The following is a 72,089-nucleotide window of genomic DNA, read 5'->3' on the forward strand; positions in this document are numbered from 1 at the left end:
CACTGGGGTAAACTCCAACACAGTGGCGCTCAGCTGGGGGCTTGTGAGTATCCCTACACCCGCCCTGCGCCTCACGCCTGACGCAACTCTGGAGTAAAACAAGGTCCAACCCCTATCCAGACAATTGTTCTGAATTTATAATTAATGTGCAACTGGTTATGTGTTTGCTGTGATGCTGGGGATAGCCTGAGGCAGACACACACACACACACACACACACACACACACACACACACACACACACACACACACACACCTGACTGAAGCAGCGCTAACTAGTTAGCCAAATGCTAGATGATTTCAACAGCTTGTGAGGAACTTTCAGTGTGTAGCTCTGAGCTAGGACATTACCGCACAATGCTACCATAGCCAGAACGCTGACTCCCATCACGTTCCGTTATACAGGACATGTAAATTCACGTTGCACATATTCGTCCGACCACTTTCTTTTTTTGCTCAACATACTTGCTATGAATTAAAATATTAACAAGGCAATCAGATGACGTACCATCATGACAGGCATAAATCAGAGAGATGGTCACCACTATCACTATCTTCTCTCGCGTGTACTTGTCATCCATAGTAAATTGTGAAGTATCCAAGGTACGAAGTCTGACGCTCTGAGATGCTCACAGAGACAGCAACAAACAACAACAAGAGGAGGAGACGAGTGTTGGGGTTGTGTGAATGCAGCGTTGCTGCTTGGTGGGGATTGTGGCAGAAAGGGGAATAGCGGGACAATAGATGGATATGGTGGCTCTTGCCTTGATTGTATCTCGTATTGGATTGGTAAATAGAATGAAAATGCTTCCAGTTGGTGAGAACAGCAACATCACAGAAGAGCACAGTAGAAATCTATTCTTTTATTAATTATGCAAATACAGTGGTACCTCTACTTACGAAATTAATTGGTTCCGGAGGAAATTTACGTAAGTATAAAATTACGTAAGTAGAGACGCGTTTTCCATGCAAATGCCCTAATCCATTCCAAGCCCACAAAAATTCCTACATAAATGTTTTATAAAGCATAAAATGCATCAAAACATGTAACAAATAAATGTTACGATTAGATCATCGCACAATAAATGAGAGTTGTGCATAACAAAATACAAAGAATAGAGTAAAGAATAATAATAATAACCTTTCAACAGCTGTCCCCATTGTTTTTTGCCCTCTTTGGTTCATGCGCTCTTATCTCACGATGCCAAACAACAGAGAGAATTCCAGTCCTCCTTTTGATCTTCTCCAATCACCCACGCGATGCCTTAAACTCCTTAAACTTCCTTTTGTTTTAATAAAGTGGTGATTGTAGATACACTACAGCCATATTCTTTGGCAAGATCAACCAAACGCATCCCTTTTTATGCTTTTCTATTATCTCTTGCTTTGTTTGTAAGGACATAAAACTCTTTTTTTCGTCTTTTCTCCATCACTTTCTTGGGGTCCATAGCGAATACGTACTCAAAAAGTTATTATTTGTGCAAGACTATCAGAACACCTCACGGGTTGAGTGCCGAATGACAAAGACACTGCATATGCACCGATCTATCGCCACACAGAGGTGGAGTGACATCCCTCTTAGTCAATGGGATGCCAGGAAGATAGGTAATAGCCAATGGCAGAGCAGCTATGAGGATGTTGCGTTCAGGAACCTGTGGGAGATCCGAGTATCAGCCGATACTGTGTTTTTACATTACGTAAATTGAAATTTCTTTCGTAAGTAGAGGCAATATTTTCCTGCTGAGAAATTTCGTAAGTCGAAATTTGGTAAGTAGAGACATTCATAAGTAGAGCTGCCACTGTTATTTTACACAATAAAAATGTACAAAAATGCCTCATAATGTTAAACAAGTAAAATCATTGAAATAAAACATCTGGATTCTCCCCTTTATCTGCATCTACAATGAAATTGAACAGCTGTACTTTCAGCCTGTGCCCCTTCACCAAGTCTCATGGAAATCTTCCAGAAGTTTTTGCAGTCCTGATAACAAACACACAGATGGAAAGAGTAACATCACTCCTCTGTGATGAACAAAGTTTGATGATATTTGATGAGAGAGAGAGAGAGGAAGTCCTGATCAAGATCTAAGTGTAGTCAAGAGTTGCTATTCTACAGTATAAAACAAGCCTAATTTCTGACAAATACAATGCAGTCTGATTGTAAAGTCCCTTTACTCCTGGGCTTCTAATCAATGTTAAAATCAAGTGTGAACTGAAGGCTGCATGAATAAAAAACTGATTGTAGTGTGACTCAGATGACTTTCTTTTGAAAGTAAGAAGATGATAGGAAACCACGTCAGGAGACTTTAGGGAGGTGGTTTCCCCCTCTTCTGTAGCTATGGTAACTCAAAACTCAAAATCAAAATCTGATGGACAGATAATTGCATTTGTCTTGACAGGACATTTGTCTTGAATTTTCAATTGTCTTGGCTTGGAGATGGATCTATATCTATCCATCCATCCATCCATCCATCCATCCATCCATCCATCCATCCATCCATCCATCCACCCACCCACCCACCCATCTATATCTATAAACTGTATACAGTGGTACCTCTACTTACGAAATTAATTGGTTTCCGGAGGAAATTTACGTAAGTATAAAATTACGTAAGTAGAGACGCGTTTTCCATGCAAATGCCCTAATCCGTTCCAAGCCCACAAAAATTCCGACATAAATGTTTAATAAAGCATAAAAATGCATCAAAACATGTAACAAATAAATGTTAATATTAGATTATTACACAATAAATGAGAGTTGTGCATAACATAAAAAACAAAGAATAAAGAATAATAATGACGGTCATTTACCTTTCTACAGCCCATTGTTTTTTGCCCTCTTTGGTTCATGCGCTCTTATCTCACGATGCCAAACAACAGAGTGAATTCCAGTCTGCCTTTTGAACTTCTCCAACCACCCACGCGATGCCTAAACTCCATAAACTTCCTTTTCTTTTAATAACGTGGCATTTCGGCCGTATTCTTAGCCAAGATCAACAAAACCTATCTTTTCTCATGCTTTTCTATGATCTCTTGCTTTGCTTGTACGGAGAAAAAAACTCTTCTTCGTCTTTTCTTTTTCTCTTTTCACCGACACTTTCTTGGGGTCCAGTAGAAAATTTCGTAAGTAGAGGTATCACTGTATACACACTGCATATACTATATATATATTTATATATATATACACACACACACACACACACACACGCACACGCGCACGCGCGCGCACACACACATACACACACACACACACACACAGATGAGGAATTTGGTCACAATGCTGGAAAGCAGTCAATGGACAAAGGCACTTTGTTTTAGTGCATCTTAAACTCAACAGTTTTACAGACACTCATAAATAATGTTCACAGTTTGTTCACTAAAAATAAAAATAAAACGTTTTTTCTTACCCACAATAGTTTACTTGCCATGGATAAGATGGCTGGAGACAGAAACTGTTTAGCAGATAGGATTTTGCCTGCAGTAGCACAAACAATACAGATATCCTTTTCATCAGAAAAAAAAACCATTGAGATAATTTTGTAGAATGTACTCCAAAAAAAGACACAGAGCGAGCGTCATGGTTTTCCAAATCCATGAATCAATGTTACAGATGATTTTAACTACACTTATCGTCTCCCTGACACAGTCTGTCTACAGCAGATACAACTAGTAAAACTAGGCACACTATTCTTTAAATCTATTGTAGCTACAAAACCATTACTGCTAGCAGTTACTGTATGGTTAAATGCACTTTTATTATTGATGTTAGTTCATTGAATGTTAATAAATTTCATTTAAAATTTAATTCAAACCATGTGCATATGGAAAATTTAAGTTTCGTTGAATCAGTTTAAACAATGCAAATGGAAACATTGCTGGATTAATTGTGACCCTTTTGTAATAAATGAGTAACATTAAAACAGTAAATTGTTCTTATCTTCAACTATAATCATCACTTGAACACAGTAACAGGAGTAAAAGAAAACAAATAAAAAAACGAAGCATCTATCCTTAGACAGCTATTAACATGTTGCTTGATGTTAACTGCTCTTTTGCTGTGATGGCTAGCTTACCTGCAAAACACCCAAAATAAAGTAGTACCCTACACGCTCTGAACTTGATCACACACAAACCCAATCATTTAACGTTTGTCTCACACTAAACAGTGCCACTAAACCTTTCTGCTCCAGAATTCAATAACTGACTATGTCAAGTTGCAGCTTGACTCTGCTGCTAGCTGGGGAAACTTTGGAGGCTGCCAGTACCAAGTTTAAAAAAGAAATGCTGGGATCTTTCCCAGGAGATAAAGGACACGTTCTACTCCAACATTTGCAAGGTCATGTGGCAGTGTTTCAAATGTGGGTTCCTCTGTTTCGGGAGAAGAGGTACAGAAAAGAGTCAAGGCTGGAAAGGAAGAACATAGTGGTTTCTGTTTTAGTCAGTTTTCAACTTTGGAGGAGTTGTGACAGGAAGAGAGAGGTGGAGGAGGATGCAGAAATGGCGTGAGCTTAGAGATAGTCCCTTTCTATTTATAATAATCTGCAAGAGGGCATGGGCTGACTGACAGGATGACGTGCTGCAGCTTGTAACCACAGTTCTCTGTGACTTGACGAAGCACACCCTAGAATCCACCAAAGACCTCACCACGCCCACAGCAGATTGCCTGCACAGGCCGTAGAAGGCAGCCAAACTTCTCTTCTTCCTCTTTGAGCTCATTTCTGTTTCCTTTAGTTTATATTTTAAGTGTGTCTGGTAGCAGCAATGGCGGAGCTCGAGGGTCTGGAGTTTGGGAAGTCAGACTTTGTACTTCTTGATGAAGTAACGATGGAGCAGTTTATGGAGAATCTGAGGCTGAGGTAAGACTTACTGTTAGAGAGGAAAGGATGGTGGAGGCTATCAGAGATGCAAAGGTTAACAATTCATACAAACCTGGTGTGTGAAGTAAATTGTACGTTACTGAACGCATTTATTTTATCACATATAAAATGTTTTAAAATTAATATAAAAAATATTTTATTGCTATACTTATACAAAATAATTACAATACATTATACATACATTATACAATACATTATCATACAATACATTATTAAATCACCCGGGATGAATTAATTTGATGACTTCTCTTAAATAAGAGGACTTAAAGAAGAGAGTCAATTTTTATCCTGCTATCCTTTTCACTAAAGCCCAGGGTTCAGACGTAAGCATGTGGTTGAATTGATCGTTTCTCTAACTACATGGTTGTCATGGGAGCAAAATAAAGCATATGGCACATTACCAATAAAAGAACTTGTCCCACCAGATTTCTCTCTTATACGTAGATGACGCTTCATATGTGACCTTTTTACTCTGAAGGTGTGGAAAACGTTTGGGGTTTTGCCTTGCCTGAAGTTCAGACAGTGTTTTTCTGTCTCGATCATTTTCTCGCTTCCCCAATGTAAGAGGCATCATGGCCTGAATTCCAACTGACAGAAACACATTTTCAAGTCATCTCAAGACTCAAACGGCACCAAACGTCAAAAAATATTAGAGAAGTCGGACCAAAACAACTCATCAGCTGGTTGTTTAATCAATGCAGAGTTTCATCAACCAGCTTGATCAGACTTGTCAGGAGAAAAACAGGTTGTGACATTTCTGCTGATATTTGCCTGCTTCAGTGATTTACTGGCTTCCTGTAAGTTCAGGTGAAGACATTGTCAAACAATTTTAGTGTAACTTGTTGGCAAATGTTGCACTTCATCACTGCCACCAACAGTAGCAAGGTTGGCAGTAGATAGGGGCAGGGGTCAAGAGTGAAGAAAATGTCATAATATCTGTTGGCTCACAGTATAGAATATCCCAGAACATTTGTGGCGTCTGATTGGACAGCCAAAAGTCCACGTCCAAAAGTAATTCACTCACACAGAGCCGAATCTGAGGCTACAAATGCTTTTGTTAGCACAGTAATGATACTGTTGGCAAGTGCTGTCCCATCTGTTGTTTACCTCCATGTCACCTCCCCAAGTAGTTAGCAATGAGGTTACCAATTGATGTCAATGATGCCACACCATGAGATGTCTGTTCAAATTAATAGTGTATACAACTGTGACTTAAGTGTGCTACTCAGTCTATTAATTTGAAACACAATCTATGATGGGCTGCGATATGTAATCCATAACTTCACTAACTATAGGTTGTTGTTTGTTGTGGTTTTATTTCTCCCTTTTCAGTTTGACTATTGACTGGATTGTTTTCCAGTTTTATTGTTATAGTACTGGTTATGGTGACAAGTCTCTGGGTTACAGTTTGGGGCTACTCATTCACTTTCTTACCTCTGTTCTACCTGTAGTCCAAAATGCCCACCCAGTATTGTTACCAGTCCACCCTCATGTAGCTGACTAGAATTGGCCCTGAAGAGTTTTTTTTATCCCATGTAAACATCTTTGAAACTTCTGAACACATAGCCATTCTATGAAGGATTGGTGGTGACCCATTTTTTTGGTTTTTAGATTAAAAACAACAAACGAAACATGATTTTAAACCTATTATTTGAAGTGGTGCGACTAATAACCTTTCATGTAACATCTTGAGGTACTGTATGTCTCACTCACATGGTCTGAGCCTCCTCTTCCTTGATTGGTCAGTACATTACCACTAAGAAGACTGTAAGATGACTTGTGCATTTTTTGACACTAAACCCAACTTTGAAAACTACATACCAGTGGAAAACTGGGATGAGTTTACAATTGATATTTCACTCAAATAGTGTATATAATATTTCACTAGATGGTAAATAGATCTGTTTGAAGGCTCAGTGTGAATCCTGGATTGCAGTTTGAGCAACATGTTTCATGTTTCTCCTTGTCATGTCTGTATCTGTTATTGTATAATTCTTTGCTTTGAAGAAATATTTACTTACAGTATATAATGCAGTATAAGAATAATTCTTCTCTCATATATGAAGTAAATTTAAAAAATGGCAAACAACACTGAAGTAAAATACATAATTACATTGTCCTACAGGGCATTTAAAAGTCATTCTAATTATAGATTTATTTTCAGTATTAACCCATATATATTAACTTACTGCTGGAGTACTGCTGGAACACAAATACGTGTCACTCTGTGCACATATGTCCCCTAACCGTACAAGCTAAGATGTGGCTCAAAGGGTGTAACTATGTGGCTCAAAGGGTGTCACTGCTTATATATATATATATATATATATATATATATATATATATATATATATATATATATATATATATATATATATATATATATATATATATATATATATATATATATATAATGGATTCCAGCTTAACCCTGCCCAGCTCAAGAAACCATGATGGAGTTACACAAAGCAGTGACACCCTTTCAGCCACAGTTTCATTTCCTGCTTTTGGTGTGCACACACTTGTGACACTTTCTGTCCCTGCAGGGGACCTTTGTTTCATATATATACACATGACACAAAGGTGTATGATCTTTTTAGTTCAAGGGTTTTTTCTTGGGTGATTTGAAAAAAACCCCAAAAACATTATGGACAAATGGGGCAAAACCATGTGCTGATTGTCAAGTTTCAGAAATATGAAAGTATGTGAAAGTTTATGAAATATGAAGGGAAGAAATGCAGCTGGAGAGACAGGAGTGCAATTCAATGATTTTATTACCGGTAGTTAAAATACACTCACAACCAAACAGACTACTCCTGTTGATGTAGAATGAAAAAGCAAAACAAAACACAAAAACAAATAGTTGTACAATAAATTAAAAAATTTAAAACTAGAGAACTTAGCCCAAATTTAAAGCCAAGAAATCTATTACAAGGAAACCACAAACCCAAAACAAGCAAAAAAACAACAAGCAAATAAGCAGACAAAACTTGTGAAACTAACAGGAGAGAACAAAAGGATTAATAAGGTATAAGGGCTGGAGAATGTCATAATAAATCACAACAAAATAACCTAGAGTGGAAAACACCAAACTAAACCAATGGAGGACGAGACAATGGGGAACAGGAGGTACAGAGAAGAAGACAGGATGTCCATTGTGTCTAACATGAAACAGTTAGACATAATGGACTGAAAACCAAAGGGACAGACAGGTAGAAAACACCTAAATCTAAAGGAAAAGCACAAAATGCAAACAATTAACACAAACCCAGAACAGGGGGTCTTAGAACTTCTAAGTTAGAAGGCAAACTAAGCGAGAATGGTAAAAACAGGAAGTATAAGGCAAGAAATACTGCATGGTGGAAATTTCCAAAATAAAACAGGAAACAGAAAATTATTGACCTTCAAAGTAAGATAATCAAAAAATTAGGGTCAGGACATGATACTGATACTGATCTTTCTTAAAAAAAATAAAAAAAACTCAAATAAATGTGAATACAAAGTTCATTCGAAGGATCTGGTCCCCCATTGTTTAGTCCCTGGCTATAGTTAGACAGACAGATAAAGGCAGACAGCCAGGATGGCAGATGGATGGATGGATGGATGGATGGATGGATGGATAAAACGATGGAGGAATTTATGGATGGATCATCAGCTTTCTCTTTGTGTAGGTTTGAGAAGGGCCGTATCTACACCTACATTGGGGAGGTGGTCGTCTCGGTGAACCCCTACAGACAGATGGACATCTACGGTAAAGACACCATTGACGCGTACCGGGGCCGTGAGCTGTATGAGAATCCTCCTCACCTGTACGCAGTGTCTGATGCTGCTTATAAGGCCATGAAGAGACGGGCCAAAGATACCTGCATTGTCATATCAGGTTTGTTTGTTTTACTCACTGAAACATCCCGAACCTGACAAACTGAACTCCCTGCCATGTGGCCAAAAGCTTTTTGTACTGTTTTCAATCCAGGCTCCCTGTACATTAATGATATAACTACTGATGCTTCTATCACCAATACTAATAATAATACTCAAACTAGAGGGCATTCAATAGAGCATACCTCTGCCAAACTAATTTATAAATCTTACTGTTGTGTCACCCCCGTCTGCCCGACTCACCTCCAGCTGGCTAATAAGATTCACAAGATAAATAAGATAATTATGTAATGATTATATAATGAAAATAATTATGTACAATTCTTGCTTTCTGGAGGTGAGGACATGCCCCCAGTGCATCATCTTCCTCCTACACTTCCAAAAAAGATGCACCATAGCTGAATTGAAACAATTTTACCGATACTGTTTCAAATGACCTAAAAATGTCACACACTTCACATGATAGAAATAGTTCAACAAGCCATATTTTCCGCGTACCATAATAAATCAATTAACATTTGGTACCAGTGTGTTCAGAAGTTTTGTATCACTACTTTACATATCTGCATCCTTATTTAACATGCATTCGTCAGCAAAATATTTTTTACATATTATAGATTAATTCAACTCAAGCACATTCTTCATTGTAGAAATTAAATAGAGTAAATAATTTGATGCGTGGTTTTGCTGATCTATGGTTACATTCCTCTATTTTGCTTTCAGGTGAAAGTGGATCAGGAAAAACAGAAGCCAGTAAATACATCATGCAGTACATCGCAGCCATCACCAACCCAAGCCAGAGGGCCGAGGTTGAAAGGTCAGTGGTGCTTTAAGTTAACGACAGATATTACAACAGTAAACCCAGGAGGGTCTGTTCTAGATTGGAACATGTGACTATGACATTACCATAAATCAAGTCACGTATTTCCTCTCCTCCAACTCTATTCGCACCTATCTGGTTGTCTCTCACATGCTTCTATCTGTGGAAACTGTGACTCGATAAATCAAGTGTGAAGAATGTGCTGCTCAAATCCAACTGTGTGCTGGAGGCCTTTGGGAACGCAAAGACAAATCGCAATGACAACTCAAGCCGCTTTGGCAAGTACATGGACATCAACTTCAATTTCAATGGAGACCCGACCGGAGGACACATCAACAATTACCTGCTGGAGAAGGTGAGGGGAGTGTGGATGGTGGAGTGATGAGGGGCTCTGACACACAAAGACAAAAGAATTATATTTAATGTCTGTAGCCCATCACTGCAGGAGAGTACAAAAAAGTTCTGCTCCCTTAGGTTTTAATTTTCATCTTTTCCTCTTGAATGTTTCATGAGACAGTGACAAAGAGGTGTAAGGGAATGTCCATGAATAGATGTGTCTCTGAAGCTGGTGCAGTGCTGCTGCGTGCTAATGAATGGCTCACCTGGGGGTACATGATGCCTTTGTATTTATCTGCTCTTTTAAACAGCCGTCTGGCGCTCAGAGTCTGTGTTAGCGATGTCACCATGGCCCATTTTCAGAGGTTGGAACGAACCACACTGCTCTTTGCTGTCATGTTTCTATTCAGCAGTGATCGAGGTGTTGCTGACGCACAATGACTAATCACTTTGATTTGGGCTTTTGTCTGTAAAATCCTCTGATTTTTGTTGAAAGGTCAAAGACTTTTGGGTGGTCCGTTCTTCATATCTCTTACTCGAGCATGTCAGTCCCTCAAAATAAAGGAGCAACAATTTCTGTCAACTTTTCACCAGCAATCATCCAGAGAATTATCTTCCAAACACAGTTACACAAATGACTCTAGTTCAGTCATACGTTGCCATGTCGCAGCCCCCTTTTTTTTTGGACTGGAAAACCTGCTTGCTATTCTGTAAAATAACTCAAGAAGTTATTTACCATATTGAGAATTTAAGACAAGTAAAAGCATAAATAATCTTCAATATTAATGGAACCCAGAGGAAACATGTTTAAAATCAACTTGATTTTGGTGTGAAACTGGATCTTGGAATTCTTTTTTTACATTTGAACTTTTCTGGATTTGGTATTGGAGATTAAATGAAATTTGAAAATTGTCTGAAACTTATTTATGAATGAGATTATTATCCTATTGCGACAGAGAACAGAACTGTGGGTTTTCAGTTTTCTTTGTATCCTACTGGTTCCCTGAAGGGAAAAGCCAAAAGGAAAAGAAGAAGATTATTATTCGTAGTAGTAGTAGCAGTAGCAGCAGCAGTGGCAGTAGTAGTAGAAGTAGTAAGAGTAGTAGTTTTAAAGGAGGTCTGCTGTAAAACAGAACACTCTGAGGATGAATTTTGGTTCTCTACCAATCTCTTCTCTTGTTCAAGTCCAGGGTGGTTCAGCAGCAGGAGGGGGAGAGGAACTTCCACTCCTTTTACCAGGTAAATGTTCCTTTCAGTAAGCTGTACTCTATAATATAGTGACATCTAAACTTAAGTTTGATATGGTCACCAGCTACTGCGTGGAGGCTCAGATGAGGTGTTGAAGTCTCTCCATCTACAGAACGATCCTGCGCTTTATACACTCACTAAACAAGGAGTAACAGAAATGGTGAGTTTGTCAATTTTTTTAGACAGGTTTCTCTTGTCATAATGTCTTTCTATTATAAAATCCTTGTTTTTCTTCAGACCTCCAATAATGATCGATCTGACCACAAAGCAGTGCTGAGTGCCATGGAGGTTATCGGCTTCTCACAGGAGGAGATTCGGTCGATTCATGAGATCCTGGCCTCAATCCTTCTGTTGGTGAGGAAAATCAATGCAAAAAGTAAAAGAGCAGTTCACCCTAAGATAACCCTGAAATCCCAATTAGGTGTGAAAATGACATTATTGAGCCTGTTATTTAAACTGAACCTTTTCCTGTTAGGCTATTAGGGTGTATCGTCTACAGGGACACACCTTTGCCCTACAGTGTAGAGGACGACACATAAAATCAATCTGTGATCACGCAACTTGTATGAAGTCCTTCAAAAATAGTCCTTAATATTTTTTACGTTTTGAAACAAGGAGAATGTTGAAGCTCAATAAATCTTTTACAATGTTTCAAAACTTTACCTGAATTTCCATCATTGTGGTCATCAATAGCTTATGACTGATTTCATTTTGAGTCTAGTCTGGAGTTGATCAATGCTGAAAGGTTCCAGGAGAAATCCTGCATGAGGTTCTGGTTCTATGATGAATTTAAATACCGTTATTGATCAGGGAGAAATGCAGTTTGAGAGTGACGGTGAGAGCGTTCAGATCCTGGAACTTGATGCAATCAACCACATCTCTGAGCTGACGGACACGGATCCAGAGAGTGTCAGTAAAAGTCTGCTCTACCGAACCGTTGCCACTGGGGGCGGCGAGGTCATTGAGAAGGGACACTCGGAGCAGGAGGCCTGCTTTGGCCGTGACGCTTTTGTCAAGGTTCTCTTCCTTATTTCATTTGTTTACTCATGAGTCATTCATGCCATCCTTTCTTGCTGTGATAGCTCATCAAGTTAAGATATTATATTAAGATTCACTTTTGCAGTTTCAGAACCTGTTACTCTTTATTTTCCTGCTCCAGGCTCTATATGAAAGACTTTTTAGCTGGATTGTTGGCCGCATCAACAATGTCATTGAGGTTAAAAACTACAACCCAGTGCTTCATGGGAAAAACACTGTCATAGGTGTGCTGGATATCTATGGCTTTGAGATCTTTGATAACAACAGGTGGGTTTCCTAGCACTGTTAAGTCCACTGTATTTCTTCATTTAACTAGACAGATGATCATGATGATCATGTTTGCTCTTCTGTTCTCGTCCAGTTTTGAACAGTTCTGCATTAACTACTGTAATGAGAAATTGCAACAGCTCTTCATCGAGCTCATCCTCAGACAGGAGCAAAGTGAATATCAGAGGGAGGGCATCACCTGGAAAAATGTGAGTAGCACAAACGATGATGTATATACAGTATGCAAGAAATCGCATGTCAAAAAAAAAAAGTTTTTTAATCCAGAGACTTTTCAGGTATTAAGTCAATTTTTTCGTTAAAAAGGAAGTCACACTGCAAATCAGTGTGACTTCTGAAGTGTTCCTTTATTTTTGCCAGTGCGAGACTAGAGTTGCTCAACTTGACTTTGCAAATCATGCAGATAGGACGCTGACTCCTATCATGTTCCGTTATACTGTAAATCCATGTTGCACATATTCATCCGACCACTTTCTTTTTTTGCTCGACATAGTTACTATGAATTAAAAAATTAAGGAAGAAATCAGACAACATACCATCACGACAGACATAAACCAACTACTTAGCGTGCAAAATCCCATGTAGCACAGGTAGGCCAATTGATGTAGCGTGATTACCTGCAGCCAGTGATGGCTAAGGGGGCGTGTCATCACAAATTGACACGATGGGTCAAACGTACACAGTGATTTGTGTATTTTTGGTGGATGTCCAGACAAAACTCCTGACATGATGTCGTGACGATGTGTCAGGTGTTTTGTCTGGACCTCCGTCTCCGCCGAACCCCTAAGACCGATTCACCAAACCCCTAGGGTTCGATCGAACCCAGGTTAAGAACCACTGATCTAAAACCTGACCAGACATTCCATCATGGTGGTGAATAGATAATGACTGAATTGTATATTTGCTCTTATAAACACACACACACACACACACACACACACACACACACACACACACACACACACACACACACACACACACACACACACACACACACACACACACACACACACACACACACACACACACACACACACACACACACACACACACACACATACACACACACACACACACACACACACACACACACACACACACACACACACACACACACACACACAAACACACTGTCTGCACACAGATTGATTACTTCAACAACCAGATTATTGTGGACCTTGTGGAGCAGCCACACAAAGGCATTATCTCCATCTTGGATGAAGCGTGCCTCACTGTGGGAAATGTGACGGACACCATCTGCCTGGACAGCATGGACTCTAAACTGGCCCAACACCCCCACTACACATCCCGCAAGGTAAGAGCGGATCATCTGCTGTTCCATAAGATTCAACATATCAATCAGACCAGTGTTCAATGTAGCTGCAAGAGGGCAGTGTCTTATTGTGCCGGTCCCAAGCCCGGATAAATACAGAGGTTTGTGTCAGGAGGGGCATCTGATGTAAAACTTTTGTCAAATCAAACATGCAAATCAAATCTATGACTTCTATACGGGATCGGTTGAGGCCCGGATTAACAACTACCACCATTGGTACTGTTCACTTACAGGGTGCCGGTGGAAATTGAAATAATGTTGGTCGAAGAAGGAGAGGAGTAAAGTGTGTTTGTGGGAATAGAGCTCACCACATTCTGGCTGGACTTTGATGAAGTGATGCAGAGCATACCTAAAAGTGATAGAGTTGTCATTGGTGGAGACTTCAATGGACCTGTTGGTGCAGGAAAAAGAGGTGATGAGGAGGTGATGGGCAGGTTTGGTATCCAGGAGAGGAATACAGAACGACAGATGGCAGTTGAATTTGCAAAAAGCTATAGTGAATACTTTACTCCAGAAGAGGCAGGAACATAGGGTGAAGTATATAGGAAGGAGTTAAGACAGGCTTTGGGTGGTCAGGAGGTGCTTCCAGATGACCGGACAACTACAGCTAATGTGATGAGGGAAACAGGTAGGACAGTACTTGGTGTGTTATATGGAAGGAAAGTAGATAAGGAGACTTGGTGGTGGAATGAGGAGGCAAAGGAGTGTATACAGAGAAAGAGGTTGGCTAAGAAGAAATAGCACATTGAGAGGACTGAGGACAGTAGACAGGAGTACAGGGAAATACAGCGTAAGGTGAAAGTAGAGGTAGCAAAGGCCAAACAATGGGCTTATGATGACTTGTATGCTAGGTTGGACAGTAAGGAGGGAGAGACTGATCTATACTGGTTGGCAAAACAGAGAGACAGAGATGGGAAGGACTTGCAGCAGGTTAGAGTGATTAAGGATAGGGATGGAAGTCTATTGACAGGTGCCAGTAGTGTGATGGGAAGATGGAAAGAGTACTTAGAAGAGTTGATGAACGTGGAAATTGAAAGAGAACAAAGACTAGAAGAGGTGACTGTTGTGGACCAGGAAGTAGCAAAGATTAGTCAGAATGAAGTGAGGAGGGCATTGAAGAGGATGAAGAGTGGAAAGGCAGTCGGTCCTGATGATATACCTGTAGAGGTATGGAAGTGTCTAGGAGAGGTGGCAGTAGAGTTTCTGACTAGGTTGTTCAACAGGATATTAGATAATGAGAAGATGCCTGAGGAATGGAGGAGAAGTGTGCTGGTGCCCTTTTTTAAGAACAATGGAGATGTGCAGTTTTGGCAACTACAGAGGAATAAAGCTGATGAGCCATACAATGAAGTTATGGGAAAGAGTAGTTGAAGATAGTTTAACGGCAGAAGTGAGCATTTGTGAGCAGCAGTATGGTTTCATGCCAAAAAAGAGTACTACAGATGCAGTATTTGCTTGGAGGATGTTAGAGAGAAGTACAGAGAAGGCCAGAGGGAGCTGCATTGTGTTTTTGTAGATCTGGAGAAAGCTTATGACAGGGTGCCCAGAAAGGTACTGTGACATTGTATGTGGAAGGCTGGAGTTGCAGAGAAGTATGTTAGAGCGGTGCAGGACATGTATGAGGACTGTAAGACAGTGGTGAGGTGTGCTGTAGGTGTGACAGAGGAGTTCAAGGTGGAGGTGGGACTGAATACATAAATAAATACATATTACCATATGTAACATACGAAATATACATATTAACATATGGTATACATATTAACATATAGTGTACATATTTTTCAAATCAAAAATCTACAATTTACCACTACAACTACAAACTACAAACTACACCGATCATCCAGATTGTGTGCATGATTGTCTGTATGTGGTTGACTGGGAGGAGGGTTGATTGTACAGTTTGAGGCAGGAAAGACCTGCGATCCCTTCACGCATTTTGGATGAAGCAGTATATCGCTGAGGAGCTCTCCAGTGATCTTAATGTGACCTGCAGGGGGTGGGAGCAGTTCTTCATCATTGATGACAGCTTGGCTGTCATCCTCCTCTCTCCCACCACCTCCACTGAGTCCTGGGGGCATCTTAGGACAGAGCCTGCCTTCCTGGTATGCCAGTCCAGTCTTCTCCTGTGGGCCGCAGGGATGCTTCTCCCCAGCAGACCACCCCATGAAAAAATAGCAGAGGCCACCACGGTGTCATAGAAGGTCTTAAGGAGTGGCCCCTGAACTCAAAAAGACCTCAGCCTCCTCAGCAGATAGTCTGCTCTGACCCTTTTTATAGAGAGCATTTGTGTTGTGAGTCCAGTCCAGTTTATTGTTGAGGTGAACACCCAGGTACTTACATGACGACACCACCTCTTCCCTGGATGTTCATCGGTGTAACCAAGCAGAGTGCTTGTCTGTGGAAATCCACCACTGGTTCCTTGATTTTGCCAGTATTGATCTGGAGGCGGTTATGCTGGCGCCAGTCCACAGTGTCCTGGGTCAGTTCTCTGTACTCTCTGTCGTCCCCATCAGTGATGAGGCCGACGATCGCAGAGTTGTCAGAGAACTTCTGCAGGTGACAGGTTGGGGAGTTGTAGCAGAAGTCAGCAATGTAGAAGGTGAATAAGAATGGAGCCAGAAACTCTATCTTTTTTGTGGTCTTTTTTCATTAAAATAAATGAAAAAAGTAAAAAAAACACTGTACTTTACCAGGTAAAAAAGAGTGCAAAACATCGGTGGTGGGAGAGCTGCTGTAATCAGTCGCCATCTTGAATTAAAGTTTATGTACTCAGCAAGACAGAGTTTCTGTGTGTGAATGAGAGGGATGCAAATGTATGAGTGAAGTTACAGGGAGAAGAGATCAAACAGTGGAGGATTTTATGTACTTAGGGTCCAACCGTCCAGAGCAATGGAGAGTGAGGAAAAGAGGTGAAGAAGTGTGTACAGGCAGGATGTAATGGGTGGAGAAAAGTGTCAGGTGTGATGTGTGATAGAAGAGTTTCAGCTAAAATGAAAGGAAAGGTGTACAAAACTGTGGTGAGACAAGCGATGTTGTTTGGTCTAGAGACAGTGTCACTGAGGAAAAGACAGGAGACAGAGCTGGAGGTAGCAGAGATGAAGATGCTGAGGTTCTCTTTGGGAGTGACCAGGATGGATAGGATCAGGAATGACTACATCAGAGGGACAGCACATGTTAGAGATTTTGGAGATAAAGTCAGAGAGGCCAGACTGAGATGGTTTGGACATGTCCAGAGGAGAGATAGTGAATATATATATTTTGAACGGCCAGGCAGGGGGCCTAGAGGAAGACAAAAGAGGAGGTTTATGGATGTAGTGAAAGAGGACATGAAGGTAGTTGGTGTGAGAGAAGAGGATGCAGAAGCCGGGGTTAGATGGAGGCAACTGATTGGCTGAGGTGACCCCTGAAGGGAAAAGCTAAAAGGACAAGAAGAAGAGGAAGAAGAAGCAGACCAGTGTTCACATTCACACATCAATGCTGCAAAGAGACCCGGAAAAAAAATAGGTGTAAGAAGTTGAAACAAATCTGGGAAGATGTGGTTTTACCTTCACTTAGTGTGAAGGAAGTGGTCAATTGTTGGTACATAGTCAATGTGAGAAACAAAAATGTCCAAACTTCAGCCTTTAACACTTGCATTTGTAGAGCAGAAATACCAAAGTTATTACATTTCAATAATACAAGAATTCCTTAAAGTGTCAAGGACGAGATGGTACACATTTTAATATTTGCAGTTTGGAAAAAAGCTAATTAGTAAACAATGACACATGCTATGGGCTGTAGAAGGTGAAGCAAAGGGTTTCATCCCATGAGTTGTCATGAATTCTAAAACATTTTGGGATTTCCTTAGTTTTATGTTTTGGTGATACTCAGATTTTTATTTATATTAACAGTTTCTTCTCAACAAAATATATTATTTCCTTGATTATCAACTTTAACTGACCAAACAACACCAGAGGACCACTTCAAATTTACCATAAGACAGATGCAGTTCTCCTTTTCTGGCAGTAGAGCGCAGAGTTTCTCCAATGTTTCCTGCTGCTTCTGACGTCATTAGATGCTTTTCAAACATCAGCAGCACCATTCACCCAACCCCCCTTAAAAATAATATGGATGCTATACTTGAAGTGTGTACAAGATATTATAAATGTACTTTTTTATTTTACTCACTATTGATCATTGTATTCTCACATCCAGCTCACCCCCTCGGACAAAACCATGGACTTCCAGAAACACTTCCGCATACGTCACTATGCTGGAGATGTCACGTGAGTTTGACGTCATAGTCAAGATTGTGGCTGAAAAAGCAGGAACTTGTAAACAGTTCATTCGTGTAACTCAGCTTGGCTAATTTTCACCACATCCGTATATGATATGACAGCTGGGTATTGCTTCAGTTACCAGCTAAAGATGCGCCTGGTAACTGAAACTATATTTAAACTCAGTGTCTGTTGCTGTTACCATTATTGTGCATAAAAAACGAACTTCCAACAATTATTTCACCAGTGTAGGCATATCTTAAAATTTGAAGCTACAAATGTACTTTGATTTCATTTATGTGGCACATGCTTGGGCACAAACATTCCTACATACTGTATGTACAAACACAAGAAGAGGAAATACTGTGACATACTACTTGACAGAGTCTGTCTATGAAACATTTGGTAGAAGGAATCACAAATATGAAGTCATCAACATACATCAGACATACACAGTTTATTGTTAGAATAAACGTCCAGATGGATTGCCACTTGTTATTGTTGGAACAACCTTATCTGAGCTATAAATGAATTCATACGTCACAGCTGAACAATGACTATATGCAAATCATGGCTTTAAATTAGTGTCAAAAGATCCTTTTCTATTTTCCAGAGACCTAGAATAACATGTAACTCTATAAAAATATTCTAAGTATAATCTGTTTTTTTTTTTTTTACACATATTCCTCTGTAAAAACCTTTAGTATTATTCTGGTCAATGAGATCAAACAGTTCAGTTTCCTCCTCCATCACTGCTCTACTTCCTTAATGTGTTCACTGGATTTAAACGTCCAGAGACCAGATGAGACTCCTGGTCTTCAATCACCCATCCAGAAGATCGCCACCGCTCACATGCCCTTCATGTGGAGGGGAGGACGATGTTATTATGTCAAGGGAACAGGACAGGGGTGGAAGGAGGAGGGATGCAGCCAGCTGATGAGATCATGATGGCGCTGAGAGGCACAGCAGAGATCAAGGAGATATGGAGTGCGTTGAGGTTTTTGACTTGGAGAAATCCGGGCTAACAAGATGTCGAACACACAGCAATTTCAAGTTCACAGATATTAAACTCAGTGTTTTACACTCCGTCCACACAGTCTCGAACTTTTATTTGAACTATTTACCTTGAACTTTTACCTTGAACTATTTATTCTTTGTTTGTACCATGTAAAAAAAAACAAAACAAGGAATTTCTCCACAGTCAAACAAAACACCTTCAATGTCTAGATTTGTCTTACCATCAAACGATTCTTAATATTTTTGTGTCACACACAAAATCAGGTATTGAGAGTTTCTAGGGACCTACTTGAGTAAATATGCTTGGTTACCTTCCTACCAGTTTTAAGATGAAAGCTGGATTAGAGCCTGTGTTGGTGACGACAGATGGATGTCCCCGTCTCAGTTCGTCTCAGGTCCACGGCAGTGATGCCTCAGCTGAGCTGTCGCCTCTCATCTATTGCTTCCCGGTCACTCTGACCCCCCACCTCCCATCACATCTCACCCCATCTGAATCTACCCTGCTAAATATACTCTCATCCTCGACACCCGATGCCCCCTTCACCGAACTACCACCATCACAAGCCTTGACCTACTTCGCTCCCTCCTCCTCCTCCTCCGCCTTTTTTCATCCCTCCTCCTTGTGTTTTCCTCCTATACAGGAACACTCGCCTGGCTCTCTCTGCCATCCACATATTTTTTGAATCTCTGCAGTGTCAGCCAGCATATGCAGCACGTTGTGCAGGCATAAACTTATATTATCTCGCAGCGCAACTTCATAATGCAAGGCACCTTTGTTCACACAGCCCTCTCCTTGCACCTGCCTTGACCTATACAATAAACTACATTTTTCTCAAAATCATCCTCCTGTCTCTCGAGACCTCTGCATGTCCTGCTCTGGGTTCAGACAACTCTTTCATTTCATTCTCTCTCTCTGCTCAGGTGATTTTTGTCCCCATGAGCTGAGAGGACACATCTGTCATACTCAGCCTCTGCATCTTTGCTTCCAGATGTGACAGCCAAGGATGCATTCACAGACAGGGTCATGAATAAGACATGAGACTCTCATGTATGTGCAGAAACCACCTCAGTCTTAACACTCAAATATTGTACTTGCTTTCAGGTACTTTACTTGATTATTTCATTAGGATTTAGGGTTTGCTTTGCAGATGAAGACGGTTTATTTGTTTACATCAGGGAGTGAATTCACCTCTAAATGTCTCACGAGGTTTAACAAAACACAAATTTTGTGGCAGATCTTTGGGAATGAAGTGAGAAACAGATGGAATAGATATTTAGGAAATGATGTAGACTGGGAAAAAAAATCATAAACAGGACATGTAAAAACAATTGAAACAAGAGGAAAAAATTTATTCAAATAGCGGAGCACATACTTCAATCAAAGCTAAAACTCAAGTAAATATGAAATAACAAAACATAAGCATGGAGGTAACAGGGTTTTATGTTTCATGTTCCAGTTTATACATGCACATATCAAGAACTTTATTTTGAAAGAGAAGGGAACTAAAATAACACGTATAAACATATTTAATACAGATTAAGACAGAATGGAGGAGTAAATACAAAATATAACAATAATGAAGACAAACAATACACACACACATACTGTATATATGTATGTATATATATATATATATATAAGTGTGTGTGCATGTGTATGTGTGTGTGTGTGTGTGTGTGTGTGTGTGCGTGCGTGCGTGCGTGTGTGTGTGTGTATGTGTGTGTATTGTTGCTATAAATGCAAACGTGTCAGCAAATATCAACAAAACTCTTGATAATCCATTATTTTGTTATAATTATTTCATGATGCATGTTTGGGTAAATATCACCCCTCACAATGTTAAAGAAAGACAAACATGAAGAACAACTTCCTAGATCAACACCTTGATTCAAATCTGTCTCCAGCTACCAGTAAATAATGATGGTTATTGATGTCACATACAATAATATATCACTCATAGAGGCTGTTTACTGTGGGGTTCTTTCACTGTTGACAATTTAAATGCATAGAATTCATAATCCTTCAGTACAAAGTCAGGCTAAATGCATTTGTAACATGACATGTAGACTGTGCGAGCTACCAGTATTTTAAATGGTGAGTGAGAAAGAAGTGGGAGAAGTTTATTTAAGGCATAATACAGCAGTCTTCCCTGGAGCTGAATGGCTTATGTAACTGTGCCTTACAGTGTTCCCGTGACCTCCCACTGATGCCTCACCAAAACCCAGTGAGCAGTTGGATGAAAGGCAGACAGAATATTTGATAGACGGTCTTATTTTTTTTTCTCTCCAAAACGTGATCTGTGGGGGGAATCAGGGCATGTTCTTAATTTGTAAATCGTGTAAGCGGCAGGAGTGGTGCTCTTATCCTCCGGCCTGAGGATTGTGAATCGTTTGGAGCAGACTGAGCTCCATTAACTATAAATGTTAGTGACCCCCTAATGACTGTTTGAACTGTGACTTGTTTACTCTTTCCCTGACACATTTAATCACTTACACTGCTCTTCTAATGGGGCCTCTCTCCCTCTCTCGAACTACTTTTAGACCTAATTATTTTTCCTCTCTCTGCATCTATTGCAGATATTCCGTTGAGGGATTTCTGGACAAAAACAAGGACATGCTTTTCCAAGATTTCAAGCGTCTCATGTATAACAGGTGCCAAATTCACTCACACTGCCCATCTTTTTCAACATCCTGATGCTCTTGACAGTTCAGTAACTGGGTTAAGTGTATAAATGAACCTCCTCTGCACACCACTACTCTGCTAGCCTAGTTAATGAAGCTCCTTCGTTAGGCTTCACCCCCTTGTCATGCTCTGTCCTCTGTTGCAGTGCCAATGCAGTCCTGAAGGAGATGTGGCCAGATGGTGCCTTGAGCATCACGGAGGTCACCAAGCGTCCTCTGACTGCAGCATCCCTCTTCAAGAACTCCATTGTGGCATTGGTGGATAAACTGGGCTGCAAGGTCAGTGATTTCCACTTAGACTGACTTCCTGATCCCCCTTTTTCACACCCAGGGCGGATATATAGATGATATAGAACTCACACTAAATGAATATTGAATTTTGTTAAATATAAAGTAGCGCCAATCATCTCTGCTCTGCACAGAGCAGTTAATAGACAAGCTGTGAGGTTAAGAGAAAATAATTTAAAGTTTATAGGCTGCCAATTTAATCCCTTCTGAAGGAGACTATATTATCTCCAAATATAGTTTCTAGTATGGCTATGAGCTCTTTGTATTTAGATAAGAAAAAGTTATATATGGAATATCAATATAAAAACAGCAATCACAAAATATCCTAATATGTCAATTGTAATAAGTTTATATTGTTCATACCTGGGGTGCACTGGCATTTCCCAACTCACGCCCTTAGACAAGCTGGGCTAGGCTCCAGGTCCCCGCAACCTGCGCAAGCAGATGAAGCAGGTTGAAAAAATGAATGAATGAATGAATGAATGTATGTCCATACCTTGTTTTGATCAATAGACCAAAGGTCACAGGAAGTAAATATATCTTGATTGTGAAAGGTGGCAATTTATATTTTTAAATATGAAATTTAAAGTTAGCAAGTTGAGATGTTTTGCAGAACATCTCAACATTAAAAAAATGAATATTTCGAGTGACAGAAAAATAAATTGGCCTTAGCTTAAAGTAGATAAAGTTGACACAACAAAAATGAAGCCAGAATATTCTAGTTACCAGTATTTCTATTGGAGGTGTCATTTGGAGACAGGAGCTGTGCAGCAGTGTTTGTGTGGTGGAGGTATTGAGTTTCCATACATCAATCCTGACAGTAGATCATGACCTTTCAGCCTCTTTTAGCCTTACTTAACTCATGGAAAACAAAAGCAACCTTTGAATACACAGCAGCATGATTAAAACATTTTGTTATTGACTCTGTCTAGGCGGAGTCTCGCTTTATGACGGATACAGATGGCCGCTGGGGGGCAATCCAGATGTTTTCACTTAACATAAATGCTGTGCGGTCTTTCATCTTTTTATTTTGATGAAATAGCTGCTTTGACCGATTTGTCATGGAATTGTCTGTTTAAGTACCAGTTTAAAGTCAAAATTTTGCTTTATGTTTTAAATGGATTGTTAGTGAAAGATAGAAATACATTTGATTCAGCTCTAATCTGTGGAATCAGTTTTTAAAAGATGACATTTTTTACATTCAAAATATACCCTTTTCACAGCAGTCAAATTTAAAAAGCGGGCAGATGCCATTTTAAATATTGACAATGAAAAAAATTAGTTTTAAGAAAATCTAGCATTCTTATTTTTATGCAGAAGCACCTTATTTTAAGATTTTCTTTTACTTTTAAAGCATCTGGCTCTATGGACAGATAATTTCACTCGTATTCAGACCTTTTCTTCCTGCAATGTTAAATTAAAGCAATGCCTCCGTTTGTCAGATATCAGAGTAAAAGCTCCAGTAAGCTTGTGTTACAGGTTTAAAAAATCATGACAGACTTGATTGTGATCACATTTTGCTGAAAGAGTGATTTTAGCCCAGTTTATGCTGCTCTTATCACCAGGAGCATGCTGTGCACTGGGTCGGACTGTTCTGGTTCTTGTAAAGCCTGTGTGACTCACAGGCTATTCTGAGGCTGCCATTGTGTCTGCACCATGTCTCTTTTGGGAGGACAGTTTGTCACCATGCAAAATAATAGTTTCTATCCATTGCTTGTCCTCATCCTGTCTTAATATGAATGGAAGTGGGAAGCTATAGCAAAGGGGAGGTAGTGCTAGACCTCACAATGAGCTCCTCACCTGTCCTGGCCTCATCTCACCGACTGAAGTCTATGTTTTTCTGTTATTTTGGGATGGCCTGCTGTCGGGTTGTAATAGCTTGTCTTTTTGTGGCTGAGGTAAAACGAAAGTAAACTTCCCCGGTGACCATTTTTTTCCTCTTCAGGTCACGCTGAAACAGCAGATGTTTTCTTCAAATGCTACGCCTGTGCCCAGCCTATCACAACCCCATTCACTCATTCTTTCTGTTGAACTTGAAATGGGGCCACACACATGCAGCATTGATATGATGGTTGAACGTACTGCTTTTGTTCATCTGTCATGAAAGGAAGGTGAAAGACAAAAGCAACAGTTTTTTACGTCCCTTAGAAATCTCTGCTGAGATGCAGTCGTCCAGCCGTAACTTCACACTCCACACAAGTTCCAAGGTTCAGTTTAATGTGCTGTTAATAAGTAGATGTGCTGCATGTGTTATGAGGCTCAGCTGCTCTCTGTAGCATCTCTCAAAATATTCTGCAAATCTGATTATGGTCAGTGAACCCAGTTTGTCAGTGTTACAATTTATCTGTTGCTGTGTCACAGTTTATTTTCTTGTAGTATCTTATTTGTTTCTATATTTTCATATACCAAAGTTGAAAGTATAATAATTATTGAGTCATCAGTGTATTGGTCTCTCCAATATGTAAAAACATTTTTTGTCTCATATCATAGCATATCTTTTCCTCAACTATAGGAGTGACACCAAACTTAACAGACTTCAAGTTTAACTTTTAAATGCCGCACAACAATAAATATGTTTATAAAAAAAGTTGATTTATTTTTCTTTCTAATGAAGTTGTGATTTAGTTGTATGTTTTTTTGTTGCATTCATGGAAACCTGTTTTTTAAGCGTCGTGTGTTTGCTTCACCAATTTATACACACGTTAGCCTTGATAACTGCTTTTCAACAATAATTTTTTTTTTTTTTTTTTCAGTTTTGATTAAATTGATTCCGAAGGTTGAGTTTCGTCTTGTAGCCAAAGGCTGATAACTGATTGATATTTATTGTGCACCCTACTGGTTGTCTGTCTGTACCAGCCGGTCATGGTAAACTGATGAAATCTGAGGACTTACCTGCATATATTTTGTCTTTCAGGAGCCTTATTATGTGCGATGCATAAAGCCCAATGAGATGAAGTCTCCAGTTTTGTTTGATGATGCTCGCTGCCAGCACCAGGTGGCCTACCTTGGCCTGTTGGAGAATGTGATGGTGCGCAGGGCTGGCTTCGCCTACAGGCAGCCCTACGCTCGATTCCTGCAGCGGTAAGAGAACAGAGAGCAAGACTTTACGTTTCTTCTCTTCTCTCAAACTCATCTGTGAAAATATTTCAGTCATAACAGCTACCTCCTCAGTAACTTTTCAGTGTAACACCTGGGATATGAAAGTGTACCAAACTTCCCAAAGTACTCCCCAGGCTTCAATATGAAATAATATTAGGTTCACAAATTTCCCCACTGTGGGACAATAAAGGTTTTATTATTATTATTATTATTATTATTATTATTATTATTATTATTATTATTATTATTAAGATTATTGTACTTCAAATGTATTAAGAGTGGAGAATTCCCACTCCACCATTAAACTTTGAGAGGAAAAAGGTCAGAAATTACAAAAAGGATCCTTTGGATCGTGACTAAAAATTTTTAAAAAATTAAGTGAAAGCACACTGATTTTATAATATATAGTAATATAATATGATACCATGATAATTTAGGTGTGTGTCTAACACTGAGGGAGATTGTTTCATTTTTATTTCATTGATGAAGCAAATTCAGAGTCAGCCTGGCTTTTGTTCCTTTAATAAGGAAACAGTACTGTTACCAATGGGTGAATGAGAAATGTAGTTTCATATCCAAACTACTGTTTGTAGGGAAGCAGTTGCCCGACACTGTCGGTGTGCAGAAGCCTGTGAATTTACTCGACGTATAACGATGGAGAACACCTTTAAAAAGAGGAAAAGCTGTAAATCAAAGAGGTTTTACTGTCAGTTATTACCCAGTTCCCTGTTCCTCATCTGGTGCAGGTATAAAATGACGTGTGCATACACTTGGCCGCATCATCTCATGGACTCCGACAGGGATGCGGTAGAGACCATCGTCGCCCAGCACGGTTTCCAGGATGACGTGGCGTACGGACACACCAAGCTGTTTGTCCGAACACCGCGATCCCTCTTTAGTCTGGAGCAAGAGAGAGCCGCCCTCATCCCCATTCTGGTGCTCTTCCTGCAGAAGGTCAGCCCTAGTATTACGTTCCTTACATCACTGACGTTGTCGTCCTTTAGTATTCTTTTGCAGCCTCCGTGCCGTTTGGCATTTAAACTGTTGGATCTCTAAGGCTGCTTCTAAAGTCCCATCGATCTAAACAGTCAAATTAATTGACATAGAGACTTAATTTAATGTCACTGGCAGCTTGTGATAATCATGTGATTACATCTCATCAGCCAAGTTATCTCCTCCAGTTTGGAAGGCAGGCCTCCGGGTCTCAGCTTCATGAATCTACGGCTCCCAGTTGTTTGACTGAATTCATCTGCCAGCTTGAATTCTAATTTCCTCTAACAATGATTGGGATAATTAATGAAATGCTGAGCACAGTCACATTAAAGTCAACTACCTCACTTTCTAAATGAAATGCGCGTCTCTTTTTCTCCTGACCTACTTTGATGACTGCAGAGGAGCCTGGTTCTCTAAGTGGAGCACATGCTGGCTGGAACTCTCTCCTACTTTGTTCTCATGTTTTAAAACTTACAGGTTTGGCGTGGGGCTTTAGCTCGCATGAGGTGCCGGCGGATGAAGGCCATGTATACCATCATGAGATGCTATAAGCGCTACAAGGTGAAGGCCTACTTCTGGGAGGTGGAGAGGAGGTTTGCTAGTGTGCGGACCATGACTGACTATGGAAAGAGCGTGGAGTGGCCGACCCCGCCTGCAGCTCTGTCCCAGTTTCACAACATCACATTCATGCTGCAACGCAGGTCAGAGCCTTCAGTAATAAAACTCACACATTAATGTAAATAAACTGATTTACTTTGAACAAACTGTGAAAGTATTACACTTTTATCATGAACAAAAAATACAATATTACAGCTTAACTTAGCATGAAGGTGGCAAACAGCCAGGCTTCACTAATCATTATGAAAGTGTTACTACTCTGTTATAATGGGCCACTTTGAAGTTCAGAAATTACATACAAACAGACAGGAGACTAGTTTTTAACAAGGGACATTAATCAGGGAGGAAAAAAGAGATAGGGAAAAAGATCAAAAGGAACTAACAAAATGGCCTCTGAATAAATAAATTACAAAATAAACCAGGAGTGAAGTAACTCTGACCCAAAGCGTTGTACCAGTATATAATAATAAATATCAGACCTCTCATCTATCTCTGCTGAGTGAGCTGTGGATCAATATCTTTGTGTTTCGGAGCTGCAGAACCTTTGTTTTTTATCCCTGATGGGCTCAGTTTCCAGGCTGATCCACCTGCTGCCTTGTGTTCTGCTGCACCTTTGACTAGTTGCTCCACCTTATATGATGTGTCGTCTTGTTCTCGTCTCATTGTCAGGTGGTGGGCAAGGCAGGTGGTGAAGAACATCCCTCCGTCTAACATGATGGAGGTTCGGGCCAAAGTGGCAGCTCTGACTGTTCTGAGTGGAGAGAGGAAAGACTGGGGAGTGACCAGAACCTGGGAGAGGGACTACCTTGCCAATGTAAGAATTAACCCTAAAATGAGTCTCACATCACCTAAATCCACACTCAGTTCAGCCTCCTGAGTAAATGGGAGTATTTACACTTTAATGCTAACATGCAGCATATAGTATCTGGACACACTGCTTAAAACGGTTGACTGGGGAAGGATGGTCAACTCTCAAGTTCAGTGGGAAAGGTTTTATGTGACTATTGTGTGAAAGACAATTACTTTATTTATGATTTGAGACACAGCACTACACAAAAAGTGTTATCTGTTTATTGTTCAGTTTCGGAAATACATATTTTTAAAATTATTGTAGCTTATTTTGTTGGCTTTTTAAAGTTACTAGTTTATTTGAATTTGGTAATAAGTATTGTGAGTCTGTGTTCAGAGTTATCATGTGGCCAGAGTGGCAAATGGAATCCATTTGATTGCATTAATGTTCAATGAAGAGCCCTTCAGAGAGAAAAGAGAAAGAAAAGCAGAGAAAATCCAACAAGTGGACATTGAGTTTAGAACCAGATCAATCTCGCCTTTACGCCTTCTTTTGACATAATGGTACCTTGAACTAGACATCAATATAATATATTATATAAAGGCTTATAATGAGGCCAAGACGCGTTTCAATTTTCTAATAGTTTTTTTTTTAATATTAGAAATTAGATTATTCACCACTGAAGATGGCTTTTAAAAGTACTTTGAAGATTTTATAAGACAAACTGTATTACAAATCCACTATGCACTTTAAGATATTTTAATAGCTTTTAATCCAGTGGATTGTTTCCAGCTCTTTATTTCTCTTTGTCTTCTGTTACTGGAATCCTTTTATAAAGAAACTAGACAGATCTACACTCACACTCATCACATTCAGCAGCTCAGTGATGTTCCACACAAACAATTACTAATTCCAAAATTCCTACATCAACTGCAAAACATTATCTCGTAGAATATTCCTTTTTCAACATGACTTGAATAAGCGTCATTGTCTCTGATGGCAGCAAATCATCTTTTATTGTAAATGTATGGCTTCTTGTGACGAACCTCACGGTAAACAGCGTGACTCCGGGATGGTGGTGCTGGTGAACACAGGCCTTCTTTAATGAGTGTCTCACTCAGCTCATTTACCAGCTAATAGTGTGAGGGTGTTTGGTGGCCCGAGGCTTGAAAAACACCCTTGTTACTCTGTCAGACAGCCCGTGACTCGCTGCCCTCCCTCAGGGCTCCAGCGCCACGTGATTGTTCTTAGAGTGGATGTAACGCAGCACTCAGGAAGCCCGAAGCATGACTGTTTCTTCAGATCAAGGAAAATGGACTTATATCCTCTCAGAATGTCCCAGCAGCCTCACGAGATGTAGAGAATATCTATTGATGTTTAAAATTGAATTTCTTCTAATTGATCAAAACAGTGGTGTTTAGTGTGAGGACCTGCTGGAGAGCCTGGAAGCGATCAAACAAACATACATTTTTCATTTTGGCATGTAGGCATCCGTGATGAAGTAGTGCCTTTAGTGGATGTTAACTGAGATGAGAATTCTGATGGTCAGTCTTCTAATTATGCTCATTCATATCAGGCCAGATACTGAAGAGGGATTGTGTGTGATGACAGGGATCAGTTCAGAGGAGTCGTAGTGACCCCATACACGTTTCTCTTTGAAATCATTTCATGCAAATAAAGAATTACTCCAGGCAATGTAGCTGCAAGAGGGCATAAGCCAGTGTCTTATTGTGCCGGTCCCAAGCCCGAATAAATACAGAGGGTTGCATCAGGAAGGGCATCCGGCGTAAAACTTTTGCCAAAACTTTTGCCAATTCGCAAAGATGCGAATCAAAACTATGACTTCCATACCGGATCGGTCGAGGCCTGGGTTAACAACGACCGCCATCGGCGCTGTTGACCTACAGGGTGCCGGTGGAAATTGGATTACTGTTGGTCGAAGAAGGAGAAGAGGAAAGTGCGTTCGCACGAAGAAAGAGAAGAGGAACACCAAGACTATAGGACTAAGAGTAGTGACGTTGAAAAGGTAGAGGGTTGGTTGACATGATGCAGGGGAGGAAGGTAGACATACTGTGTGTCCAGGAGATCAGGTGGAAAGGTAGCAAGGCTAGAAGTTTAGGAGCAGGGTTCAAGTTGTTCTATCATGGTGCAGATCGGAAGAGAAATCGAGTAGGAGTTATCTTGAAGGAGGAGTTTGTTAGGAATGTCCTGGAGGTAAAAAGAGTGTCGGATACGGTGATGAGTCTGAAGCTAGAAATAGAAGGTGTGATGTTCAACATTGTTAGTGGGAATGCTCCACAGGTTGGATGTGAGCTGGAGGAGAAGGAGAAATTCTGGTTGGACTTTGATGGAGTGATGCAGAGCGTACCTAGAAGTGAGAGAGTTGTCATTGGTGCAGACTTCAATGGACATGTCGGTGCAGGTAACAGAGGTGATGAGGAAGTGATGGGCAGGGTTGGTATCCAGGAGAGGAACGCAGAAGGATGAGCCAACTGAGTCACTGCCGGGGCGGCACCTACCACTACAAAGTAGTGGTAGGTGAAGGTAGGTGAAGGTAGGTGAAAAAGGTGAATCTGAAGGAGATCAGCGACTGTAAAGTAGTGGTAGGCGAGAGTGTAGCCAAACAGCATAGGATGGTGGTGTGTAGGATGACTCTGGCGGTGAGGAAGAAGAAGAGGGCAAAGGCAGAGAAGAGGAAGAAATGGTGGAAGCTAAAAAAGGAAGAGTGTTGCATGACTTTTAGGGTGGAGTTAAGACAGGCTCTGGGTGGTCAGGAGGTGCTTCCAGATGACTGGACAACTACAGCTAATGTGATCAGGGAGACAGGTAAGAGAGTACTTGGTGTGTCATCTGGAAGGAAAGTAGATAAGGAGACTTGGTGTTGGAATGAAGAGGTACAGGAGTGATTAGTCAGGATGAAGTGAGGAGGGCACTGAAGAGGATGAAAAGTGGAAAGGCAGTCGGTCCTGATGATATAGAGGTGATGATGTAGAGGTTTGGAAGTGTTTAGGAGAGGTGGCAGTAGAGTTTCTGACTGGGTTGTTCAACAGGATCTTGGATAGTGATAAGATGCCTGAGGAATGGAGGGGAAGTGTGCTGGTGCCCATTTTTAAGAACAAGGGAGATGTGCAGAGTTGTGGCAACTACAGAGGAATAAAGCTGATGAGCCATACAATGAAGTTATGGGAAAGAGTAGTGGAAGCTAGACTAAGGCCAGAGAGGAACTGTGGTATTGTATGAGGAAGTCTGGAGTGGCAGAGAAGTATGTTAGAGTGGTGCAGGACATGTATGAGGACTGTCAGACAGTGGTGAGGTGTGCTGTAGGTGTGACAGAGGAGTTCAAGGTGGAGGTGGGACTGCATCAGGGATCAGCTCTGAGCCCCTTCTTGTTTGCTATGGTGATGGACAGGCTGACAGACGAGGTTAGACAGGATTCTCCATGGACTATGATGTTTTCAGATGACATTGTGATCTGCAGTGAGAGCAGGGAACAGATGGAGGAGAAGCTAGAGAGGTGGAGGTTTGTCCTGGAAAGGAGAGGAATGAAGGTTAGCCGCAGTAAGACAGAGTATATGTGTGTGAATGAGAGGGACCCAAGTGGAAGAGTGAGGTTAGAGGGAGAAGAGATCAAGAAGGTGGAGGATTTTAAGTACTTAGGGTCAACGGTCCAGAGCAATGGAGAGTGTGGAACAGAGGTGAAGAGGGGTGTCCAGGCAGGATGGAATGGATGGAGAAAAGTGTCAGGTGTGATGTGTGATAGAAGAGTTTCAGCTAAAATGAAAGGAAAGGTGTACAAAACTGTGGTGAGACCAGCGATGTTGTTTGGTCTAGAGACAGTGTCACTGAGGAAAAGACAGGAGACAGAGCTGGAGGTAGCAGAGATGAAGATGCTGAGGTTCTCTTTGGGAGTGACCAGGATGGATAGGATCAGGAATGAGTACATCAGAGAGACAGCACATGTTAGAGGTTTTGGAGATAAAGTCAGAGAGGCCAGACTGAGATGGTTTGGACATGTCCAGAGGAGAGATTGTGAATATATTGGTAGAAGGATGCTGAGTTTTGAACTGCCAGGCAGGAGGCCTAGAGGAAGACCAAAGAGGATGTTTATGGATGTAATGAGGGAGGACATGAAGGTAGTTGGTGTGAGAGAAGAGGATGCAAAGGACAGGGCTAGATGGAGGCAATTGATTCGCTGTGACGACCCCCGAAGGGAATAGCCGAAAGGAAAAGAAGAAGAAGAAAGAATTACTCCGGGCCAACCAACTTACTGTACATTGTAAGACTTTCACCATTTCTACTGGTGCATTTGATGCTTAGCAGTGATAAATTAAGTGTTAGAATATATTAAATCCTCCAATACCAGTGTGTGGAATGAGATGTCCATATACCTTTGGCCACATGTTTTTTGGACATTCATGCATGCACTTTTAAAACGTTTTAAAGTTGGTTGACATTCTGTCCAACACACTGATTAGTTAGGTAATACAAATGAACTTTTAGCAGCAATTGTGACATGAATGAATCTCCGTGGCTCCTCTCTTCTGGAGGAAGACCAGGACACAGTATTGAATTTCCCTCTTTGCTACATTTTTCATTTTTCAGCATCTGCCTTGCTGCTCCCTCTCCACCATGTCAAGCACCATCTCTGGTAACGGCAGCCTGAGGCCCCCAGCATTTGATCAGCTGCTTATACAATTAAAGCGATAAAGAGGCTTGAAAGAAGCCGAGAGAGGTCACAGAGAGTTTTATGGCTGGGGGACGAGTACATTCCGATATTGTCGCCCTTGCACTGCAGCTGATGGCATCAGTCGGCTCTTTTAACAAAGCTTTCATTTCTGCAGGTGCGAGACGCCCCGCAGACCAGTGCCACCTTTATCCACGTTTCCAAAGAGCTGAAGAACAAAGATGAGTACAGCCAGGTCCTCTTCTCATCGTTCTGCAGGAAGGTACAGTATTTTCTTCTTATATAGAAGAGAAAAGAATGCAAGGAAAATGTCCTTTTTATGAGTGGTGGGTTTTCTTTGTTTCCCAGTAGCTTTGGGATGTTTTTCTCACTTGCTGTCTCTGTTCCATTTCCTCTATGGAGTAGCCTTATCTTTAAAGATGTCCTATTCAAATGGTGAACACAAACCGCTCAGAGGGGAGTATGAAGAAATGAGATTGACTTGTAGTTGAAAATTATTACAGAACCTCTTGCTGAACTTATTATCTCCTTGTGGGTAATGGCAACCATAATTTCCTTACCAGGGACTGTAGAGAGATGGTCTCTACTAACATTATTTGAAGACAAGCAGGCTCAGATAAAGTAGATAAAACAACGACAGAGACAAATCCACCAGGTCCCATTATGTCTGAATTTGCCATTTTGTGTTGGCTTTGTTTGTCGCAGCGCTGAGTTCTCATATCCCAAAATATCCAAAGCAGCTCAATGGAAAATGAGGAATACAACTGAATTTGTGTTGCTATTAATAAGAAATATATTTAAATGACCTCAAATAAAGCCCAGCAAGTGGTCGAACTCTTCTTTTGCACATTATGTTATTGTCTGTTCAGCCTCAGTTATATATAACATTTTTGCTAATTTTGGAGATATTTTTTCAGATCGTCTAAGATCTCTACAGACACGGAGACAGAGTCTGCTCAACAAACAAAATCAGACAGTCCAATGTTTACTGTGTGTGTGTGTGTGTGTGTGTGTGTGTGTGTGTGTGTGTGTGTGTGTGTGTGTGTGTGTGTGTGTGTGTGTGTGTGTGTGTGAGACTGTAACTGTAAGAGGTATGCTGGAAATGGGGCAGTGACATCATTGTTTTAAATTCACAGGCGTCACCACTTTAAATATGCATATAAATGTAAAATAAGCAACCATAAGAGGCTAATGCCAAGAAGATCTTTAAGCATCAGATAAATCATGTTTGAAATGTAACTGAAATCAGATCAGCTTCATATGGATGATGACAGGAGTCACTCTATGGCAGGGGATATGTAGGGTCACAACATACCCCTGCCACTGAGGGTCATGTGACACCTGGTGCTTTCCTTCCTCCCGTCTGTCTCAGGTGAACAGATTCAACAAATCCACCGATCGAGGCCTGCTACTCACAGACAAGTACATCTACAAATTAGAGCCAAAGAAACACAACAAGGTTCTGAAGAGGCTTCCTTTAGATGCTGTGAGTATTCCCATGGTGACGCACAGACACACAAACACTCATTGGATTTATAGCCGTACTTCTAGTGTTTTTATCAGTTTATGGACTAGAAACATGTTCTGTGGAATAGAGACAAAAAGCTGTATCACACCAAGGCTGTTTTATTTTCTTTTGCATTTTGATGGTGAAAGGAAAAAGTCAAGTGAAGATTAAAATTGAATATGTCTTCTAAGGCCAAAAAACAACACTCCTACACAAATATGTCTGGCTCTTATAATAAAGAAGTAAAAGGACGAATGGAGAATGAATGATTAATTTGTAATAAAAATAATATTGATAAACCATAAACATGAAAAACTAAGTATTATATTGTTTTTAGCTGAAAAAAACACAGACCTTTGTGCATTTGGGAAGTACTACCGTCCGGAGCCACAACTGTGTGTGTGTGTGTGTGTGTGTGTGTGTGTGTGTGTGTGTGTGTGTGTGTGTGTGTGTGTGTGTGTGTGTGTGTGTGTGTGTGTTTATATAAGTTATCTAAATCTAACATTAACCAACAAACCAGGTCGCAACCCCAGAATAGAAAGTTAAACCCTGACCTAAAACATGAAGGTGCTGACACACTCGGCAGCATCAGGCAGCAGTTCCATAGTTACCAGCAATGTGGGTCAGATCTCTAGTATTTTATCCCAGCTGTCCTATATTCATAACTCTGTCCTGTCAGTAGTGCACTTCCTCTATTTAACACACACACACGCACGCACGCACACACACACACACTTCCTCTATCTCTGACCTTTACCGGAGCAGCCAGAGGACTCAGTGACAGAATGCGGTATTCTTTCGACAGGACTTCCGACCTATTCTGGACAGCAAACAGGAGAGGGTGTGTTGGGCTTGTGTGTATTGAAAGTGTCTATAAGGGTCAGCGTGAAGTTTTATGTAAATTTATTTACTCTGTTGCACCGAGGCCCCTTGAAATGACTTTGTGAAATCAGAGTCAGAGTGAATGGAGGTGTGGGGGCCTGCGGCAAGAGTTTAACACAAATAGAGTTGCACTTAAAAAACATTGTTCAAATTGATCCTTATCTCTTCATGTTTTTGCGTGGCACACAGAATAATTTCCCAACTTCAATTGGACAGCATTTTCAGCTGATCTGTCATTTACTCTGTGAGCCGACTGAGAACAGACCATAGTCGACCACCAGTGCTTTTAAAGCTGGATTCAAATTGAATCAAGAACAGCTTGATATTCATTCATTTTACGTACCTTTTGGAACTTATCCCAGAGGACTTAGGGGCATGAGGTGGGGGAGATGATCTGGACACGTTTCAAGCACATCGCAGAACCACATGAAATATGAACGAGCACTCATGCACACATTCACCTGAGAACAATTAGGAACCGACCAATCCACCTGAAGTGCAATTTTTTTGGAGGTGGGAGGAAACCGGAGAACCCAGAGAAAACCCACGCAGAAATGAGGGGATCCAAACTCAGCAGAGAACAAGACTCAAACCCAGATCTGTCTTGTTGTGAGACAACAGTGCTACTCACTGAACCAGCGTGCCGCCCAAACCCCGTGATATTATAAATAAAGTTTTGCCAAGCAACTCAGGTGGATTCCTGCTTTACTGTTGTAGTGAACTTGATGTTGCTGCATGGATGACACTCTAATAATACAGTGTTGTGATCTACCAGAGCCGTTAATGGTTCAAGACGACAGAATGAATAACCATGAATTTAAAGTGGATACAGTATGTCATGTGGTGCCCCCCCCATTGTCTGGATTTTCAGGCTTTTCAATTTGATTGAGACAAAGGTCCAGATCAATCACCTGGTCTTTATTTTGACAATATTAGGTGGCCACAGTCTTTTTAAAACTACACCATGATTCGTTCATTTACAGGGTGAAAGTACTTTGTGACTGTTTTGATTTTCAGAACAGTTCTAGGACATGGCATGACATGACAGGTGAATGATGACACCACGGTTGCAAAAGAAACCGTGGGTAACGTAAAGAAAGGTGCACCAATACAAGCCACCAATTAAAGTTCATCTTTACAAACAAGGGGGTTTTCCTTTCTGTTATCACCTGGACAGCATGCCGGGAAATCAATCATGAAGTGCACAACAGGATGTTGGTATGTAACAAAAATTCCTGTGTAAAGTGCAGGAAAACCAAAACTATCTGCATCAAACCTGAAGTAGAACAAAAACATGAACACTGGTTCAGACTGTGTAGTGAAAGTGCCATTAGAATCCATACAGCACCACAAAAGACCTTCTTTATACCAATGGTGCATCTTGTTTCACACACAGTTTATGTTCCAGATCTTAAAAAAGCAATTTTATACCTGAACGTCAAACCTCACAGACATTTAATGCCGTCAGATAATGATCTACTGCTTGGCTCTGAGAAGACCACTATTTACAATCATGGCTCACATTAAAGCAGCACTTTTTTCTGTTAATCCGGAGTGGGTAAAAAAAGACTCCATCCATACAGTGCAGAGTATCTGTCTCAACACAGCTCAATGCACACTTCACTGTGTTGACAGGGCTGCTTACAGCTGCTCTGCTGATTGGTGCACCTTTCAGGGAAGGTGTCTAACATTCAGTCGACATTTCTGACATATGTCTGCTAGAATCCAGGATCCAGTTTGAGTTTCACTGAAATAATTGCTCTGACAAATAGGTTTTATTTGTATAACAGATGTACAGTTTTCTATTGCAGGAGTTCTATTGATGAGATAGGAAAGAACTTTTGTTTCTTTTTATGTGAATATTAATGGGCTGTGCACCATTAAATGTATCCCTTAATGCAACTGTATTATGACATTGTGGTATCACTGACTGACAGGCTTCATTGAAACAGTAAACAGAACTCGCACTGATACAGTATATGATGTCCAATGTAATATAAAGACCGATCTCATCTGCGTATCACACAATGAGTCAGCACAGCTGGGCGTCCAGCAGCAGCTTCAGACCGACAGTGAGAACTCAAACCACGCCAGAGGGTCAAAACCATCATTATGCAGCAGCAGAGGGGCTAAAGATAGCTGATGCCATTAAACTCTGCTGCTTGCACTGAGGGGAATCAGTCTAATCCAGGTCAGAAACAGAATAGGTTTCCTCACTAGATTCTTCAATTCAGAGCTGATGGCTCCAGTCCCTCACAGGTAACAGACGAATGAATCAAACACATGGAACAATGTGATATGTCTTCATTAAGGGTGAATTACATAATTGGATGAATTTATTACACCCACAGAATCTGGATTCCTTCCTTTTTACTTTTCCAAGGATCTAATTTATTTTAACCTGTGTGTGTTTGTTTGGTTCTGGATAATTTCTTTTTCCTCCATGTTCTTTCATGTTGCGGGATAGGGTCAGCCCTAACCCTAATTCTAATCCTAATCCTAGCCCTAATTCTAAACCTAACCTTAACCCTAATCCTAACCCTAATCCTACTCCTTCTTCTTCTTTTCCTTTGGTCTTCCTTTGGTCCCTTCAGGGGTCGCCACAGCGAATCAGTTGCGGCTAACCTTCATTCCTCTCCTTTCCAGGACAAACCTCCACCTCTCTAGCTTCTCCTCCACCTGTTCTCTGCTCTCACTGCAGATCACAATGTCATCTGCAAACATCATAGTCCATGGAGATTCCTGTCTAACCTCGTCTGTCAGCCTGTCCATCACCATAGCGAACAAGAAGGGGCTCAGAGCTGATCCCTGATGCAGTCCCACCTCCACCTTGAACTCCTCTGTCACACCTACAGCACACCTCACCACTGTCTTACAGTCCTCATACATGTCCTGCACCGCTCTAACACACTTCTCTGCCACTCCAGACTTGCTCATACAATACCACAATTCCTCTCTGGGCACCCTGTCATAAGCTTTCTCCAGATCTACAAAAACACAATGCAGCTCCCTCTGGCCTTCTCTGTACTTCTCTATCAACATCCTCAAAGCAAATACTTCATCTGTAGTACTCTTTTTTGGCATGAAACCGTACTTCTGCTTCACTTCTGCCCTTAGTCTAGCTTCCACTACTCTTTCCCATAACTTCATTGTATGGCTCATCAGCTTTATTCCTCTGTAGTTGCCACAACTCTGAACATCTCCCTTGTTCTTAAAAATGGGCACCAGCACACTTCTCCTCCATTCCTCAGGCATCTTCTCACTATCTAAGATCCTGTTGAACAACCCAGTCAGAAACTCTACTGCCACCTCTCCTAGACACTTCCAAACCTCTACAGGTATATCATCAGGACCGACTGCCTTTCCACTCTTCATCCTCTTCAATGCCCTCCTCACTTCATCCTGACTAATCTTTCCTACTTCCTGGTCAACAGTCACCTCTTCTAGTCTTTGTTCTCTCTCATTTTCCACGCTCATCAACTCCTCAAAGTACTCTTTCCATCTTCCCATCACACTACTGGCACCTGTCAATAGACTTCCGTCCCTATCCTTAATCACCCTAACCTACTGCATGTCCTTCCCTTCTCTGTCTCTCTGTCTTGCCAACCTGTATAGATCAGTCTCTCCCTCCTTACTGTCCAACCCTGTATACAAGTCATCATAAGCTTCTTGTTTTGCCTTTGCTACCTCTACTGCTGCATCTCCCTGTACTCCTGTCTACTCTCCTCAGTCCTCTCAGTGTCCTACTTCTTCTTAGCTAACCTCTTTCTGTGTATACACTCCTGTACCTCCTCATTCCACCACCAAGTCTCCTTATCTACTTTCCTTCCAGATGACATACCAAGTACTCTCTTACCTGTCTCCCTGATCACATTAGCTGTAGTTGTTCAGTCATCTGGAAGCACCTCCTGACCACCCAGAGCCTGTCTTAACTCCTTCCTAAAAGTCATGCAACACTCTTCCTCTTATAGGTCACCCTATGTTCCCGCCTCTTCTGGAAGAAAGTATTTACTATAGCCATTTCCATCCTTTTTGCAAATTCAACTACCATCTGTCCTCCTGCATTCCTCTCCTGGATACCAAACCTGCCCATCACCTCCTCATCACCTCTGTTTCCTGCACCAACATGTCCATTGAAGTCTGCACCAATGACAACTCTTTCACTTCTAGGCATGCTCTGCATCACTTCATCAAAGTCTGACCAGAATTTCTCCTTCTCCTCCAGCTCACATCCTACCTGTGGAGCATACCCACTAACAACATCTAACTCATCACTCTATCCGACACTCTTTTTACCTCCATGACATTTCTAACAAACTCCTCCTCCAAGATAACTCCTACTCCATTTCTCTTCCTATCTACACCATGATAGAACAACTTGAACCCTGCTGCTAAACTTCTAACCTTGCTACCTTTCCACCTGGTCTCCTGGACACACAGTATGTCTATCTTCCTCCTCTGCATCATGTCAACCAACTCTCTACCTTTTCCTGTCATAGTTCCAACATTCAACGTCCCTACTCTCAGTCCTATACTCTAGGTGTTCCTCTTCTCTCTCTTCGTGTGAACACACTTTCCTCCTCTCCTTGTTCGAGCAACAGTAGTCCAATTTCCACCGGCGCCCTGTAGGTCAACAGCGCCAATGGCGGTCGTTGTTAACCCGGGCCTCGACCGCTCCGGTATGGAAGACATAGGTTTGATTCGCATCTTTGATTTGGTAAAGTTTTATGCCGGATAACCTTCCTGACGCAACCCTCTGTATTTATCTGTATTTATCCAGGCTTGGGACCGGCACAATAAGACACTGGCTTGTGTCCTCTTGTGGCTACATTAAACCCTAATCCTACCCCTAACTTTAATTTTTACCCTAACCCTAATTATCATCCTAATTCTAACTTTAATACTAATCCTAATCCCAATCCCAATCCTAATCCTAATCCTAATCTTAATCCTAATCCTAATCCTAATCCTATCCTTATCCCTAACTCTAACCCTAACCTTAACCCAAATTACAACCCTATTCCTTAACCTAATCTTAACCCTAATCCTTACCCTACATCCTAACCCTAAATCTAACTGTTTAGATGAAGTGCAAGGTCACAAGTAGGATCATAGAGCTCCTACAGCGGGTGTGAGACAAATGAATGTTGCTGGTCTTTGGATTGTGACGATAATCCAAGTTTAGTTCAGTGTTTTTTTCCACCTACAATAATAACGCATTCAGGTTTTCTCTGTTACTGATATGACTGAATTTCTACAGACATGATGTCTCAGACAAAAAATTGAACTATAGGAATGTGTCCATAAACCAGATGGATTGTTGCTTTATTTGCTGAAGATTGTCTCTTGTCTTTGCATTTATGTAACTAGAAATGAAATACCTATTGTGATTATTTGGCTTTGTGTTTGACAGAAAAAAAAAATGAGAATATTCATTTAGCATTTTGCTTTTTTCCAATATTTTATTTGTGAAACAAAAAAATAAATGAATGATGAATCAATAATAATGAAAAATGGCTTTACATTAAAACATTAAAAATTACATTAAAACATTAAAATATATCCTCACTAATAGTCGCAGTAATATTCTCACTAATCGATTGCATGTTTCCAGTATGTCTTGGAAACATGGAATCGATGACAGATCTGTCAATTACCGCTGCAGTGCTGTCATCACTGGAGGGACAGGTTGTAACAGAATGTGGCGTTGAGGATGTTGTCCTGGCTGGATTACTTTGGGTGTCGAGGGCCGTAAGAGGCTTATTCCACAATGTCTTCCGTTCTTTCTTTAAAATGTGTGACGCACCTCACTTCATCTGTCTCTTGCTCTGTTTAGCTGTTACACTGACTGCTCTACATTTACACCAGAGCTGTACACAAGGGAAACTGGGAGACAACAGAGCATATCCTTTCAACACGTCTGGATCCAAGTAGTGTGCTTTATATGTGCTTTTTTTTTTCCTTTTTATGAGAGCTGTAGTTAAGACACATTTATCTCATTAATACAAAGTGACAATCGACTTATCAGTTTGGATGAATAATTACAAGGATATACCTGACTGCACATAAAAAGATCCAATAAGTAGTTCCAAAAACTAAATCTCATCATCATTCTCATCAACTTTATGAATATTTGTTTTTACATTTTGATCACATAATTTTTTACAATTTTGTATTTGATCAGTTATGCATTTCACATTTTTGGCTATTATTACACTTAAAACATCTCAATATATCAACACCTCCAATGGATGCAGTAAATTGTTGTTGTTTTTTACCACGCCATACTTCTTTACTTTCTCCTTACTGCTCCTCCACACACATTTCTCTCACCTTACATACTTGGAGCAGGAATAATCCACAGGTATTATACATTGATGTGATAATCCTTGATGTTTTTATGCAAATTAATATCTAACTAATATGTAACCTCAAGTAGTACTGGTATAGTTGTATCAGTCATGAATACTCTGTTGCTGTTCTGTTGTTGTCTGACGTGATGTTTTTCTTGTTCTGTTATTTTCAGCTTACTGGCCTGAGTGTGACCAGTGGGGTTGACCAAATGGTGGCGCTGCACATGTCTACCAAGGATGACATCCCAGTGTGTCTGCAGCGAGGGAAGCTGTGCCCCAACCAGGATCGTGTGGGCGAGCTGGTGGGAACACTGGTGGATCACTTTACACGGTCAGTTCAGCCAGCCTCACCACACTAATAGTGTCCCGTGGTTTCCTGTTCTGTTGTCTCTGAAGTGGTTGGTGTGAGACGTTCAGTGTTTCAGGGACGTCAGACGCTTCATTCAAGACTCCTGGGCAGTTAAGATGAAAAACAATTCCAAGTCCAATTTCAGTGTTTTAAAAACTTAATCTGACCAAATTATGAATATTTTGTTGAAAATGTTGAAAATCAGAGAAAACAACATTGACACTCATGGATAGAATGGATTTTATGTTCTAGCCTCTAGTGAACAGTTCGGGCCAGTTTCTTATGTGGTCTAAACACGCTTTGTAGTTCGAGATTGAAAGCAGCCCATAAGTTCACTTCAGTCAACTATTATCACCATAAATGAATATCAAACAACAGTCACGTTAGTACAACTCTACAAATTACCCATGTGCAGTAGTCACATTACAGGATGCTCAAACTCACAACAGATGAATTAAGTCCAGCATGTCATGTGAGCACTTAAAGAGCAATGAGGGACTCTGTTGGTCTGGTTTAAGGTCAGTGGGGACAGACACACCAGTGACGTCCTTGTCGTTCAACGGCGTGGTGAAGTCCAGTGCAGCATAACCATCTCTTGGTGAAATCAATTACATGGATGTTTGTATTCATCAGTCAGACTTTCTGCAGAGTTGCAGTCAAGGGACTAGTAATAAAACAGTATAGTCGTCATTCTTGTAGCCGTGAACTGGTTGGGAACTGGAATCACTGAAAACTGAATCGATGTGTCCCTTTTGGTTTTTCCAGACCTGATATTAAAGATTAAGATTTAAAACACTTAATTAATCCCCAGAGGGGAAATTCTCTTTACACTCTTCAGTACAATACATGCATATATACTGTATGTGTTAGTCAACGCACACACAATGTTGTGTACATGCCCCTGAAACACAGTAGGCGCCTGTAGGCATGCAAGTAGTCTGTACGATGCAGGGGAGGCAGAGTGATGGGTTGCAACTTTGGGGTGCGCCCCAAACTTGCAGCCTACATGCAGTTTTATGGTCGAACAAAGAAGTAACAGCCTAAGTTTACTGATGAGTTTCAGAGCTGTTTGTGGATGGATTATGGACAGAATCGGTTTATTTCCTGTCCAAATTTACGACTGGTATATTGACATCATCCACCAACTCTCATAACTCAAACAGAAAGCATGAAGCACATTTAAATAAACTTCAAAATAGGTATTTAACATATTGATAATATAATAGTAATGTACAATGTAATAATGTGTTGATAACACAATTGAACATGGAGTCACTCGTACAACTGATGTGTCCTGTAAAAGCAGCAACTGTCATACTTAATGCTTCATAAATGTGTCTAACGGCTCCAAGTGTGTGGGACGGACGAACGTGAAGATGAAGGCCGCTTTGGCGTTACGGTCCAGCCATCCAGGTTCGGTCCTGGTGAATAAAGCATCGGGGTTCCCCACATGACAACATGAGGTCTGTCACAATCAAAGAATATTAACCGCTACATTTGACGAAGCCAAAAGGGCTCCGTGAGAGACACGGACAAATGTGAAGACCAGAGCTATCTCGGCTAGCGGCCCAAACTTCCAGGTAGATGCCGGAAGGTGACTGCGTAAGGTTTTCAACTGAGTTTATTCAAATATAGTGGTGTGGGGGTCACCTATTTCTCCTAGTGAATCTTAGGAGAAGTATGAGAAACATTTTAGACATGAAATGAGATTGAGGTGTGAATCTCAAATTTGTCTGCTGGACTATAGAAGAGCAAGCTTTGAGCAATAAAATTTTACTCTGGGATAAACCCTCATTAAATGTGTAACTTTTGGCTCGTGAGAACAAAACTCTACAGCAGCTGATGCCACTTCATTCAAGTCTTTCAACAGAGAGAAGAATTTAGCTAGGAAGAATTTAGTGATAGTTTGGAGATAAATCAGGCAGGCCTTGAGGCGCTCACAGCATCTGAGCTCATTGTTAAGTGGTCAAAGACATCAGCTAAGCCCAAGTCTATTAATGCAGCATAACAATTACACAAATCATGCTCTTGGCATTTATCACTGTCGTAGTTGTCGGTGTGCGAGCGCTGCTTTTAATACCCAGTGTGAAATGAATCAGTCACGCTGACATTTATCAAATTTATCACACCGAACCTGATTTGTCCGAGCTGTTTGCAACCTGACTCACATCCACCCACATTCATCTCTGCCAGACTTCATTTGCCCGGTGCAACCCGTAAGTTTTCACACACTGCAGAGTGTTTTGGTTGTGCTGGTGGGAGTATGGATTTGTGTGTGTGTAAGTGTGGGTGTGTTGTTGTAAGTGTGGCTTGCTGAGACAGTGCCCAGTGTGCTCTGATTGGTCTTCCAAAGTATTAATCCTCCAAATCCTGCTATGACTGCTCTGAATGACGTAAAAAGAGGAACAAACTATACACTCAGACAAACAGTGACGTCCCTGATGGACATTCTGCCAAAATCCTCCATATTTCTATTTCTTTAAGATTTAGACTCATCATTTGGGTGTTTGATGGTTTTCCACAAAAGATCTTAAACTCCATTTTATTTGATGTTTCTGAACTTCACAGCTGCTAATTAAGATAAAAATGTATCTCACGAAACAATAAACGAACAATCTACATTTGTTTGTTTGGATCTGTTGCACCTCAAGGATAAAAGATAAAAGTTCTCCCATAAATCCACAGTAACATCACAATGAGGACGCCTTCAGATATACAATACAGCATCAACATCACACATACACTAAATACACATTAATAGTTACACATGCATAGTCTATTACCTAAGACTAATCCTAGTTACTAAATACATTTCATATACACACACATATATACAGTAGTGGTACCATATGTACTACTGTAATGGACATACTACTCTGACTGCTGTAACCCATGACTGAGCAGCTCTTTGTACTGAAGATCATTCACTAAGAAAAAAAATCAATGACAAGCAAGGTGGTTTAGATAGGTTATGCATTCACAGGTAAATTGTTATTTGTGAACTTTTTTGAAGACACTAGTGTATTACTGTATACTGTAATGTTTTTTTTGGATCTGCTATAAAAGCAGTTTTTCCTCTGTAGATTACCTAATCAGTTAGAGATAATGGAAGTAATAAGGTGTTTTTCTCCTATGGCTCATAATCTCCTCATGTTTTCTTGTTCTGGGAGAATAAAATCTTGGTTGTATGATCAGGATTGAGTCAATTGACTGAAAACAATTTCATTCCAAGGATAAATGCCAAAAAATCAGTTTCCATTTGCTCAATTATGAACATTTGCTGCTTCTCTTCATCATTTACCATAAACCGAACAGTTCGGTGTGCTAGACCCTTGTGATAAAAGCTTTTTGGACTAAATCTTTCTAGGGACCGTCTGAAGAGGAGCTCTTTCAATTCATTAAACAGAAATTTTTTCTGTCTGCATTTGTTTCACCAAGAAACACTGGAATGACAGAAGTTGGCTGGCATCTGGTTTAGCAAAGTGACTTATGCGTGAAATAAAAGAACAGTCTGATGGACATTTCTGTGATCCAAACTAGAACACTTGTGCCCCGTTCACACCAGCTGTGTTAAACCTCACACTTTCTCTCATCACAGAATGTCAGCAAGCTGTTTAAAATGACCGGAACCTCGTTGCTTTGCTGTTGTCTTGTTTGGCGTCAGCAAGCATGAAGCGTTAAGGGACTTTGATGCTGTTGTGCGATGTCTGCGTAAAAAGCGTCTGAGTTTTAACAGCCACAACTGTCCCTGTTAATAATTCCATTTGCTTCTTAGAACTATTAAAATGTCCCTTTCATCCATAAATTCCCGATGACATCATTTTTGTCTCTAGGGGAATGTTTGTTGTTTTTTTATTAGTTTGTGCATTGAGCATGAACATCAAATCTTACTCATGAGTGTGTGACTTATTTTACTTTCTCAGCTCAGACGCCGTCACACTGGGGTGTATTTTTTGATTTTTCTAACAGACTTTGTGTCTTTTCAGCTAGCTGGTCCCACTGAGGCTTTTGTTGGTTTTATGAGTCGTAGACTTTTGGTCTGGGTTTGTCTTTTTATTTTTTTGGTGGGTGGGGGGTCCCTGCAGCATCTGTTGCATTACAGAAGAGAGTCAACCAATCTGACTTAGTTTCAGCCGTCTGCCTGTCTTTGTGCCACCATCTGCGGTGAATGGAGGGGGGGGGGGGGTCACGACCTCCACCAGGCTACCCTTCAAAAGCCTCGTGAGACAGAGTCAGGGGTGGACTGTGTAAGTGTGCGAGCATGTGCCATGTGTGGTGAGGAGGAGGGAGGAAAAGGATGACTTCACACAAACATGCTTTTTCTGTGCTCCTGTCAGGAAGTCCCCGAGAGTCATGTGCTCGCTGTTCTACTCGATGAGGTCTGAATAATGTTCAGACAAGGAAACACTCAATGGGGGATTGTTGCTCCTCCAGATCAAACAGGACAGCTGGACCTGTGAGCGATTGCAATTAGGATTAGGATTTGGGTTAGGGCTTTAGGATTAGGTTTAGGGTTAGGGTTGGGGTTAGGTTTAAGGCTAGGGGGTTTAGGGTTAGGATTAGGGTAAGGATTAGGGTTAGGATTAGGGTTAGGGTTAAGGTTACAGCTGAGAGAACGCACTGGCTCAGTTAGTTCTACAAAACTGGGTCAGGGAAGGCAGCGTCAGAGCCACAAGGTAAAATCTGACTTCAAAGCTGCTCTGTGTTGTCGGCAAGGGAGGCAAAGACAAGCTGTCTGGTTTTCTGTCATGTCACATTCCGTCTCTCGCTTCCCAGGCTGAGTGCACTCCTCTGCTTTCTCCTCCTCATCCGTCAGTCTCTCCTGAACGTAGCACCCATCCTCTCATCCCTCGCTCTCTGTTGCTTTCTCTTCCTGTCACCTGTGTCTGAGCTGTCAGCATAAATGAACGGTGTGTGTGTGTGTGTGTGTGTGTGTGTGTTTGTGTTGCTGTGTTTACTGAGAGAGAAGTAGTAGTGAGTGTTTGTGTATGTGTGCATGTATGTGTGTGTGTGTGTGTGTGTGTGGGGGGGGGGTGTTGAGGGGTGGTGGTCCTGGACCATCTGCTGGGACAGCTGGGAGAGTAAGAGCGGGCTAAACGCAGGATTTAGGGTATGATCAGCCCCAGCCTAAAGGATTGTGGAGAGTTCCTTACTTAAAGAACAGTTTGGGGATTTTATTATTTGATCACTGCAAAGACAGTTTTCTACAGACGCGTCTACTCCAGCGCTGACGCTTCACCAAGTACTGGAGAAGCTCCTTTGTGTCATTGATAAAGAGAAAAATGACACAAAAAATTGTGTAGCTGCTGCAGCAGAAAAAGGAGTGTAATTACTTGATAAAGATCCATCCATCCATCCATCCATCCATCCATCCATCCATCCATCCATCCATCCATTTTCTTCATCTTTTTGAAGTATTGTAAAGAGATAGAAGACAAGAGGCAGAGAGGAGAGCTGAGATGAGTTATTTAATGACATAACAACAAAGGTAGAAACCAGGAACAAATATTCATGAAAAACCAGGAGGAAAACACAAGGAGCTCAGTAGAATGACGCTGGGACATGAAGGATCACCGCGACGAAACCCAAACGTCTGACTGAAGAGAGCACAAACACAAGGATGAAATACCCAGGGGGATGAGGAGACAATCAGAAATTAAGCGAAAAAAGAAAAACAAAACCTGGAACAAACATTGAAACAAGGAAACAGAGGAAAATAAACCTTCAAATATTGGAACCAGCTCTTTTGTCATGAAGGTGCAGCAGGCCTTCGTTCTACTTAAGGCCGGTCAATACAGGACATTTAATCTCAGATCATAGGTACATGTCTTTTCCTCCCACCTGTAGTGCTGTTCAATCGTCTGCTCTGAGTTCTGAGGATATCATCTGTAGAGAAATCTGATGTCCCTCAACTACAATGAAACACGATAGCTTTTCACTTTTGGTGCTCAAAGTGTGCTCCTGACAGGCTGGGATGGAAACATTAATGGCTTCCTACTGATGCCAGCTAGATTAGTTAGTTTAGTTAGTAAGCTTCTCATCCGTGAGTAAATGTTTTCTGAGGATTACCTTCACCAACATTTCATGAATTCTGGGTAGGCATGCAATTTTTTATGTTCGAGGACCAAAGCAAAGTTACCTTATATTCAAGAGAAAGCAGAGATCTCAAAGAAGATATTTCTAATACTCAGAATAAACAGATCAACAGATACTTCTTTTTTATTTTAGGGTGAATTATTCCAGACATTTTGTAATTCCTTGTTCTACATTTATCGGCAGTTGTTCATACTAATACTCTTTATAGCCTCAATGATTAACCAGTGAGGTGTAAAATTGAAGATATGCAGCCCTTCATTGTATTCAGCTGTTATTTTGTTTTATTGGATGATCACATATTCTTCCATCAGCCTGAATTCCAAGCAATGAATGAAGAAATGGCAAGAAATGAACCTGTGACTTGCATCAGTACAACAGAAATAGCATGTTGTGTTATTAGCATCAGCAGCTATCCTGCTTTACTCAATTTGTTCTTATCTTTGTTTTAACTTTCTCAATGTCTTCCATCCTCTCTCCTTCATCAGTATCTCCTCTGCTCCTCTACATCAGCATATTCACTAATGAATATGGAAAGACCTGAGACAGCGTTGCATTAATAGCTATATTCTGGGTCACCCTTCCCATCCCAGTGCAGCAAGAAAAGGGAAAAACCACAAACAAACATGATTTCATTAACCATGAAGATTGTGTGAGCCGTCTCGTGATGTGGCCGTGATGACCAGAGACACATGAGCTGTTACTCGTGTCAAAGGGCTTGTTCGCTTTCTACTTTGACCTCATTTTACCGCAACAGTTTGTTGGTCCAAATCAGCTCCCTCTAAATTCATTTTATAGGGCATGAAAGGCGTCATAGTAAGCCTGAAATAGCCTCCCCTGTCTCTCTTCCTCCTCTCTTTCTTCTCTCCCTCAGTGACTGTCCTAAATGTGTTTGTGTCTCTGCTGGTCCTGAAGGCCAGAACAACACGAGAACGGACTTCCGCTCTGAGGGCTTTGTGTCCTTTACTTTACAGAAGTCTGATCTGGTTGGAGTCGAAGAGTAATGATGGCAAAGGCTTTTAACCCAGGTAGATGCAAATGGCGTGTATTGACACTGACCCATTTCCTGCTCAGTTCCCACAGAGTTTGCAGGTCATGCGCTCCAGGGAATTAGCAACCAACCCCAGCCAGGATCGAGCTGTTGATTACAGCTGCATCAAACTGTGAGCGGCTGTCATCTAGGTTTTTATCCTAATACTTTAGTTACTAATATTAATGGATATATTACAGACTTAACACTCCTTTGTGAGAGGGTCGGAGGACATCCTGGAACAAATCTCACACAAAGGCTCCCAAGTTAGGTTTCAAAAATTGATTCATGTAATAATTCATATCAATCTGAGCATGATGAGGCTCGGTCAGAGTAAAAAAACAAATAACAAAGAACAGGTAGTTCTCTAGGAGTGAGGATGCAGAATATTGGTTTGTGAGTAAAGACGGAGGGCCCGGCTTTAATAAAAGTTTCTAAAAATCACAACAGAATTTATGAGTTCAGGTGTTCACATTGTGATCATATGTATTAACCAGTCAAACCACACCTTTACCGCTGTATGGTTCAGATATATATTTCTGCTGATCACTACCGTCTTCCCTTATGAAAACCTCTGGTATGGAAGTAGTAGTGACTCACAAAAGCATCATTCAGAAACAATTAACTTTATAGTGCGAAGAGGGTAGTAAAATAGTTGAAGTGCTTCCTCATAATAGAATCACAGCATTTGTGTCATCAGCATATTTCAAAAGCTGTGTTGGAAAATCATGTGACCTTCAAGACAGAAGTCGTATTGTGTTTGACATTGGTGTCATGAACCGGATAGTAATGATATTAGTTTGCATTTGCAATAGCTAATATTCTTAACAATGAAAGTGGTTTATACCCCCTTTACTGCTATCATAACTAACTACTATGTGTTATCAAGAAGCTAACACTGTTGTATATTACATGTACAGGTACATGTGTATTATATCCCTTGTCATCAAACTGGCCTGTCTGACATTCGCAGAAGAGAAAAAACATTCAGCGCCATCAGCTCTTGATGTAAACAGTAGGGACTTCATGGGGACTTCCACATGTGGGCATACTTGAAATGTCCACAGTCAACACGGGCCAAACTGTCACTTGAAATATATCAGAGATAACTTTTAACCAGAGATAAATAAAAGTTAAATCCATCCCAAGATGAAAAAGGCTGTCCTGCAATTTAAAATCTTATCTGGGCAAGTCCACCACAGACGGCAGTTAAGACGATGGGTTTTGATGGAATCACGTACTTAATATGCCGGCGAGCAGAAATATACATTGAACCACACTTCATATACGAGCTCCTCTGACATGAGAGTTGGATCACATAGGTCGACTAAAGAAGGGGTTGATTAAATTTCGAGGTGGGTTCAGGGCCAATGTGAATCATTTTTTCACTTCTTTAACATTTCTTGCATTGCAAATGCAAATCAAAGTATCTGAAATGTGTGAAATTAATGCTATTTATAAGTGTTCTTGTTCTACTGACACATTTTCTGGAGCTGTTTATAACCGGTAAACGCAAAACACAGAAAGTATTCTTTACTTGGTTTTTGGCATTTTTGTGAACACTGTGCTTTGGCTCAGTGCAGCAGATTTCATTATCATGAAATACAATAACAGGCCAATAAAAGAATAAACAGGCACAAGCAACTCATGATGTTCTACCCTCTGCAGAGTTGGCTTCAAATCTGGATGGGAGCCTCACAAACAGTGAGTGCTTCATCATACTTTCCTCATTCCCGCTCATGTATATCAACAGCGCTTTGGACAAGATGTTCTGACTGTGGACTTTCCGTTCCGAGTCGACTGATGACTTTAAAACTGCACGAGCCTCAAAAGGCCTCTTTGTGGATTCAAACAATACAGACGTGCTGCATTTAAAATGGCCTGAGTGCAACAAAAGGATTCATCAGCAACACTTTCCTCCTTCATTTAAGTCCCGCTGTAGAGATGGGATTCATCAGCGCAAACACTTTGTCTCAACGAGCACACATTTTGTCTTCCGCTGTTCTCACTCAGTTGAAGGTACTTCAGCTGAAATGATGAGTCCAATAACATCCGCTGCTAACAGCTGCAGGTCCAATCACTCACTCCTGAGGTGGGACAGTTGTTTGTGTGTTTCCTCATAAATTACTGATTTGATGATTCTCAGTATTGAGCTCTCTCACTGGTCCACTTTTAAACGGATGTGATGTCTTATCAGAAATGATCTTAATAATGAATCAACATAAAAGAAATTAGTGACACCAAGGCAAATGAAATATTGTGTTCACTGTGCTGGTTTTGCCTCTTAGTCACTCCTAAGGTATTAACTGTACTGTAGTTACAGGATGAGTCATACTTTTTTCCCAGAATGCCCCCTGAGGAGACCTGAGATGCAGAGTGCCGCTGGTTGAGATGGGCCCACTGTGCCTGACAGTGATGCTAATTATAATGGATGAGATCAACACTATGACGCAAAAGTGGACCCTGCTGGTTTGTCCGCTCCCTGCCTACCTTCCCACCTCACAACTGATGATGAGTGGCTTTGGCCCTGCTTGAGCCCCACTGTTCAGGCCAGAGGTGCTGCTGTTACCTCAGCAATGGTTGCTAGGCAGCTGGGGAATTGCTAATTAAGATTTCTATGGAAAATTGCATGGTTGTGTTGGAAATCAAGCCGGATAGAATGAGATCAAAGTCAGCTGCAGAATGAAAAATGACAGATGAGAACTATATGGTTTTAGTATTTAAAGTAGAAGAATGTCACTCTGGGAATTACACTGATTTTGCTTTCTGAAGACAATCAAAGCAGAAGATCACAGCGGTCCTTTTTGCTGGTTGTAATGTTGTTCACTTTAAAATACAGGACAGAAACCATCAACCCAATGGCAGAACATCAGACTGTCTGACTTTGTGCTGCAGATTCTGAGTTTATTTGCACTCCTCCAGTTTAGATTTCTGCTCCACTATTGTGATCTTATTTTAATCTGCTCCGCATGCTATAGTGTTTTCAGTCATTTTTGTGCTTTCATAATTATAAGGATTGTTTATGAAATTTTCCATGGAAACGTAACATTGTTTTAGAAAGGAAGAAATTTATAGGAATTGTGCTTTCAAGTCAATGGTGTAAGCTAACAAGCTGCGGGATTCATATTTAACACAAATATAACAGTGTCATCATGTGACTGCTGGAAAGAGAGAAAATAATAATAATAATAATAATAATAATAATAATAATAATAATAATAATAATAATAATAATAATAATAATAATAATAATAATAATAATAACAATAATAATAATAATAATAATAATAATAATAAATCTTTATTGTCCACCGGGGTGGAAATTCATCTTTGGCTCACCAGACTTACAGACAGGACATTTAAGACACAATACAGCAGTGAGAATCACACCATAGAAAGACACAACAGCACTAAGAAGAGATAGTGCAACATTAAAAAAAAAAAAAAGTGTGATACTATTTTATTGATTCGGTAAACGGCCAATGCTGATTGTTCAAACTGATTGTCATCAAGCCAAAAAAAAAAAAAAAAAGACCCCAGGAACGACCCGTGGGAAGGTTTGTGATGTTGTCAGCTGCCATCCAGTCAGTGTCGGACATTCTAGTTCATAACAATACAGCATTGATACAACAAAGTAAAAAACAACAACCATTACTTCACTTGTTTTTCATTCTTACATCTTGTGAGAACATCACGTGTAACCATAGCTTTACTAGTTTAGTCTGAGAAAATGGGTTTGTCACCATTCTCAGGGACCAATATCAAATTAAATCAACTGAAAATTGTACATATTGATAATTTCATTTAAGGGAAATACCATTCATTTCCAGTGTAAGAAATGTTTCATAAACAAAATAATCATGTATTGACTGTTTGCAAGTTCAGAAAACATCAAGAATAGCTTTAGCAGCTACAAAAGAAAGGAAACACAGGACACTTTCCTTCTGTATTTCCTGAAATTATTATTTCTTAATGGGAAACAAAGGCCATACTCGCAACCATTGCAAAAACCTCTTAGGTTCATGTAGTCTTACTTCTTCTTCACCTCAGCTTCACCCTCTGAGGTTTGATACATCTGAATGATTGAAAGAAATCAGAAATGATTGTTTTTTCTAAAAAAAAAAGCATCTGTATCAAGATTTTGATAGTTTATACTGAACTAATATGTATAGCATTTAAAGATAATGGTTTCACATCTCAAATAATATTACTAATATAAACTCTCTTGTTTATCATCTATTTGTGTCCAGAGAAACATTAGTTAGTGGTTTCATCTCAGCTCCTTTCCTGCAGCAGCAGAAGCTGTCCATTGCAGCTCTGCTGGCCAATCGGCTGCTGCCCTCAGGCAGAGCCCGAGGTGTTCCCCTACAAGCTCAGCTGGTGTCAGATTTTACTTGTGCTAGCCAGCATGATGGGATCAGTATCACACACAAAACAAAACCATGAGGTCAGTGGGTTTCTGTGCTGGGTTTGTCATCGCCCCAGTAAGGCAAGACAGCTGGTTTAGGGGGCCAGCATGGCAGGGTTTGGGGTTGATGAGGGGCCAAGGTGGACTTTGGAAAAAAAGAGAGCAAGGCCACACCTGTTGCATGACTAGCCACAGGGATTTGAAAACATGCAGTGAGTTTCCTAAAATTCTTCTTATACTGATGTCAATGATGTCGCTGGACAAAGAGCTGGGATTTTCAGTCTTATACTTAATTGAGTTTGGCCTCTATCATAAACTGATGACAATTTCCCACAGTTATTTTAATCTGCAACTATTGAGTTGATTATTTTTCTTATCTCTTAAACTTTCTTATCTCTTAAACTTTCTATATCCTGATCCTGAATGCACCAGGTCTTGACAAGGCAACCTTACAGGTTGGATTTTGAACATTTACTGTTCATGCCTGCTTTTGTGTTATTTGTCAGAAATGTCTACTGTGTTCTACGAGGATATACCAGTTTTTTGCTTCCTTGCTCATCATGTGTCGCAGTTTCACACTCAATGGTGAGCTAGGTGCAAGAAAGAGGCAGAAGGACAGGCTTATAACGCTCCTCCACCGGATGTGCTCATGTAAATACAACCTGTGAGCTATATTTATTGAGCAGAAGCAGCAGGCTGGGAGTCAGTCTGCGTGTCTGCCAGGTGAATCTCCCCTTGCATATGAAAGACTGTACAAATAAGAGACGTGCCAAAGGAGGACTCTGCACTGATTAATTGAGGTCATGCTATTTGTGACTGGATATTTTGCCTCTGAAAAAGAGACAAAAACAGCACAGATTTGATTTGCAAAAGTTGGAAGGAAGGTTGTATTAAATTAGAATGCAAATTCCACGGAGATGATCATTTGATGCAAAAGCATGAGTAATAATCACAATATTAGATTTATTTATTGTAAAAAAAAGTGTTAGGATTGTGTGAATTGTAATTTAATTCTGACCAGTGTTTCAGGAGGGTTGCACGGTGGCGTAGTGGTTAGCACTCAGTGGCGTCATGCCCGGAGTGTCCCCCGCCTCACGCCCTATGCTGCTGAGATCCGGTTCCCCGTGACCCGCTGCGGCGGATATAGCAGTGGTGATCGGAAGATGATTGATGACAGTGTTTCAGGAGATGTGGAGGGATCACAGGGGCTTCCAAATGAAGTTGCAGCAGGTGACAATCTCATCAATGCTGGGATTCACTTGAAGATATAGTTTTAAGAATCACTGGGAAAGTGAGTGGTTTACGAGCAACAGAGAACGAGGACATCACTGGTTATATTCTGGCCCTCGTTTCCTGTCAGACTTTGTGCAAAGAAGGAAAAAAGACACTTTTAAGATGCAGCTTCAGTTTCTGTCTTATTATTATTATTGTACTGATTTAGAGATTATTTTTATCTGCCTGTACACTATACTAAGCTTTCTAATGCTAAGCTAGCAGGCTACAATGGAAAACCACTCATAACTCATAGTTATTAACTGATCCACTTTCATTGATTTTAAAAACTGAACAGTTATCAGTTAAAATATAGATCAATAAATAACAGATGGGTTCATGAAGTCTGACAGTGAATGTTTACGCAGAAGCTGCATTAGGTGTTTGGATGTGTGTGTGTCTGTGTCTGTGTCTGTGTGTGTGTGTGTGTGTGTGTGTGTGTGTGTGTGTGTGTGTGTGTGTGTGTGTGTGTGTGTGTGTGTGTGTGTGTGTGTGTGTGTGTGTGTCTGTGTCTGTGTCTGTGTCTGTGTCTGTGTCTGTGTCTGTGTGTGTGTGTGCTTAATGTTTGCTTCAACCACGTCCAGTTGTCGTAACTGGACACGCGTCACTAGTTCACGGGCATTTCAATGATGCAGGACCCTCTCTTTCACACACACACACACACACACACACACACACACACACACACACACACACACACACACACACACACACACACACACACACACACACACACACACACACACACACACACACACACACCCACACCCACTTGCAGTTAATTTCAGAGCAGTATTTTTGATCCATTTCATTACACATTTTGTCGTGTCTCAGTGGGCTCACCTGCTGTGTGTGTCGGCTGTGCCAATCCAGAAAGCCAGCATTATTGCATAACAACTAAATTATGTAATCTGCTTAAATTAAACTCACCTTGACGCAGGACTTCATGCACTGTGATTTTCAGCCATGCTTTTGAACATTACTGCTCAGTCTGCAGAGAACAGGACACTAACCGGTGCAGTATGTTGTTCTTGCCAATGTAGACGGTTGCCGAGCTGGCCTATATGCACAAGCCAGCCTTGCTTATTATTGATATAATCAGTGTTTCAAAGGCTTCCAGAAATGTGTCAAATATAGTTGCCAAATAGTTGCATCTGCTTTTTAAAGCTTATTTGATTAAAAACAACAACAACAACAGCAACAACAACAACCCACTACATTCACTAGAGGCAGGTCCTCACCGGAGTATCAACTATTAGCCTGAAGTACACTGAGCCTAGGGATGTGATGTCACTGTACGGTCTCAAGCTTTTAGCATTCACACTGCAGAAGCTGAGTCATGTGCCGGGCCAGCTTGTGTGTGGTGGAGCGCTGGGATCAGCCGGGATGAGGCTGTGGGATCCCTAAGGGCTGAGACACAACTTCACAGCGAATCGTCTTCATGTGACTGTGCAGAGCCACACATTCTCACCCCTGCTGACAGCACAGAGATTAGGTGTGTGTGACACCCAAGTACCTGATTTCTGGTTGTGATCAGTGGAACTGGTCGCTCTGAGACATTTGTGTGGAATGAAAATCTTCACGAGGATTATGAAATTGGAGAAAGTCTCAAGTTATAGAACTGAGAGACTGTTTTAAGATGGACTGAGGCTCCTAGACACATGTAGGTCAAACCTGGATGATTGATAATGGATGATACAGTGAATGACAGTAATTGCCTTTAGGATCTCATGAGAAGCTATTGTTGGGACATCTAAAGAAACCGATATATATTATTTTAATGTTGCATGTGAGAAAATCCAGGATAATGGGCTGCTAGGAGGACATCGGGAGCTTCCTGCTCATTCTCAGGAGCCCCAGACCACCTGGTGGTGATATAATGTTATTTTTTTCACTGAATTTACAAATGACATTTTTAGCAAACATTTTCACATTTTTTATGGAAATCTATAGTCCGCTTCACCATTTGTATCCAGTTAACCAGCTGATCAATGAGTTTCAGTCCCTTAGAGCCAGCCAACACTTAAATGTTATGATGATGTACACAGCAGAAAGATAAAACATCCTCCTCCTTGTTCAATCTTAGAGTCAGTAGCTACACACTTTGTCTTGTAGTAATTGTTAACATTAAATACATTTAACATTTAACACTCTTTAATTGACCCTCAGATAAAAGTAGAGAAAATATTAATGTAGGTTTGTAATTAATCTATTTTTCTTCTCAAAAGAAGAGCTCTAAAGCGGCGTAATGTGACACAGAGGCTTAATGATTGAGGATACTTCATTGTGAGCACTCTGCTGGTGAAGCTATCCTTATGACAGCATGCAGCACACATTGGTTTATAAGGTGTAGGCAGGCTGTAAGAATGCAATCCCAAACACAGTCGGTGTCTTTTGACTGCTTCACTCAGAGATGTTGTGATTTCAACATCTAGGTTGAAACTGACACACTCCAGTAGCTTGTGTGTCAGTTTTCTGTAGACAAGGAAATAGAGTATAATGTAGCTTATTATATTTGCGAGTCTATAGTCTGACCTCAAATGTAGAGTTTGCGATGTTTTCTCCTTGTCTTGCTTGAAAATATCATTTTAATGCAATATTTTACATAAATATTTTTTAATTTTATATCACATCTAAGTATCAAATTCACGTGAAAGTGCATGTGAATTTTAAATCTTGTCACTATTTTTGAATACTGCAGTCTATGTTATATATCAATGCATAATCTGATTGACCCACATACGATATAAGACATTGCTTTAGCTTTTGTCTGGAATTAGGAAATAAAATGCATGTTGAGACATTTTGTGACATTATGACAGTAATGTTTATTGCTTGTAACAATAGATGTTTATGTTTGTCTCTTTCAGAATAAGAAAGGACCAGCTTCCTGTGAAGGTTTGTAGGTCAGTGGTGCAGCTTCACATGCGGGGAAAGGTGAAAAGCATCACCGTCGAAACCAAACCCGGACAAACCAATGCCGATTTCAAGAAAAGCCGAGATGGTTTCATCCTATTTGTTCCTGAAAATTAACGGTCTGTATGTCTGAACCACTGCCACCTCCTCCGGACCCTTATTTTAGTGTTAATAACTGTGAGGTTCATGTTTACAGGAATCAAGAATGCAAATATACAGTTTGGACCTTTTCCTTAGTCTCGGGCTGTGGGAGGAACATATTAAAGGGACAGACGTGTGTGATGCTGATTGTACCCTTGCTATTACAGCCGATGTTTGAAGAGAGTTCACACAAGATGGAACCAAAGCAAATGGATGCACTTTTTCAGTGACAAAATGTACTACATATTGCATAAAAATAATCAAGACAAAACATTCCAGGTCTGTTTTTGTATATTGAACTCACACTGTCATCTTCAACTGTCAGACTAACAAAGATGGATGAAATGAATAAAAATAAATTATTTAGAGCTACTTGACTGAGTTCTCTATGTGTATTTTCTTTTGTCATGAGTTGACTGTTGTACCGTGGAGATTGATATAAATTGCGTCCTCGCGCATTCGCACATCAACGCTCGCGACTTCACCTCATCGTGGATTTTTGGGAGGCAGTCACGTGATACTGTACATGCATTCTATTGGTTGACGGCATCCGAAAGTGCGCTACGTTCCGTGAGTCTCGGACTTACGTGAGACACAAAAGTGCTTTAAACAGCCGATAAGAGTGTGGGAAAAGGTAATACATATAGAAGGTGGTTTAATATCAGTATGGGGAGGGGTCATAAATGTTTGAATTACTGTAAATAATAAGATAAATAGTTTGTCGCTCTATCACGGACTTTGTTAATCGTGTTTGGTGCTGGAACGCGACGAACGAGGGCACACTGTATCTTAATTATACCCTGATTAAACTATTTTTTAAATTTAAAATAAGTCCTTTGCAATTATATGACTGTGGTCATAAAAATATGAATTAAAGAGTTTTAGTATTAAAGGGGATGTTGAACCGTAATTCAAAGCGTATCCTCTACCACAGCGGTCCCCAACTTTTTTTGCACCACGCCATTGTCATCTAAGACAATATTTTCACGAACCGGCCTTCATTTGCTTGATAATTGTTAATGATGCCAGAACAGTTGTAGTCTAATAATAAATCATCCGCAGTGGTTTTATGTAAAATTCAGACATCAACAGACAATAAACAACATTTTTTTATAAATTGATAATATCTCTGTAAACAAAATTAATGTAAGAAATAATTATATTAAAAACTTGATTCAAGTGACGGCACTGATGAGGTTTATTTTGAAATACGGTAACTTACAATCAGTGCATTCTTCGTAGGAGAAATACTGATCATTTCCAATAAAAGGGTGAAGTCAATCAAATAATAATAATTACAATGATGAGAATTAGTGTTTGGGGACCGCTGATCTAAGGAAAATGGGAGACAATGACACCTGAAGTGTGTTCCGGACGTCAGGTCTGGTCCGCAGTTTGGTTTTCTTTACGTCACTGCAGAAAATCCCGCTTCACAAACACAGGAGGTTGGAAATGGAAGCAGGGTTTTCGATACTTTTTGGGCGATCTCAGGATCATCTGCCTTGACTTAAATCCAGTAGACTGGCGCAGTTGTGTGCGCTTAATTTAGGGATAACCTGTCAATTGACCAAGACCTGTCAAGCAGGACAGACGCATCCATTTGTCTTGTGCGTCATTCCACACAGATGTTGTTTTTCAAAATGAAACATCTTTGGACTGGTAAACAATAAAAAAAAGAAAGTAAACTTTCTGTGCCGCCCGGTACCTAATGTCTCCTGACCAGGTACCAGGCCGCGACGCGGTGGTAGGGGACCACTGACGAAGACGGATGTAAGAAAGAATCGGGTAATTTTTCAAAATAAAACATCTTTCAGACTCCGAAACAAATAAAACGTAAGTAATGTACATTTTTTCTTTCTGTACTGCCCGGTACCAAATGACCCATGGACCGGTACCGGTCCACGGCCCGGGGTTGGGGACCACTGGTCTACCAATAAGTGATTTCACTGTTTGTTGGGACACAGAAAGCCAAACCCCGTGACGCAGATGCTATTTCCTCCCTCTTCCCTTTGGTGTCCTCTGAGTCAGATCAGCTGGGTTGATAACTACACAAGGACACTGCAGTGCTGTCATTCAACAGGATATATGAGGTCTGAGGCTCAAATCCTCTGATGTGGAAATGTATTAAATCCATATACGTTCTGCAGAATGGGAAGAAAGTGTTTACTGGTGTTACCCACACTATTATCGATACATAGAATTGGGATTATTTGGTTACATTTTGAAGATTTCCACCTCTACAGTGGGGCATACAATTTTGTATGTGATGTTATATCAATAAAACAGGCAGGCTCAGATTTAGAGGGGTCAGGGTTCTTTTCTCAACAAAGTGAACTGAACTAAACTAAACTAAACTAAACTAAACTAAACTAAACTAAACTAAACTAAACTAAACTAAACTAAACTAAACTAAACTAAACTACTGTAGTTTTGTCTAAACATTTGACAATAAGTAATCAAACAGGCCATAAACACCATCCACCATGTTAGTTAGCTCATTAACAACTGAGTGGTTGTAGACTTTTCCTAGGATGTAAATGAGATGACTGTCATCCCACAGACTAACACTGTGCTGCTAAAAGGACCACCATTACTTACCTACCACCAATAAACTAATTCACTAATAGTTGTGTGTTTGCCTTTTTAGGTTTAGATTGGTTAGTAGCTGGAGAGAGTGAAGGGAGAATTATTATATTCGTAATCCTTTAATGGCGTAATGTCACATTAATCATCAATTCACTGATTCATTGATTCATTCACTTATTCATTCATTGAGTTGACAGCAGGGAAGCTTTTTTACTGTCCAAGACAATAAGTGCTTCTTCAAGTCCAACATTATCCACTACGCCATTTTAACATTTACAGTAAAGTTACATGTATTGTACGTGTTTTATTAGCAACAAACAGGAAAAAAAATGACAAAAACCGAACAAAACTACATAATTAATAATTCCAGTCAATAGCATGCAAAAGAAAATAAAACTAATATGAAAAATGCATAAAAATACAGCTAAGGTCAGCAATTCATATTTTAATGGTGGGTAGTTCAGTTGTTCTCAAACACAAATGAAAGTCTGTCCTCTCTGTGACTCGACTCAGACTCCCTGCTGTGATTCCCCCAGATCTCCCTTCTTGATAATATTTTCTGTGTGCATGGACTTATGAGTCTCTGTGGGATTGTTGTCAAGTTTCACCTTCAAAGCATGACGTTGTATCAGTGCATGCTTTCCAAAACGGGTGATAATATAACTGTGTTTTCAGAGTACAGTCAGAATTATCTTAACACCTTGATCAGCCGTGCTCGTCCTTCATTATCACTCTGTAACTTAAAATAACTGCAACTGCATGAGAACTGTGAAAATGATAACGGTAAATTAAGCTGTTAAAATGCTTCATACTCCCCGTGTACTTACGGCTGTAAGCCCAATGAAAAACATCCTTATATTTAAGGTAATTAGTACATTTTAATGTTTTTTTTGGCTATTTGCATTACAGAATGACAAAAAATCAACATATTAAAAATGTTTGATAGCTCAATGAACTAGATATACAAAAAAATCCACTTTCAAAAGAAAATATCAATGGCAGGAAATCGTAGAGGAAAACATCTCAAGATCAGTGAAGAAGACGAAGCTGAGATGAATCAGAATCAGAATCAGAAAATAGTTTTTATTGCCAGGCCCAGTAAAGTTTACCACACGAGGAACTTGACGCGGTGTCATTGCATTAAAAGGTGGAAGAGAAGCAATAAAGAATTTAAAAAAAAACTATTTACAATTTACATTAAGGTGAGGTATATGGTTGGTGTTTACAGGGGGGAAAAAAGTCCAAAGAGTAAACTGTCATTGCAAACACCAGGTGTTCCTAAAGGACAATGATCCCAAACACAGTTGAAACCCAGCAGTATTCAAGAACTGGAGGCCTTTGTTCACAAGGAATGGGCTAAGATTCCTCAGGAACGCTGGTGTCTTGGTCTGGCACAATCAGTAGAACACACACCTCTGCAAAGACGAGTAGTTTTTGTTCGAGAGCCAAAATACACAAATACTCAAAACACAGTACACTACTATGTTTTATGTGTTTTTTGTTGTGTTCCCATCATAATTTGGATCTGCTTCAAATTATTAAATATAGTCATCTTCGTAAAAGTCAAGTAAAAGTCCCATTAGCATGATTTGTTTGATTATATTATGGTATAAAAATGTCAAAAACATTTAGAACCAAACAGTCACTACCTCCTTGGTGGAAGCACACCAACTTCACTGACATTTTCATCCATGAATGACGACACTGGGCAAACAAAGCAAGGGAGATTGTCGAGCCACCTTTACAGACCAAACATTTTGTAATGATAGGCCACAGGTTATTGTTGTCAGATTGAAAAGTTTCTAAACATAAAAAACACAGAAACTCAAGAGCAAGCGAGGGCTCTTCATTTGATTTGTACTGATAATCACTATAATCCATTTCAATTTCAGTTCACATGTTTATTGTGTTTTGTTATCTGGACAGATCTCGTTGATTGTGAAAACATTTTACAGCAGGGCAGTCATTGTCATCTTCCCAGAGAATACTGGTTCTACGATATGCTGTTTTACAGGCTGTTTGTGTCGGCTGTGATTGGAACTACTGCTACTGATAATCTAAGGAGATGCTACAGTGGAACACACTGTGGTTCATTACAATGTAAATGACATATAAGATGGAGCTGCATGTAGGAGTGACTGACAATGACGCTCCACTCGTTCAGACAACAGCTTCATGAAGCTTGTTGATTCTGCGCAGGTAAATTGTGAGGTTTTTGTTGTCAATCCTCGAGGACGGATGGTAAAGAATGATCACAAACCCAAAGTGCTTTTCGATTGCACTTATCTTATCAAGAACACAACCTGATCTAAGCTTTAGAAATGAGAACACATATGAATCTTCTCTGACCTGCACAACCCTTGATCCTTGTCCGTGTGATTTCCATTTCGGGTCAAATGTCAGTGCACTCAGGTTGTAATTCTTGGTGATGTAAGTCAGCAGCAATACAGAAATGCAATCTTTCTCCAGAAATTTTGGTGACCTCGGTTATTTCGAGATCTCATTAGTCAGTGTAAACATCCTGCAGAAATAACTGTCCTCCACACATCTCAGCCCTTTTCTGTCTTGCAGTGTTGTGATATTATGTTTAGTGGCAAAATAAATCAGACCTTACACGCACTTTTAACCTTATTTGGACTTGTTTGATTAGAAATGTACATTTTTGAGAGACAATTGATTTAGCATTGCATAAATGAGAAAATGTGAATGTGCTGAATGTTCAGTTTCAGAGGGAACTTGTGCTTTGTCAATTTAAATGCCACAAAAACATCTCTTTCCCAGTGCCCCTGTCATAACTGTCTGTGGAGGCTCTTTGTTTCCAAATGAGGGCTTCCAGTTTGTGCAAATCTGTTGTTTCTGTCAAAGACCATCAGCGGCTGGATGATAAACTGTGCTTCAATCAGAAGATTATGGTATACACGCTGCATTTGTTGTGTGTAATCCTATAATCACTGATGTAAAAGCCATGATTTATAAATTAAGTGTGAGATCAGCTTTTTCAAATACAATTTCAACCCTGTCTTCCCCATCTCTGATTATTAAAACCGTTTTGTATTTAATGGAACATATTTGCGAAATAGATGAACAGGCCACCCTCAAATCAGTTTCTTCAGAGCAGAATAATTTTTGCCGTCCGATAATTTATTTTGCAGGTTTTCTTTTTTCCTTTTCATGACAAACTATGAAGGGTTCTGTTGAATGCCAGCTTTTCAATTAGTTCCCCAATTGTTTCCTCATCACTCTCACAGCTGTTACTCTCTGCCAGAGTTTTCTGCTACATAATTTCTCCAATCATTTTCTTCTCTGGCAGCTCCAATTACATCCCACTTCACTGTGAAAGTCCTGTGGATGCAAACCCCCTTGCAAATTTTGACAATAGACCACAACACAATATTGCAATTAATCTAATGCTTATAATCTAGAAAACTGTAACACACTTCTAATAGGTTTACATCTCATGCTTGCTTTGCATCAGGCAGTTTATTGGGTTTTCATGCAGTATTGTGCAAGTGTTAATGTTTTACTTGTAATTTCATTTATCGGGAGAGGCAATTGTTGATTCAATCATTTCAAGCACTGTGCAATTCCATCACAAAAAGTCTGGCACCTGGTCAGTCACTCTTTAGAGATTAGCAGCTCTGCAGTGAGGATTTGGTAATGAGTTGGAGAGGATTTACCAGTGGGAATATAATATGTGTCCCAGAGCTGCTGTGTTTTTCGCTCTAAATCCTCTCAGGGCAGACCGGCCACTGGTTTGGTAGCGATGCAGGTTTTCCAGCATCTCTCCATCATCAGTCTGAGGGGAGGTCACATGCTGGAGATTACAGTAACATGAGGGGGGGAGATTGGTTTTTACTTTGGCTCACTCTGAATAAACATGCCATCGGCCTGAATGCTTATTAATCATGGAATATTTGAGAAACCAGAATGCTCATTTGTTAAATGCATGCTTTATGTCAACTACAGCAAAATATGCAAATGACTCCAGAGTTTGACCTTATTTTATGCACAAATCCCCATAGCAATGGTTAGGGAAAGACATTTTTTTTTTTTTTACCTTGCATGGTTTCTCATCAAAACGTTTCTGCATTTACAACGGCAAATGCAGTTGTGTGCTTACAAATGTCCACATTTGGTGCTACAAAATGCAGTTAGTGAATGTTTCAATGGCGGCTGAGCTGGTTTATATGTTCCTTGTGTTTCTTCATTTCCTTAACAGATATTTTGCCCACGACCAAGATGACCAGAAAAAAAAGTGAGATCATATATTCACGGAATCTGAATGTCCTATTACATGGATTGTAGTACTGCATCCAATATGTCTAAAAAATATACAGGAACAAATGTTGCTAATGTATTGGGACAAAGGTTGCTCAAATGGATTTGTGTTTTGATTTTTGTTCCACGTGTTTCTGTGTTAATGGTACGCTAAAACTGTACATTTGACTTAACTATAGTTTATTTCATTATCAGCATTAGCTGGATTGAACAAAATATTCTCATTATTTGGACCCCTGTCAGATGTCTTTTGGAGTCCCCCATGGGCTGTGTCCTTTGCCCACTACTTATGGGTGCCTGACTGGGTAACCATCTGCTCCCCAGTCAGTGTGTGTCAGCAGGCTTCTGCTCTTCAATGTCCCCAAAGCACATGACCTGTTCAGTATCCAAGGAAACGACCCTTGTTTGTCAATAGATATTTTTTGCATTCAGAAAGAGTATTTTTCTTATCTACTCCTGTGCCAGACTCATGTTTATTTATTTAATAATTTAATTTAAATTATTAAATTACTTTATTGATATTCATGACATAATGGTAGAGCAAGTTTGTTGTGTCTATTATTTCTAATCTTACACAACAAATTTTCAGACAATGGTGTAAAATTCACCAGCTAAATTATTAGCACTTTTTTTAAAAGACTCCATCCCGCACATATTTAAATAAAAGCAATATTTTTTGGCTCTAGTATGTTCATTCGACAAAAGTTTCTGACAGATGTCAACTGTCAGTTCATTAGCTAATCAAACTAACCTCTGAATCTCATGTAAATGCTCTCTTGTCTTTTTTTTCTTTTCTTTTTTTAATGTTTGAAGGTGACTCATTTAAATAGGTGAAACTAGCAATTTAATGAGAGGCTGGTGCTGAGAGGCGAGAACAATCAAGCAGTGGCACTTCCAGCTCTCAAAAGAGATGAAATACACAATTATGTTCCTGTGTTACTTGCTCATTATTCAATGAAATGCAGCCTAACAATGATAAACTATAAAATAAGAATTCTATTTTAACCATACTAGCAGCTTAGCTTATGCAGATTAATGACATATATGAGAATGTAGTAATTCTCATATATGTCATAGATTTTTTTAAAATGTCAACTAAACAAATTTGCAGATGGTCTTGAATAGTTTGGCAGTAGTTTCTGGTGTCTGCTTGAACAGATCCAATGAAGACAGATCTGCTAAAATTAGCCATCATGCTCCTCCAACACTGGATTTTTTGTATGTTAAGCTGCCTTTTTTTCCCTTCTTGACCTTTAACTCCCCCAAAAACACATGACTTCATGGTCTTTTGCTCTGTTACTGTTAGCCACTTAGCAGGACAGGATAAAGTTTGCATAGCTTAGTGTAAGTCAGTCATCGCCGTATTTGTGTTTCTGTCTTTGACCAACGTCTGCTGTAGGAAAAGTAAAAAAATTACACATTCTTGTGCTACCAACAATAAAATATCATTTTAATACATTTTAAATCCGCAGTTAATAAGCAGAACTCCCTTTTAGTGAGTTGAGTGAATTGTGTACTCCTTTCAAAGCACAGCTTGAATTGATATTCTCAGGATCCAACCTATAGAAGTATTGACAGAGTGGTGTTTTTCTGGAGTATGGTAGATCCCTGAGGGTCCATAAAAGGCAGCGAACAGCAGCCAAGGCTTTCACAGCAACTGGGAGCGTACTATAGAATTGTGACACCGGAGGCAGGGAACTGGGTGATTTGTGTTCTCTAAGGACAGACGAAAGCTGGAAAGGATTCAGTCAGGCTGCAGCAGCCATCTGCAGCCATTCTCTTCATTTCATTTCATCTATTTTTTATTTCAGTCAAACGCTCCTGTCCCTCACCTCCATCACCTCCATGCCCTCTGAGGTGTCCCCAACCTCTGACACAACCCCTGACAAGTGCCGTAATGCTTTTCACCCGGCCGTCCTCTCTCTACAGCCCTGTGAAAGTTACAAATGACATTTAAATAATAATTTTTCAGTACTATTGAAGAGAGGTCAAACAAACATCTGCCTCATGTAGTAAAATGTTAGGACTGAAAAGTCATTTTTAGGCTACTTAACAGAAGCTAAATAAATAAATAGATAAATCCAAGTTGTGACATATTCGGGGTGAAATATAAATTTATTCACCCTATTTCCTCCTTATTTATTTTACTTCATGTTTTGTATTTTTTAAACACCTATATATACTGTAGGTATAGGTATTAAGCAGACCAACCTGACAGATTCATTCATTTAACTTTTATGTAAAGAAATTTAACTCATTTTTTGCCAAATTATGTAAAAATTAAATGTTCTTTCTTATTGGAAAAAGATTTTTCTTGTTGAAAGTTATGTGAGAAGATTAACATCTACTAACTCTCGGAGGGAGACCAAATACTAATAGAGAATCCTCAAAAATGTCAGACGTGCTGGGAATTGACACTGGCAGCACATCAGTGACGCTGAACCTCACACACTGATGGCTGCTCCAGTGGTGTGGAAATAACTGAACAAATAATTCTTCATAGAACTATAAACAGAAATCAGTGTATCAAAATGAGCCTGTCTGTATTCTGCATGGCAACATCTGCCATCGCTGCAGTGGGACTGGCTGAATGAGTCAAAAAGCATAGAAAAAAAAACACTTCTTACTTTAGCTACAGGGCAGCCATTAATCATTATAAGAGCAGAGTTCATTAGAAAAGCACTCTAATCCATTCTGATGTGGGATGCTAACCAAATGCATCGCGACATGATGTACTCATTGTTGTGTTCATAATTAATATTGCGATTTATACAATACAACTTTTTTGTTGCAGGGTCACCAAGTTTTTAAGAAAGAGCAGTAAAAACCCAATATATATATATACACACACATACATACTGTATATGTATATATATATATATATATACTGTATGTATATATATATATATATATATATATATATATATATATATATATATATATATATATATATATATATATATATATATATATATATATATATATATATACACAGTATATTAGGAGGGGAGATATAGAAGTCACTGCTGCTGATGGTGGTACTAATTATAATTACTTTACACATTGTTCACTAGCTATACATCATAATTTATTAGCTGATTCATGTTCTGTAAAATGGAAATATTCAAATCAAATCCAGTATAATTAGGATACGTTGACAGTACTTTGTTACTTGACATTCCACCACTGGAAATGCATACACTAGAGAGGATGATTTGACCAGATTGCAAGTGAGACAAACATGTAAGGTTGTTGTTGAAATCCACAGCTGTTTATATACGAGTGTAAAGAGTGCAAATCAGGGATAACTCACTGCGACAGCGGAGGGCAGCCTAAGGCAAATGCTCTGCTGACTAAACCTGTACATCAAACCTGTTTTTATCTCTTTGTGTTTCATTTTATAATCACAAAAGAAGCACTTTGAAAACTGCAGAATAACTTTTTGGTTTCAGGTTTTAAATCTGTGTATAATTTCATGTCATATGGAGAACAGACAGTTGCTGCATCGCTGTATTTTTACCTATGGTCGGAGCGTAGAGGGCAGTGATTGACTCCAGAGACATGCTCAGATGGAGCACGGCTCCCCTCTGACAGGAAGCCAAAAGGCCATCTATGGGATTGTGTGGTTGTGCATTAAGTTACTTTATGTCCCATGTGAAATTACTGCCAGTCTTAAGTTGGCTGCAGCAAGAGAGTTTATCATGTGTGCTGTGGTGATAACAAAAGGCAGCATTAGTTAAGTGTGCGAGTGTTTGCACATGTAAAAGTGTGCAAAGCTGTGCAAGTGTGAAAAGAGAGAAACGTCAAATGTGTAGTTTGGCTCAACTTTATTAAATAATCAACATGGCAAATATCATCATCATGAAAAAGGGCATCAAACAAAGAAAAGACACAAAAAAATGAAACTCACATTTTTCTTTAAGGTTCCCCATCGATGGTATCTTACATTTCGCTACACGCACATTTTAGTGGCTTTACAAAAGTCACCCAAAGTGATGTGCTGCTTCATTTTGATGATGGCTGAGGAGGGTAACTATGATACCTCAAGGGGACCTAGGAGGTGTACATAAGCAGTTATGTATTTACGTTTCTAATAACATCCGTCCAGCTTTGACACAACACAGACAACATGTTGTTGTGGATGTGATGCTGGAACTGTGAAAAACTGACGTACTGGAGACAAAATCACAATCACTGAGGACACAAGCGGTGCTGGAGCTGCCTGTGACCAACGCTGCATGTACAATGGCTGCTTTTGTGACGGCAGCTGCTGCATTGATGAGAAATGCTATTGATAGCCACAAACTTGATCATTTCTACTGTATTCTATGTGAATCTGAGGGGGCAGTGAGATTCTTGTCGTAACAACGATGCATTATAACTGCATCTAAATTGGCAACTTGACAAACAACGTCTGGTATGAGTTCATTGTAAAAAAAAAAAAAGTAATGGATGTTAACTGAGAATTCTGTCACAGCTCATTCAAAGCACATGCTTTGCTATTTCAGGCTTGAGAAGATGAGATTTGATTATTTATCTGTGTCTATTGTCTCTAAACATGAGTGTACCACCATGATGATAAATACTGTACATCTGCAGTCACGCCAGAATGTCACAGAGTGGACATCCAGCATTCTGTGAAGGAACGCTGCAATGAAATCCAGTTTTAAGTAATTAAAGTCACAATCTTTAATTTAAACCATCACTTATAAAAAATAAAACAAAGGAAAATGTAAAAAAAAGAGAGTTTAAACTACCTGGCTGGCATGCATGCTACTACACATCAAGACTATTTAGTTTTTGTTCTTTTTTTGATTCTTAGCTGGTTTTTGCAACACACTCACATATTTACATCATCAGTCTGAGGTGCAACATTAAAATATCCCACCAACCAAAATCAACAACAGCAGCATACGGAAATAACACAACTCACAGAGCTGTGGTGATTCAAAGGAAATCTGGTGATATATGTTATTTTTCTAATTGTCAGCAAAAGAGCACAAGTGATTAATGACTGTTGTTAGCTTGGTACATTTGGTTCATCTGAGCCATAGAACTCTGTTTCTGTCTCAGAGCTATTAATATCACATCATCGAGCCACATTGTTGTACTGGATAACGTGTTTCTTCACGTGGGCACTTTATTTCATTTCATTTGCAGCCTCACAGTCAAAATAATCCCAAACAAATGCTGTCTTTACTCCTCTTTGAGTAATATTTTCTAAAAATTTCGACTCATATTTTAAGAGAAGTATATAAAAAATACGCTTATGATTTGTTTTTGTAGATGTATGTAATTAGGACATTGGAGTACTGCCATATGGTGGTATGTAATGACAATAAGAAAAATATAAAATAGCACTAGACATATCTGCTAAATCTTTTATTACAGCCACCCTTAGCCCATCTGTAGTGTAAAGCAGAGTTGTCCCGATGAAGGTCCCATCCACAGAGAAAAGTCCAGTTTGTAAAGTTTGTAGTTAGAGTAAAAGTCCTGAAGTGGTCACAGAAATTATGTGTCCTGGTTGCCCCCAGTCAGAGAGCTCAGGGTCGCTGAGGGGTTTGATTGGACGAGAAGAATTAAAGCTGCATTTGAGATGAGTTAATTGGTTTGGAAACCACAAAGTCATTGGAGGAACAGCTACATGATCCAGTTCAGCAAAGGCTTGGCAAAGAAGCCCTGAAAGAGGGGACGTGTGTTTTCTCGGTCATGACCAAATGATGTCATACACATCAAATTTCCACAAAACTTAATTAGGCTTAAATCACCATGGTTCCTGTGTCCTTGCCGTGAAGGAGCATAAAAATAAAAGGGTCAAAACATACTGCGAATAGAAGCTCCGAGCAAATTATTCCTTCTTTATTGCCAATGTCAGGCCAAGACTTAATATTACCATAATCTGAACATGCTGCACTGTGTCTCCTGATTTAATTCACTTCCAGGAGATGGTCCGTGAACGCAGATGCTGCCCTTAAATCTGACCCACATTCGCACAAAACACAACCAACCCCATGCCAACAAACAGTTCCATTCTGTCCTTCCTGGTTTTGACAATGGCTGGCGGGTGTGGGGTGTCAAATCTAATGAAACAGTCAGGGAACAACAGCTGAGTGTGTGTAGGAATGAGGGGCAGAGGGGGAAAGAGGCAAAGAGGGAGGGGGCTTGAGTCAAAACACAAGTGTCCTTGTCGAAGCTGAGGCTGGAGAGAGAGCTGCGCCGACTGCAACAACCGCCCAAAATGGCTGCCAGTCAAAGCTCCAGGGAGGCAGGCTTGACTTCAATAAGCCTGGGTGAGCTGCAGCAGGCAGCAGGGCTGAGCCCGGGGCCTCTGAGGCCTCCGTCTTTATAGAGCAGGATTTAAAAACCTGAGCTGAGGGCCAAAACTATATGAGAAGTGTGACACCGAATCTCATCGGATTCAGAACCGTTTACTTATTTCTCCACGTTTTCATCACTCGCTCCCTCTCTCTATTTGATTGGGTGGGAGGATTAGGACTGGATTACCCAGGAAGGGGATGTGAACCAGAGTGTTTGTTTGCACACAAGGACGCACACATCACGATGCTGAGGTTTGCCGAAGCAACTGCCCCCTTTGGCGGAAAGAAAATGTCTATTTTTGAAGTTATCCAAAACTGACAAAGTTGGGCCAACTTTATTCACCTTATTATCTGAGCTTGCATTATTTGATGGGGCATCAGAGTGGTGCTATCGGAGTGTAGCATCCAAAATCCAGTAGTAACCAGTGAGACTCCCTCGACACATGCTTCTGAAAAAATAATGCTTATTGAGAGTGACAGTGATACCAAGTTAGATTTAGGTTGTTGCCACCTGTTAATGGGTGGAACACATCCTGGTGGAAGTCATACATCCATGTTTTAATGTTTGCTGGACTGGAGAGGTGGTTCTAGAGGGTGTGGCAAGATTTTGAAATTCATCTGGGTAAGCGGATGAAAATGAACAAACAAACAAACCAAACAACCACGGAACAATTTCAAAAATTACTTTTTTGTTCAGATACCAGTATGTCAAATACAAAAAAGGAAGAAATATTTTGTTACATGTCTCATTTTAAGGGGCCACAAGTCAAAAGAGAAAAAATATAAAAATAAAAATCTCTTCCTGATGCTGCAGCGATAAGAGGTGAGAACTTTAAGATTTATAATCCATCTGAAAGATATTAAATCTCATTTGCTTAAAAAAATAAAAAGCTTAAACAGAAAAGAACAAAGCAGACTTTAAAATATCTGTTCAAGCACAAAGGGACAATTCACATGAATAATTTAGTGAGGACATCAGTTGAGGGACATGAGAGAAAACAACCGTCTTGATGGCAGATGAGGATGTGAAACTGATTTGTGAGAAAGTGGAGCAAATTCAGGAGCAATAACAAAAAAACCTACAACCGCAATTCTGCTCCTGTATCATTCCTCTCTCAGAAAGCTTTACCGCCTTGACAATGAACCCTGAGCTGCACACGTGTGTCTTACTTGTGCACGGGGAGGGGGGGTATAACACATGTCAAGGCATTTAGCCGTGCCCGTGTTTCCGTACAAATATTGTGTTTTAAAGTCCAGGCGAATGGAGCCCGGTCTGGATTAGCCACAGAAACTCTACAGGACTGCCGACTGGACCAGAAAAAGAGGGGGTGGGGGGTGGGGGGGTGGGGAGGGCAGAGGTTGACAGAGGGGAGGGCCTGCAGTAATCTGCTAATCTCATTAATACCACGGCCGTGGGTGCCCTGTCAACAAGATGCAGAGAACAAAGGATGGAGTAAACAGCTGATGACCCTGGCTGCTATCCACTGGACGATACCTACACACACACACACACACACACACACACACACACACACACACACACACACACACACACACACACACACACACACACACACGCACACACACACAGCCGTGCACACTCTCACACACAACTCATCAATCTCAGGAGAAAACTCTTCCGAGATGAGATAAATCCACTAGGAGGACTGAGTGGGTACGAGGAAAAAATAGCAACTGTCCCTCAGGCCAGACGA

General features: G+C 40.3%; 2 protein-coding genes across 3 annotated transcripts in view; one reads left to right on the plus strand and one right to left on the minus strand.

Moving 5' to 3' along the window:
* The first annotated feature begins 4,681 nt into the window (after positions 1 to 4,681).
* On the plus strand, positions 4,682 to 57,561 carry myo1g (myosin IG). Of its 2 annotated transcripts, XM_068332424.1 has the most exons (23): positions 4,682 to 4,855; positions 8,548 to 8,756; positions 9,479 to 9,572; positions 9,765 to 9,930; positions 11,097 to 11,150; positions 11,224 to 11,319; positions 11,397 to 11,513; positions 11,970 to 12,176; positions 12,319 to 12,464; positions 12,559 to 12,673; positions 13,627 to 13,797; positions 18,010 to 18,080; positions 21,666 to 21,740; positions 21,917 to 22,049; positions 24,973 to 25,139; positions 25,904 to 26,111; positions 26,628 to 26,851; positions 27,438 to 27,582; positions 32,400 to 32,504; positions 33,615 to 33,728; positions 41,158 to 41,315; positions 57,007 to 57,171; positions 57,249 to 57,561. In XM_068332424.1, exons 1-22 carry the CDS (start codon positions 4,761 to 4,763, stop codon positions 57,167 to 57,169), a joined length of 3,033 nt encoding a protein of 1,010 aa, XP_068188525.1. In that variant the 5' UTR covers positions 4,682 to 4,760; the 3' UTR covers positions 57,170 to 57,171; positions 57,249 to 57,561. The 2 variants fall into 2 exon arrangements, with proteins under 2 accessions (XP_068188525.1, XP_068188523.1); XM_068332422.1 differs by having other exon boundaries at positions 57,007 to 57,561.
* Positions 57,562 to 71,700: 14,139 nt separating this feature from the next.
* Positions 71,701 to 72,089, minus strand: part of si:dkeyp-92c9.2 (uncharacterized protein LOC571482 homolog) — a 3,317-nt gene continuing 2,928 nt past the window's right edge. The window contains exon 2 of the mRNA XM_068333902.1: positions 71,701 to 72,089. This exon is cut by the window's right edge and continues 1,815 nt beyond it. The gene's annotated coding sequence lies outside the window, so the exon portion shown is untranslated.

This window comes from Antennarius striatus, chromosome 14 (assembly GCF_040054535.1).
Source record: "Antennarius striatus isolate MH-2024 chromosome 14, ASM4005453v1, whole genome shotgun sequence".
NCBI lineage: Eukaryota > Metazoa > Chordata > Actinopteri > Lophiiformes > Antennariidae > Antennarius > Antennarius striatus.

Excerpts from the sequence above, each read along its gene's own strand:
- myo1g (XM_068332422.1), top strand. The coding sequence starts at position 4,761 with ATGGCGGAGCTCGAGGGTCTGGAGTTTGGGAAGTCAGACTTTGTACTT. Across the intron at positions 12,465-12,558 it reads GAGATCTTTGATAACAACAG|TTTTGAACAGTTCTGCATTA; the intron begins GTGGGTTTCCTA and ends GTTCTCGTCCAG. Across the intron at positions 33,729-41,157 it reads AGAGGCTTCCTTTAGATGCT|CTTACTGGCCTGAGTGTGAC; the intron begins GTGAGTATTCCC and ends TGTTATTTTCAG.